We start from the raw sequence: 54196 nt of genomic DNA, 5'->3' as shown, positions 1-54196 counted from the left end.
ATTAACATTTCTTTTTCTATTTTCAACTACAGGAAGAACTTTCCATTTTGTTTGCAGATGCATAGTTTTACAGATCTATGGGTAAAAAAATTTTATAAATAAAATCATAAAGCTAAAAGAAACAAAAATTTTAGAAAATAATGTGGTGTATATGAAAAAGTATTAATAACCTTGAGGGGAAAAAAGCTCTTATAAGTAAAAGGGGTTTTAAAAAAAGACTAACATTTCAAAAGAAAAATAGGCAATTCCCAAAAGAAGAAACACAAAAAGCCAATAAATGAAAGATACTGATTCTCTGAGTAGTTTTTTTTGTACATTAAAGAAAAATATATTATTTTTCTCCCATCAGATTGACAAAGAATAAAAAGACTGACAACTCAGTATTATCAAGAGTATGAAGAAATGAGACCTGTCATATACTGCTGGTGGGAGGATAAATTTACACCGCCTTCCTGGAGGGGAATTTGGCATATAAATAAAAAATTTCAACGTATTGACACTTTGACCCAGTAAGTCCACTTGGAGGAATTTATTTTATAAAAATATTTTGAGAAGTTCAGATAAACATATGTACAAGGTTGTAAAAAAGTTAAATTAAAAGGAAAAGAAGCTAGATAGATACCAGTATTGATATGGCTATTACCCATTTACATAATGGAATATCGGGAAGCCATTGTAGTCTGTGTTGATATGGAAAAATGGTCACAATATACTGGGCAAAAGAAGGTGGTCACATGATGGAAATATTCTAAAACAGGATTGTGGTGATGCTTTCTCAACTCTAAATTTACTAGAAATCACTGAATTGTATCCTAAAAATGGGTGAATTTTATGGCATGTAATTTATATTTCCATACAGTTGTTTAAAAAAAAGCAGGCTACAACATAGTATATTGAGTATGAATCTCATTTTTGTTTGAAAAACGCACACCCACTATGACTGGAAGTAGATATTCCCCAATAATAATAATTGTGGTTATCCCAGGCAGCAGTGGTGGTTTTCCTCTTTATACTTTTCTGAATTTCTTGCAATGAGTTTGTATAATCAGGGGGGTAAAAAAAAGCTATTTCAAACGCACCAGATTACCTGTGGGTAAAGTTATCTAAGATTAACTTATTATCAAAATCGAACATCTAAATGGCCATCTTAATTTGTGCCCAGATTCTTTTTCATAATTTGTCTAAACTCATTTCTTCTGCTGTTGCCCAGAACAAGGTCTTATTTTTGGAAAAGTTTATACTCCAGATAGAGCTGGAAGCAAGTGTTTCTACCAAGGGCAGGGTACTAATGTCTCCTGGTTGGGGGCCATTCCCTAAGCACTCTGTGGTAGCTCAGATGACAACTCCCAAGAGCCCTTGCTGCTCACATTCAGTTCCTGCAGCAATCTGGGGAATTGATTATGCTAATGCCTATTCTCTAGGACTTTTCAAAAATCTTTATTTTTAAATGAACTCATTTTACTTTGTTCTTAGAGCATGATCTATGGTTCTCAGTGTGGCCTGTGGGCCATTCGTGGTCCATAAGAATCCTTTGGGTGGTCTTTTGAATTAACACTAAGATATGCATGTCTAGCTTTCTGGCTTTGGTCTGAAGTTAAAATTGAAATGTCATTGAATACAATCCAGATATGACCTCACTGGTCCCTCATCCAGTACAGGGCTATTCATCATCTCAGCAATTGTTTTGCAAGGGCAAGTGGGACTAGGTGGATTTGAAGATGCAGAAGGACTCTTGCTCTAAGGGCTCTAAGGACAGAAACATCATTCTGTGAACACACTACGACCCAGATGCTCCTTACAGGAAACTGATATGACCAACCAAAACATTCAAATTGGCCAGAAGAAGGAAGAGCTCTGAGAAGGAAGCACAGAGCACCCGTCAAATCTGAAAAACTGTCAAAGGGTAATGAATTCTCCCCAAAGCTTTCAGGATCCACATTAATTTGGCAACTCAAACTGTGAGCATCATCTAACGACCCCAGAGATGAAGACTGCCAAATGTTTACTGCCAAACTAAAAGAAGAAAATTAAAAGTCTTCTGCTTAACTACAGTGGTGTGTTCGGCTACATTTTTAGAAGAGTGCGGTGGAATGAGAGCTCTGCTAACATGGACTGAGGCACAGAGGTTTGCTGCTGCTTCCTCCCATGAAGCCCAGGTCTGCGGCCATAAGCCAATTCACACAATTTATGTTTCAGCCTAAATCAGAAACATCACCGCAAAGGAAAGAGAAATTCAGACACAAATCATATCAATATGGTTTTATTGGATAGTTCAACCATCAGGAAAACAGCCTACTTTTTCCCTACAATCTAATGAAAAGCTTGTAACTCCCATTCCCTAAGTGATAACTCATTAAGAAACGAATCTCAGAAATCCTGGAGCACCTGTCTTCGAGATAGGTCACCAGACACAGACAGTGGAATGGTCCCAGGAGCAGATGTTTCAGTCCCTGAATTCCTTGCCTTTTGTGCAGGCAGAGGAGGAAAGCTTTCAGTGGAATCTCAGGTGACGAGGAAGGAAGGGGAGCCAACAGCCAAGGGAAAGTTACATTTTTGTTAGTGAATTGGAGGCGTAGCCAGGGAGAGAGTGGCTGTACCCACCCAGAGTGGACAAGCACAGAGCAGAATGGTTTCTCAACCTTCCAGCTCAGTGACACAGGGCAAGTTGCTTAATTTCCATTTGACCCTCAGTCTCCTCACCTGAAAATGGGGGTGCCTACCTCGTAGGGATGTTCTGATAGTCAAATGAGTCAAAACGTAAAATGAAGAATCTAGGAATACTGCCTAACACATAGTAAGCTCTCCATAAATGTTTGCTAACATTATTACCTGGAAATCTTCAAGATTTGAAACAAAAGAGAAAATAAAACCCACTCTCAGATGGGGATGGTGCAGTTGAATTCTGAAGGCTACTTTGAGCTTGAGGGGACCATGGAAACAGGCAGACTGCAGACAGCCAGGCTAATAATAACGGCCCTAACAGCTTTCTGGGTACCTCCTGCAGAGGGTAATCTAAAAATCTCAGAGTGATGAATGTCTCACATACAAAAGTAGGATGTAGAAGAGGACAAGGGATAACAAATTTTCCGGGTCTCCAGAATGGCAGACCAGCGCTGAGTGGCCACCACAATGGGCTTTACATCCCAGACTTCAGTCTTGACAGGTTCAGTTCATTTATTCACACACCCTTATTAAGGGCCACTGTCATGTAGTTGGTGATTTTCACCCTCTGGGAGGTTATAGTCAAAAATAATTTAAAATAATTTTTAAAAAATGTAGTCCATCAGTCAATAGTATTTAATAAGTGACCTCTGTTTGCCACACATTTCACCAGGTGCCTCAGGATGTTATGCAGGTGAAGAGAATCTGCGTCTGCATTTGGAACAAAGAGGATAAGCATCAGAGAGTGAGACCATAAGGAGATTGGGGGGGGTGCGGGGAGGGGGGCAATATAGTTTTGTAAACACATAAAATCATGCACTGAATCCTGTCCTGTCAGAATTCAATGCTGACAAATTGCCACCATTACATATTTTATGCTATAACTGACCTGTGTGCCAATTTAAGGACGTGGCAATAGCAATTTCAATAATTCCCGCAACTTTAGGAAAGTATTACTACCCAAATGTCTTCTGAACACTTTGGAAGCACAATGTGTCCTATTTATTGTTCTTTATAGGAAAAATATATTTTAATCAAAAAATTAATTGAACAGTAGATAAGCATATCATCATGCTCACATAAACTGATATAATATCCACATTTCTGATGTTTCTTGAAAAAAGAAAAAGGAAAGTATTATGGGAGTTAAAACTTTGAAAGAATTGTGAGAAAATAAACGCACATTATAGACACTGGGAATACTTTGGAACTGGCGAAAGAAAGGTTCTTAATGATTATCTTCAGAGTAGAGCAGGAAGGGAGTCATGGATTTAAATCCAGGTGGACAGAAATTAATTATCCCCCCTAAAAAAGTCGGATAACATAAAAGACAGAATCTACAGCCAATTTATAACATGACAGAAACCAAAACCAACACAAGAAAAATTGCCTACATATTTCTTCCTAGCCTAGGACTCTGATTTCACTTATATTCCACAAGGGAATTAGAGAAAAGAAGGTTTTGTTTTGTTCTGTGTTCTTGGTAACTAGCCTAAAGTCTTATGAATTTTTGTATAATCTCAATAGCATCACAGGAAAAATCCCTCAGCAACTAATGAACACTATTTGTTCTCTTTTAATTCTGATTTACACCCCTAGTCCAATATGATTGTGCTAGTTCTGGTTTTCTGCTAAAGGTAAAAAATAAAATTACTTTTAGGTCATTTGATTCATTCTATGCCTTTCTTTTTACTTTTTTTATAAAGTTTTTTTTTTTTGATGTGGACCGTTTTTAAAGTCTTTATTGAATTTGTTACAATATTGCTTCTGTTTTATGGGGGTTTTTTGTTTGTTTGTTTTTTTGGCTACGAGGCATGTGGGATTCTTAGCTCCCCAACCAGGGATCGGACCCACACCCCCTGCATTGGAAGGCAAAGTCTTCACCACTGGACTGCCAGGGAGGTCCCCATTCTATGCCTTTCAATAGATTAAACCTGACATTGTAACAGCCCGAGATGTTCTTTTTGTACTCAAGTGAGTAATGTTGCCTTCCCCTTCCTCCCTCCACACTTCTTGTTTCCTTGCTTCTCTCCTTCCTTCTCTCTTTTCTTTCTTAAATACAGTAGATAAAGTACTGAACTTATTACTTAGACTTTGGCCATCACCGTTGCTCAGATGGAGCAGCAGCTGTACGTTGATAAAGCATTTTCCATCTAGGGGGGTCATAAGTTCCCAGGCAAGGGAAGCTCATCAACCCCCAACACTGACAAGACAGTCCCTCTGTAATGTGTTTAAGGTAGCAGTCAGTCCCTGCTGGCATGAGGAGAAACCCTTCTGACTAGAGAGCTAAGGTCCCCTGCCCTAATTGGAATGATTTCCTGATTCATTTATACAAAGAAAATATGCATTACTGGGAGATAAAGCAAAAAGAAGTACTCTTTCAGATCACCCCAGTCTCATGTGACTCCCCACAAATCATCTCAACAGAGAGGAAGAGAGAAGTTGGCAGATCTCAGCATATTAACAGCAAACAACAAATTAAGAATTATGTACTTTAATCTTCAACATTCATAATTGCACAAAGTATCACAGATCGCTTAGATAATACATGTCAGTTAATCTAACGAAGAAACTAGTAAAGTAGAACATTCAAAGCAATACCTTGAGCATGTAAAAACTGCAAGTGACATTTAACACACAAAGTGCAGAACCAGAACAGGTCTTTGAGGAGTAGTTATTTAAAATCCTTACCAACAGGCAAAGTGCTATGGAGAAACACACATAAATATAGTCAACCTGCCAGATCTCTCAACTAAATGCACTGCAATTCTAATAGGTTCAGCTATACTGACTTTGCACATATACATAGTAGTTTCTAACACTCTAGTGTTGTGTGGTGATGGGAATGCAGAAGAGGAACAAAGGGGGACTACCATTTACTTTCAAAATAGAATTGAGTGGGGAAATCTAAACTCCTGACTAGTCGACTTGAAAATGGCATAACCAGAACTTCGTCACAGAGAAAAAAATTTTTTTTTCTTAAAAATGCATATGTGTCCAAAATGGCTGAAAATCTTGTCCATGCTAGGGGAAAGTTGAGTGTGGAAAAATTTGCATTTTAAAAAATCTATGCTGTAAAGAAAATAAAAAGCCAGAGCATTCTGGCATTAGCAAAAGGCTGAACTTAGTTCTCAGGCAATAAATTTATGGGGAAACATGACAGGCTCCTCATTAAAGCTATGTGTACGTTGGCTGAATTTTATACAAGATTCTTGAATCTTGTGGAAAATTGGGCACGGCTTGACATCTGAACAATGTCCCTGGTTTGTTTGATTTCTAAAGCATCGGAAAATGTTGCACTTTGGAAATCAAGTAGAGAAGAATAAACACACTAAAACAGAACTGGGCTGAATGTGAAGGTTATTTTTCCATATGTCTCTAAGATATTTATTACCTTTATTTCTCCTACAAACACAGCCCCCCATGCTGGAAATACTGTGATACTTTCTTTTTTTTGGTGGTGAGAAAAATAGTCCTGTTAAGACAAATCTTACCCAGCAGCAATAACCACCTAAGGATAGGCAATTTTCAGCTGGGTTTTCACAAGCTGGTTGCCATGACAAAGAGCACAATTTATTCCTTAGTCCCTTATCACAGCTACAGATCACAGACCATAAAAATTAACAAGGCTCTTTTTCCTTTTCCTGATGATTTCAGAGTTCCTCATCCTTACCTGAGGTCTTTTGTTCACCCAATTAAATGGAATGAATGTCAGTCATCTAGCAATTCAATTAATGCTGATTCAAAATTCTGGCCCAAACAAGAATCTATAATCAAAACCTCCTAATCACAGCTCAGTCATGAGAATGAGAAGTAAGCAGGGAATTGCACTAATTACTCAATTAGACTAATACTGTATTTTTAAGCAAGGGTTTAAAGGGTTGTCAGCTCTGACAAAGGACTGTGGAGTTGTCCTCACCTTGTGTGCCGGCAGTGGCCCAACCAAAGCCAATGTTTTCAAGTGGCCATAATTTCTACCCATCTAAGATGGATGGGCCTGAGCTGGGTAATGGGAGTTTACAACTAATAAACCAACCGCAAATGAGGGACGGCTCCAGGGGGCTTCAGTGGCTCTCAACCCGGCCCTGAACAGTGGGCAGGACTTGCCCGTGAAGGCAGCTGAGCACACAGCATCACCTGTGCTGGTTCCAGGAAAACATCTAGTGAGGAGAGCGTTGAGCACATGTGAGAGCTACTGCTAAATCTTAACTGAGTGATGCTCACAGGTACCGGCTTCCAAACTGAAGACGGAGCCTGCATCGGGTGCTGGGCAAAGAGCTCCTCAGCCAGCGGGTCCACAGCTGGTGGGGGCTGAAAGCTGCGAATCGTCTGCACCCCCAGGGACAGCTTCTCAGGCTGCAAAGCCTACCAAGAGAGCCTTCATGAGACCAAGAAGAGTGAGTGAAAAAGAACTGGCTGGGAAGGACACACCAGATAATGCCTGAAGTATTTACAAAACAATGCAGGATATAGACCAAAACAAACTGGACCTTATTAAAAAAAAAAAATCAGACTTTTTTCCTACTCAGTTTCAGAGATTTAAATATTCTGTAAACAACAGGGAGGACACTAGAGCCTGTCATGCCTCTGGTTTTTGTAAAAATCCTTCCCGGGTTGGATGTGGGAGAGGAGCTGGAGACAGGAAGAGGAAAGGGGGCCTGACACACGTTGAGGTCTTTCCTCTGCAGCACCTTCTTAAAAGGACCAACTTGGGAACTGCTCAGGGGTTCCGAAAGGAGAGAAAACATTTATTTGACTAAGACAAAGTCTTTACTTCCAGGGTTTGCCTTGCAGGTGGCCACTGCCCAGTGAGCGGGGGTTCTGGTGGCCGGCAGGGCCCCCGGCAGGCAGGTTCTGACCGCTGCGGGCGCCTGGAACCTTGGAGTCTCTTCCAGAAGCATTACCTTGGCTCAGCCGGCCTGAAGGGAGCAAGAAAGCAGGGAGCAGAGCTGCAAAAATGATTCCAGGGACAACCTGCCAAGTTCACTTTTAAACTAATGAAGTCTTATGCTACAAACCACTTTTAAGCTAATGAAGTCCTATTCAGCATCTACTTTAGGCTAAAACCTACTCTTCATCCTTGAGATCAATTAGAAGGTGGGGAAGGGGGTAGGGATGAAGGGAAACCCAGATAGCTTTTCTTTCCTTCCTCTCCATTATCCCAATCAACCTCGTCTGTCCTTCATTCCTTCTCAGTAGAGAAGGGTACAGGAATGGTTAGAGGAAAAAGAGAAAGCAGTGTGCCAAAGGAAAGGCCAGAAGTAGTTTAAAGGTACCCAGAAGCAGCAGAAGGAAGCAAAGCTTTCTGAGAAGGAATGTGAAAGCCTCAGCTTAGCCTCTCAACTCTGCCTGAGATGCACACTTTATTTGACTGATACCCTCTCTTCTCTTTCTATGTCTGTGTGCAATGCCTAATTCTTACCATAATCTGGGATCACCTCCACTCACCTCCCCTCTCCTCACATAGCACCTGCACCTTCCCCTTCTCCTGCAAATATTTGAAGAATCTGAATATAAGGATCAAGCTTCTCATATGATGAGGTTGATGTTCAAAGCTGCAAACCTCAAGTTCTACAGAAAACATTATTTCTAAAGGTCAAAATATCTTACTAGTACTGTCTGCAGGACCCTGGTCCTCTTCCAGGTAATATTCTATCTTCTTTAGGTCTTCTGGGGTAAATCTCCATTTATTCTCAGCTGCTGGGGGCGGCACTTTCGGGCCAGATCGTTTCCGGGCAGAAGCAGGCGGAAGGGTCTGCTGGCAAGATGCTGGCAGGGAACCCGTAATCAGTCCTTCTGGGAATTTCTGAGCTAAGACTTTTAGACCTAGGTGTGGAAGATCATCAGAAAAAGCCGTGTTAGCACGGTGAGGCCAAGACAAGCTGGAAAGGAGCCCACATGTCTCCTCAACACAAGGACAGGAAATCTTTCTTAACTGCTTCACCATTAAGTAAATTACACCAGAAAATGTCAGTTGTTATATGGGATTCTGAGAATTCCACCAGAAATCGTTTAGCTCAGGTCTTCAGCATTAAGGCTTTCTTACAGGGCCATAAAGTAACATCATTATTTCAGGAATTAAAAACATGTGCTGATGGAGCTAACGGAAGTTTCAGTATCCTGACTCCTTTCTGCCAGCATGGTTGTCTCTCTTTCCAGAATACTAAGTTCTGAGCTCTGGGAGGGAAAAGGCGATAGGGGTGGAGTTGAAGGAGTGTGAGCCCAAGTATTCGCCTTTTATGTCCTAAGCAGAACACAGCCCCTCACCTCCGGAAAGCATGAAGAGGTTCTCAAATCCCCGCTCGCACATGGTGGTAGCTGCCTGGCTGGCCAGCCTCTCATCGTCGTCATACAGAATGATGATCTTGCCATGGGCATTTTTCTAAGAAGCAGATGAGTTAAGGTTCGACCACACTGAGCTAATGCTCCTAGACTATACAGAAACCCCTGAGGAAGAAGAGCTGTCAAGGTTTACCTCTCTGAGTTCAAGGAGCATCAGATGACCCCTCTTCAAGGGGTACAGGACTTTTTCCTGTCGTGGAAACCACACAAGCTGGTATCCTTTTCTTCTATGAACTAGTATCACCATGTCCAAGACGGCACTAGTTACACACTGTACACTCTTTGGCTCTTTCATCTGTACAATCCTGGAGAGTAAGTATTACAGCCTCCATTTTACAGATGAGGAAACAGAAAAACTTTTATGCCCAGTGTGTCCACTGCAGTCTTATTTATAACAGTAAAAAAATGGGAACCACCTAAAAGTCCATTCCTTCAAAGAGGAATGATTTAGTAAATTACAGTAAATCTAAAGATGAGATCTTATACTGCATCACAAATAGAGTTTATAAAGAGCTTGTGTTATTGTGGGGAAATATACTGTAATATGAAGTGGGGAAAAGCAACATACTAAATTATATATACAGTATAATTTTTACTTTGTTAAAAAGACAAAGAAGACAGTCTGGAATAAAATACACAAAAAATGTAGTAAGAGTTTGTTGTTCAATTGTGTGGTTATTAGAGATTTCAATTTTCTTTTTTATATTTTTCAGTATTTAAATTATTTTCTATTTGTATGATTTTTATGAGCAAAAAAATTAAAATTTCAAGAAGCAAAAAAAATTAAAATAGAAGGAAAAAAATTCACTCCTTACATTTTACTTGGGAAAACTTTCTGGGGAAAACAGTCTTAGGATTGACTCTCAGCGGATCATAACCTTTAACCTAATGTTTTTTGTCCTACTGCAGGATGGCTTGGAAGCATTCTCAGCAACTGCTAAGGATCGAAATTCTAAAATATGCGAAGTAAACTAATTAATATCAAAGGTCCTTCATAGGGTTTTCTTACTAGGAGCATGATTCATGGTAAGTTTGAGTCTTCAGTCTATATACCATCCAACTCCTTAAAATGCAACAAAGGATACATATTCAAGAATATCATTTGAATAAGGGTTCATTGTTCTAGACAGAGTTGCAATTGGGTAACTGTAAGCTGCAAAGAGAAGAAAAAGCTTAGGAAGTTTGTAGCTCTCGGTACAACTTGGCCCCAATTCTCAGCTGGTTTAAAGTCTAAGAGTTAAAAGAAACATATTTTCAAAATCAACTAGCTATAAACCTAAATACTTTTGTGAAAGAAAAGAAACAGGACACTGTGAACAAATAAGAAGTGTCACTTCACTGTTTCTGACATTTAGCACTGGGCCCCTGAGCCCCCTGAGAGAGTCACCAGCCTCTCTCAGAGCATGTGGTAGAGCCAACTTACAGGTTCCCAGAACACATCTGGCTAACATAGGGTTTCCCCAACTGCTGACCACAGGCTGTGGTTTGAGCCTGCCTGGGCTCAGTACCAGGCTGTGTTCTCAGGAGTGAGACACTGTAAGGCCTTCTCTCTCTTACCTCCAACAATGTGGCACTGCTGGTAAGAATCTCTGTCTCTCACATCTAGCAGCAGGAAGGGGCAGTCGGGATAAGGTTTGTCTTTGGTACTGGGCTCTACTTTCTTCACAAGCCCTTTGTCTAGATCCAGTTCCCCAACGCCACTGATGACGCTGCAAGTGAAAAAGTAGGTCAGTAGACACTAGTCAGGGATTGGTGGCCTAAAGGTCAAATGCGTTTCTTCAGAATGGCGAGAGGGTGCTCAATGTCTCTTCAAAAGACACTTCAAAGAAAAAGGAAAATGGATGTGGTGTCTCAGTTCCGCCTCTGAATGCAAGATCCTACGGATGGATTCCTGTTCTCTCACCCTGGACCCGAAGGAGGGGATCCACTGTCCATACTAACCTTCAGAGAATGCACGTTAGGTCATTAGCACGCAGAGGGGGTAGAAACTGTAGGCAAGCTGCCTCCAGAAGCAAAGGCAGCATTCAGAGAAAGAAAGAGGCAGATACTCCAATGGAATTTTGATGAGTGTGAGAAAGCAGAACAAAAGAGGAAAGAATACGGTTGATAGGGCAGGAAAACTGAGGGCATTTCTATGTATATCATATGTAACATAAAGTAACAATAGTGTTTTCATATATTTCATATACTTATACAGTGACTCATCCAGTATGGATTTTGAACCTTAATGTTTTCAGTAGTTATCTGTAGTCACTTCCATTTTATAGGTTACAGTGTTGAGGCTGAAGAGGCTTTTAGATTTGGCGGCATTCATATAATGAGACAGTGGAAAAGCTAGGATTAAAACGAGGGAGGTCTGTTTCTGATCTGTTTCTGAGGTCATAAAATCACTGAAATTGGTCGCCAGGTTAATATAGGCAAAACGTGGCAAAGACATGAATCAGAGAAAAAAGGATAGGTATTATGATCAAAGTGGCGAGTAGTGAAATATCTGTATTGGGATAAGAAGATGATCACTCTTCCAGGCAAATATGAAGACACACATGCCAAACCACAGATTAGTCTAGCAATAGTTCTTCTCCCATCACAGCAAGTCAAATTCTGCCTTTAAATCCAATGATCACTACAACTATATGCCCTATAGTGCATATTTTGTTGAACCAAAGGAGAAGAAACTCTATTTCATGTGAAATTACGTGCTCAGTGGAAGCCTTGTTGGTCTATCTTGTTTTGAATGCAATTTTAGAGTCCTTGCACAGAAGTAGTTATAAAAATAATAATAGTGCAATCGACAATAGCAATTCTTTCTCTAGTAGAACTAGCTTCTCTAGTAGAACTGTTTTACCAGTAGAAGGGATGGATATGTGCAGAAAATCAGCACCGTCTTATAATCAACAGTGAATATCTGTGAAGAAGTGCTGCATCATGAAACTGCCATATGCATTTGAGAGTTGACACCAAGGCTGCTTTCACTCTCCTTTGCGCCTATTTAATATCAGAGCACTATGTGTGGCACTCTATTTTTCTTCTGATTCTAGACAGGGTAATTATAAGCTGCAGCAGACAGAAAAGGAGGGGGGTGGGGTGGAAATCATACTCCCTGAGTCAAAAGATAGTGGTTGTAAAGCTAAGTCCTAATAGCAAACTTGCATATAGGAAGGCTGAGAAGAATGGGGTTGAGGAGTGAAAATTAATGCTCTCCTATCAATAAATTCTTACATTAACTAAGAATGCTGTGACAAGATTCAGGAGGCGGCATTGATATAGAGAGAAAATAGAATGGCTGAGATGAAAATGTGGGACTTCACTACGCCAACCTGTTTCTAAGGTCGTGAAATCGCTGGCATTGGTATCTAGATTAATGAAGGTAAAATGCAGTGAAAACATGAATCTGATGAGAGCACCTCTGAAGAGTTGAGCGGCTGGAGTCCCCGGCTCCCTCACTGTTTATGAACTGGACGGGGCTTGGCGACTGCTCCCCAGGGCTCCCTTTCCCGTTGGTCTTGGCAGTGATTTCAGCATCAGGGCCTGAGGTTGCAGAATCATTGTCTAAAATTTGCAAGTGAATAAATAAATAAATTTAACCTCAGAATCTGTATTTACTTGTTAGGCAGTTCCACTGAAATTAGGTCAAGAAAAGGAACTCATATTACCATTATTAAATTGTTCTAAGAGTTCTAACATATAGGCTCTCAAACTGTAGTCTGTGGACCCCAGGAGCCCCCAAGACCCTTTCAGGGGATCTGAAAGGCGAAAACTATTTTCATAATACTAAGATGTTATTTGTCTTTTTTACCATGTTGATATTTGCACTGATGGTGCAAAAGAAGTGGTGGATAAAACTCCTGGCCCCTTAGCAAGAATCAGGGCAGAGGTACAGAGCTTTATTAGTAGTCATTGTATTTTTCATCAACACGCACACACTCACAGTTAATAAATATGGCAGTCACATTTTTAAAAGTCCCTGATGAAGCAGTAATAATAATTTTATTAAATCTCACCCTTAAGTACACACTTTTTAAATATTCTGTGTGATGAAATGGGGGAATCCACATACAGCAAGTTTGCTACATACCAACGTCCCATTGTTGTCTCAAGGAAAAGTATGTGTGTGATTTGTGCTGCTTTTGCCTTGAACACCACTTTTACTTGGAAGAAAAACTGACAGGAAAACTATGGTTATTTAGACTTGTGCATTTGGCAGCTATTTTCTCAGAAATGATCTAAGTGAATTTCTCATTTCAAGGAAAACAACCGATGGTATTTGTTGCAGTGATTAAATTTTGAACAAAAATCAGAATTTTGGAAACTATTTGCCATCAAGAGCTTGACTTCTTTAACATCTTAATGATTTTTCTGATAAGACACGTGTTGTGGTTAATAAATGTGACTTTTTTGATATTGTGTAATGAAATTTGTCAACATTTGGAAGATCTTCATAACTCAGTGAACCAGTATTTTCCAAATGACCAATGAATGATGTTATAAAATCATGTATGAGTAAAAGATACATTCAGAGTGCAAAAGAGACCAATGGGTTTAATGCAACAGGGTATGAAAAGTTCATTGATATGGTTTCAGATTCCACACTACAACTAAACTTTAAGAAGGTACCAGCTATCAAGTTCTGATGTAGTGTCAAAGAAAAATATCCACAATTATCTGAAAGGGCTATTAAAATATTCTTCCATTTTTCAATTACAGATCTGTGTGAGGCCAGATTTTCTTCATGTACTTTAGCCCAATGAGCAAACTGCAACAGACTGAATGCAGAAGGTATGAGAATCATCTGTCTTCTACTAAATCAGACATTAACAAGACTTATGAAAAAGTGTAAAACAATGTCATTCTCCATATATATTTTTGTTTTGGTAACATAGATATTTTGCATAAAAATATGTTATTTATATTTGTAATGGGTTTAGTATTGTTTCTTAAGGTAAATAGCAAGTATTTTTTAAATTCTTGGTTTAAAATTTTAATACCCTAAATATTAATAGATATAATTCACAAAAACCAAAACTCTTTGAGGTCCTCAGAAATTAAGTGTGGAGGGAGACTGACACCAAAAGGTTTGAGAATTTGCTGTTCTAACCAATATAATAAGAGAAGACATAGAAATAGGAGGCCTAGTTGTTAAAGAGCATATTAAGTTTTAATTTGCGTACAGTATAATACACCTAGAGACTTTAAGAGAATCCTATGAGAATAAGGGAAATAAATATGTTAGATTATAAAAATAATCTAGGTTTTAAGGTTAATTATAAAAATAACCTATTTATAAAATAAATAAGTTAGATTAAAGAAAATATGGACAATCAAAATAATTTTCCTATATACCAATTAGAAAATAACATGAAGAACCTCTCATTTACAGTAACAACTGCAGATACAAAATATACTCTCCTAGAAAATAAACCTATTAAGAAATGTAAAGGCCATATAAAAACTTATAAGTCCTTTATAGGTCTTGTAAAAATTTTACTTGGGGACATTAAAGAAGATCTGAATGAAGAGAGAGTGACATACCTTGCATATTCCTGACTTGGTGACTAAAAGTGAAATGATGTTAATCTCTTCCAAATTTCCAAATTTTTAGCCTTAATACAAATCCCAATGGGCTTAAAAAAAAGCTTAAAAGAATTTTAAAGATGAGAAGAGAAGAAAAAAGATATATGTATGTATATATATAGAGAGAGAGAGAGAGAGAGAGAGAAAAGTAATTTGGAGAACCTGCCTTTTCAAATAGTAACATATACTGAAAAGGTAAATGATCAAAACAATGCACCAGAACAATGGAAAATAACAAAGAACTCAGAAACAAATCCTAGAATATATACAAAAATCTAATGTATGTTAAAGGTAACATCAAAAATCAGTGGGTAAAGGGAGAACTATTAAATAAATGGTGCTGGGATAATCTGTCAACTATCCAAAAAAATCAAATTTAGATAACCCCTTCATATCATATACCAAAATATATAACAGATGGATTGATGTAGGAAAAAACCCAAAGCAACCAAGCAGATGAAAATAGATGAAATATAGGTGAATATCTTATTTTGGATTTTATGAATAGATGAATAGATGAAATGGATGAAAATATAGGTGAATATCTTATTTTGGATTTTATGAATCTAAAGCACTAAACGAAAACACAATATGAAAGGCTAATAGATTTAATCATGTAAAAACTCAAATCTCATATATGTCAAAAAACAACACAAAGAAAATTAAAAGGTCAGTAACAAATTAGGAAAAGTATTTGTGACATATGTAAGTGAGAAAAGGTTAATACACTTTATTAGGAGTTTTAAAACTAGTTCATTAATAGAAAAAAAATCATGTGCACAAGGTAAAAATGCAAACAAGATAAAACTGCTAATATGGAAAGGAAGCCTTCTTTTCACTCCAGACCTGCAGGCCCTCAGGCCTCCACCCCCAAGGGAACTACCTTCAAATACTTGTCTCCTTCCAGAAATGAAACAACTACATATTTTATATATATTTTATTTCCTCTCCTTTTTACATATCTAGGAGGATGCTATTCATACTGCTCTACACTTTGATTTGTTGTTTATTTTGTTATTTATTTATTTATTTTTTACTTAATAATACAGCTTGGGTATTGTTCCAAATCATCAAGTAAAGATTTTTCTCATTCCAAATCATCAAGTAAAGATTTTTCAAGGCTATATTGGTTTCCAATGAATAAAGATATCATAATTATATAAAGATTTTACAAATCAATAAGTAAAAGCTGAACATTCCATTAGAAAAAAAATGGGAAAGGACATATAATGTTCTCAAAAGAAGAAATATGTATGACCAACAAACACAGACATATGCAAAGCTCAATCACACTATCAGAGAAATTCAAAATAAAACTATTAGATACCATTTTTCATCCATCAAATTGGCAAACATTTACAAAAATGAGAATTATTCATCATTGGCTAGGATGGGGAGAAATGGGTCTTCTCATTTGCTCGGTGGGAATGCAAACAAGTAGAACCTTTCTGGAGATAATGTGGAATCAGCACCGAGCATCTTAAAATGGTTCCACCCTTTGACAATCTGCAGCAATTTATCTTCAGGAAATAAATCAGAACCATACAAACATTTATGGGTTTACACTGCAGCATTATCTTATAAAAATGAAAAATTAGAAAAACGTTAATGGCCAACAATGGAGAATAATTAAATATGTGGCATATACAAAGGATAGACATTATATGACAACACAACCTTTACAATTAAGCTTTTGAAGTCTATTTAATGACATAGGAAAGTGTGCATGATAAAATGTTAATTGAAAACAGCATAATACAAAACTATGTACAAAGAGTAGGGATGTGGGTGGGGAAAACAGACCAAAATGTTAATAGGGTTTATTAGTTATTTTAATTTTCTTCTTTATATGTTTTTTACAGTTTTCTAATTTTCTAGAAATATACTTTTAAGTCAGGAAAAAACAATAAACATTATAAAAGGAGTTTTTTTATTCCTTCAAAGTTGGCCAATACGCATACAGATACAATCTGTTCTACAGGCATTCCTGAGTTATTATTCTGTATAGAGTACTAGAAAACCACTAATATTACTCACACCTTATGGTGTCCTAGTTTACAAAAGCCTGCAAATTTATCTCAGAAGAGAAAATTGCATGTGCCCATATGTTCTGGTGTTGCAATCTCAACAATGAATTAAAGGACAAAATCCAGGTACTTATATAACCAGGTTAAAATTGGGAGTACTCGTATGAGGAGACTCAATTATCTCTATTACAAAGAGCCCTTATTTCTCTGCTGTGTTAGAGGCATCTGTCATAGATAAATTCCTGTCTTTTACAGATTCTTTTTATCCTCCCTAACAAAAACAAGCCCAGGGAAATGACAGTCGAGTTGTACAAACCCAGTATTCAGACTTCCTGAGAAACTTGTCTTGAAATCAGAAGTCAAATTCCTGGCCTACATCAACCTTAACAAAACACATTCCCCTTCAATAAACAGCCACACATTGACAGCTGAGGACTTCAGGATAAAATAAAGACCTTCACTCTGTGAATTCTTTTCATGACAGGACACCTAAGAGGTTTTCTTTTCAACTTGGTATTTAAGAAAGTAAATCTGGCGCCTATCTATCTTTCTAGTCTTATCTCCTACCCCCGCACCTACCCCTCCCTCAGACCACAGCCAGACTGGATTATGAGATTCCCCAAACACGCTTGGACTTCTTCTCTGTGCCTTTGTTCAGGCTGCTCCTCAGCCTGAGACAGCCTCACCCTTAACTTGCACCTGTTGAGATTCTACCCCTAAAGGGGGCAGAGGCCCAGTTCAAAAGCCTGGAAGAAGCCTACCTCAGTTTCCTAGCTGGAAAATACAGAGCTCTCACAGCACCCTGCATCTCTCGAAAGGCACATTCCAAGACCCCATAAGGATGCAATAAAGGCAGTGAGAAGACACTGGCTGCTACCAGAGACATGCAGATTTGTATCCTATGTCCATTCCTTCTTGGCTGTTCACTTTGAGCAAGAAGTTTAACCTCTGAGGCTTGGGCTTCTCATCTGTACAGTGTACCTTCCTTCTAGAGTTTTTGAGAAGATTAAATAAGAAAACTCATGTGAAGTACCTAGCAATATATATTCATCAAACGATGGTTTCCTTCTAGTCCTCCGTGAATTTCTGTCATGTTAGTAATTCTGTGTTTCTGTTATCATTTTCCTCACCCAATACACATACATATGTGCAGTGCACACTCGGGGCTACAAACTCCACGTAAGCAGAGCTGTGTTTTATTCATCTTTGTAGTCTCATAGCACCTAATTCTGTGACCTGTACTTATATAGAAGGCACTAAAAGTATTTGTTGAAAAAAAGTAATTAGTATATTAAACACGTTTAAAACATTTAAGACTACAAATGTTACAGCCAGAAAACCAGATGGCTTTTTTAAATAAATAAGAATTAGCAAAGCACCAGATAGCATTTCTCAGAGAGTAACAATCTAATTACAAATAGATACATCAAAGTCCCTGTGAACACAATAGCACAAATGGTCAATTTGTTATTTTCCCCATATCCTCAATTCTCATTACCTTCTAGCCTTTTAATCTCCTCAGCTGTCACTTCCAGTGTTTGATCAGATAGGGAAGCAACTTGGATGACCTGATAGAAAAAAGAATGAAATGTGTAGAAGTGTGTATGTTTGTTTGTCTTTAAACAGAGGCAATTCTGTTTTTAACAAAAGATGAGGAAATATCAAACATCAAAGATCTCCTGTTTTGGGGCTTTCCTGGTGGTGCAGTGGTTGAGAATCTGCCTGCTAATGCAGGAGACACAGGTTCAAGCCCTGGTCTGGGAAAATCCCACATGCCGCGGAGCAACTAGGCCCGTGCGCCACAACTACTGAGCCTGCACATCTGGAGCCTGTGCTCCACAACAAGAGAGGCCACGACAGTGAAAGGCCTGCGCACCGCAATGAAGAGTGGCCCCCACTTGCCACAACTAGAGAAAGCCCTTGCACAGAGATGAAGACCCAACACAGCCATAAATAAATAAATTTAAAAATAAAAAATAAAAAAATAAAGGCAGAAAAAAAATTTAAAAAAAAAGATCTCCTGTTTTAAGAAAGTGTCAGTGTCCCCAACTGGAGACTAAATCTCAGGTCTTCTTACTTTGGGGGTGGTAATTACACTGCAGATGATCATTCCAGAAGAAAAGATTTCTTTAAAATATTACACAATAAACTTAAAAGACCAAAAGGATAATTTTGGACTCGAAACATAAGTAAGAGTTTAAAACTGCATTCATACATAGTCTAGTCCCAACATAACATGCTATTTCTTGAAAATGCAATACTTAAAATAACAGCATTGTATCGGAAATTCTTCATGCAATGAAGAAATAAATGTAATTATGAATATATTGATTACAATGTTGTATACCCAACATACAGTTTTTAAAGTACTTTTGCCTGGGGGGAAGTGATAAATTAGGAGATTGGGAGTAACATATACATGCCACTATATATAAAATAGATAACTAACAAGGACCTACTGTATAGCACAGAGAACTCTAACCAATACTCTGTAATAACCTATAATGGGAAAAGAATCTGAAAAAGAATGGAGATATATATATATATATATATATATATATATATATATACATACATATAAATAAAACTGATTCACTGTGCTGTACACCTGAAACTAACACAACATTGTAAATCAACTATACTCCAATAAAAAATTTTTTTTAAATGTTTGGTAGAATTCAAATTAAAAAAATAATAAATCGCTTTTCACGACTTAGCTCATAAGACCCAACATCCACCTTAAGTTACATCACTGGAACCCCTGTTTGGGGGTCAGAGAGACACTTTGTCCATAATTTTCAAATGAAAGAAGAAAGCGACTTTCCTAAAGTAACAAAATGGACCATGGCAGAAAGACTTGGAAAAAGAACCCAGTCATAGATGGGAGATCACCTGCTTTCCACAGAGAAAAATGTCCAAGCAATAAAGAATCCAGAGTTGTAGATTCTCAATATTAAGATAAATGGGCAAGGAAAAATAAAACCTAAACTACAAATTTGATGATTAAAAAGGAGAATGTACATTTTACTTTACAAAATTCTTATCAAAGAAAAAAGAAAATTAAATACCAATTAGTCCTCTCATAGGTGAAATATAAAGAATCAGAAGAAAACCCTCTGCAAACATTACCTAGAGTTGAATTTAGAAATACTCACATAAAGCAGCACAAATTAGAAAGTCTTTACTCCATTGGAAGATCATTAAACTTACCAGCTGGGCAAAAGTTGTAACTTTTAGTCTCTTAAAAAGCTCATCTTTTTTGTATCTATAATCTGAAAAGCAGAACAGGACAAATATTTTTTCCAGGCTTCTTTTGCTTTCTTAGAGATATTAATTCTTTCTAGTCATCAAGTTATATGGTATATTTTTCAAGTTATTTACATGTTTTATATCATTTGATCCTCATGATATCCTCAGAATTAAGCATGGCAGGTATTATATCACCTTTTCATTTATTCCTTTGCTTTGGCCAGTAAGAAGCCTCAAGCTGAATTTATAAGCCACCTTTTTGGATCTAATGATTTTACCCCTCCCCTTTATTTGTGTACCATTTTCCTTACTATGCTGTCTCTACTTTGACCATATTGTATTGCATGCATTTTTGTAAGCCCTTTAAATCCTTTTCAGAATAAGCAGGGAATAAACATCTGCATTTTACAAATGAGGACAGAGACCCAGAGAAGCTGAGTTGCCCTAGGTCAAGAGCTGGTAAGACATTTACTATTCTATCTCTGCCCTGAAAAGAGTACAATTCTATTCCTGAGGTTACAAACTATGCTAGAGACACAGGCCAACCCTTTTTTTTTTTCCTGGAGTACAATGCTGGGCACAAACCTGTAACTGGTTCTGATAATCTCTTATATCAATTTTCCCTCAACTCCACTTCAATAAAAATCAACCTATTCAGTTTTGAATATGAAAAAGTTCTGGAGATCTATTGTACAACAAAGTAAATATACTTAACACTACTGAACTGTACACTGAAAAAGGTTACGATGGTAAATTTTCTTATGTGGGTATTTTTTAACCACAATTTAAAAAAAGAAAAATCAACTGAAAACATCAATATTTACTCAGTGCTATCTTTACAATTCTGAGACATAACTCAATGGGGGTACTTTTGCATTTGTTTGTGTTAATAATTCTTCATATCATATTAAACAGTTTTAAAAAATTTAGCCAATCTCACTTTATTATTTGTCCCATAGAGGCATATTAAAAGTTGGCTTCCCTAAACTTTTCTGAAGATGACTTGCCAATTCTGAAGAGTTTTCAGCGTTGAACTCCTGCCTACCCTTTCCCTTCACTCCTCTTCTAGGTTTATATATTGGTGTCCTTGACTCCTTAAATACTGCCTCATTATTTCAGAATTACTAAAGGTTAGCTGGATAATTACTATGGCCTTCACTGTCTCATAAACCAAGACTCCTAGCAACAAAGGAAAGGATTAAAGGTACTTAAGATTATTTACCTGGTGATACTAATCATTTCCATGAATTTTCCAAAAAACCAGCACAGACCAAATAGTTATTTTGGAGGATAATGTTAGCTTGGTTTACCAACTAGCTTGCGACTCAGAGTCGGGAAATGATATTACCTTAAAAACAGGCCTTCTGTAAATATATCAAGACTCTTTCATATGGGAATTAAAGCTTCTCTGTTCTAAAATGTCCTAAAGATAGCAATTTGGCTAAAAATTGACCTTTCTTCCAGAAAATTCTTAAAACAGCTTCTTCTAGATACAAGATGCAAAAGAGCTTCTAAAACCCACCAGGCAGACCCGAATAAGCTGAGCAGAAGCTTTAAAAAGTGCAAGTGAACGATTATAGTATTTCTCTCAATTGCCACCAACTTGCCCACCAAAAGTCATTTACGTAAAGCAAAATGGCAATAAATCAGCCAATGAAAACAGTCAACAGCTTTCAAAGTAGTTTGCACTGTGGCATTTATCCACTGATATTCTTTTGGTATAGTAACATAGTTTGAAATACTTCTCCAATTCTTCACATTCTAAGTATAAAAGGTACACATTAAAATCCCCTTTAAATAGAAATCACCTTAAACGAGAAAACAGGCGCTGCTATTTTCTAACGATCATAGTTTCTAGCATCCTCTCATAAGCACTAGAAATCCCAATGCACATTTGAGCCTGAACTCTACATACCTGGTTCTGGTTTAGAAGGACAGCCATCATTAGGACTTTCTGACATTATTACTCAGAGATAAAAGATCAAGCTAGACGTTTTACAGTAAGTTTTAAATTTTATAAAAAGGATAACTTGGAAAGCTCTGACAGTCTGTCCTTGCAAGGGCGAACAGAGCTTTAAGAATGGAGCTTCTGCTACTATAGCTTCTCCCAAACTCTGTGATGGAGACAAAAAATCCTAGTTTCAGATATGTTATCAAGTTTTGCTTCTCTGGTAAGTCTGGAATCTAAGTGTGTCTCTCTCGAGTTACTGGAAGGACAGAGACCTAACTATCTAGGATGTTTCACACTGGGCCCAACTAGTGTCATCTAACCACTAGAAGCCAAGAATGGGCTTTGTGAATGTTCAATAGACACAGTGTGTCTATTTTCCCCAGGCAGAATTGAAAGAATATTCAGATTACAAAGGAATTCTGCGTTTTCAGGGTTCTGTTAAAACACATTATTAGCAAAGGGAAGTTGGGCTCACAGTGGAAGACAAATCAAAGGAAGTAACAGCACAAGGTTTGTGATTTCACAGAAAGACATGGCATCTAAGGTAATCCGAGAAAAGTGACAGGTTTAGGGTGTCACGAAACAAGGCAATATTCTCCTCCCTTCTGACCCAAAAGAACACCTACAACAGAAGATGGGAAAAGAGAAGGAAATATCTTCCAAAATATAGATCCCAAACCAGAATCTGAAGTAATTCTAGTCAGGGAATCAGCACAAAGCGTGTAAAAGGTGAGAGGAACCTGCTGTCTTACTAAAAGGAAGCCCACAACTTCTAAAGAAGGAAGGTGAAGTAAGCATTTTCAAGGACTCTAATCCACAGGTATTTCTTTTGGGAGATAAGCTCCATTTAAAGTTTAGACATTAAAGAAACCACATTGTGCTTTTAAGAACTGTTTTAAAAAGGGTTTCAGCAATCTGGGTGGAATGGGACAATTTTTATGGGACAAATTTTGGTGTGGACAGGTGAGCCTACACTCAGCTACAAATGCTTAGGAGGTGAAAGAGGCTACAAACCAAGACAGAAGCAGGCCAGTTGAATTTTGCTTGCCGTGGATGAATTAAGGACGACAACAATGAAGTTTAGGTGAGTAAACAAGATTTTTTTCCATAGTTTAAAATTTTAATATACACTTAAAATATATATACTTAAAGTGGAATATTTTACAGATATATAACATTTTAAATATATAGCATAAAATGTTTAAAATATAAAATATATAAGAAAAGGATACTGCGACATCACACACTAAAAAACAAATGTCTATAGCATCAGTCCTTGTAGTTGAACATGGCAAATAACAGAGTCAGCAAGAAGCTGCTCCTGAGTCCAGATCTATTGTCTGGGGTTTCTCAATACTGCAGCAATTCAAAAGGAACAGGAACATTATCATTTAAATTAAAAGGTCTGCTGTGTAACAACAAAAGTTCTGGTGAATTTTGGATTTGTAATATTCTCTTCCCAGAAGATGTATATTACCAGAGCCAAGTCCTGAACTGCTATCAATCAGAGTACCTCTTCACTGCCATTAGCTCAATACTGCCCTAGCACTGGGTTCTCCTACTGAAGCTATGGACAAATCCATCTTAGAAAATAGATGTTCCTACTTCTCTAATTCTAGCCTTGATGTGTACATTTTACATCTGTTTTGGACACAGATTGAAAAATTATGATTTTGTGTGAGGGCAGTGCACTCAATGACTAGAAGCATATCTTTGCCGAAGATTAGTTTTTTTAAAAGGATGTGCATGAAATATGATTTTTAATTAAAAGAAAGCCAACTGCAATGAATTTATAATGTATAACACCACTTTAAGAATAAGCTCTTTCTTTCTTACACCGCTAAGTCTTTCATGAATACTGTCGAATTTATACTCAAAAGAATGTTATGATATAAGTTATTATTACTCCTATCTCAGGTATAGAGAAAATAATAAAATAGGAAAGATTAAGTACCTTGAATCAAGGTCATAAAGACTGCAGTACAATGAAACTAGAAATTTGGGTTCTCAGTTCTTCACTAGAGGTTATTTCACATTCCAACATTAATATCTCCTATGGGATCTAAGTCAGGTAGAACTCAGACTCAAAGACTACAATCTTAGCAGCTGACCAGAATGGCACACAGTGTTTCCCACATCCTTCTAGGCACCTGCCGCACTCACCTGACTCCCATAGCTCTGTGTGTGTGTCAGCTGTAGAGTGTGGTTAGGCTTGTTAATAACCAACTTGTAGAGCAACTACAGGGTTCCATTATCCCAAACCATCAGTAGTGTTACTCACTTTTTTTGATCTCTTCTAGCTTCTCAATGTATTTAGTCATACTGCTACCTAAAAAGAGAAGGAGGATTTTAGCTATGCTTTTCCTGGAAGAAAATGAGTAACACTGTGAAAACAGAATGGAGTACAAGTATTCCCTAAGCCTTCCCATTCTGCTTTTACAGAATTACAGTAGACAAATGGATCAGACATAGTAAATAGTCTTTTGGATTATACAGCATTATTAAAAGGTAAGGAATCCAGGGAAATGTTCTGGTCAAATGCATTAAGCTGAGGTGCACACCCAATAAACATTAAGTCCCCCCAGGCAGTACGAATGATCACTTCATGTAATTTTTTTTCTTTCTGAGTTAAGCCTTTCCTCTTCCATTTATCCCCCCATAAGCTTTTTGTGGGGAAGATATGCAGAGGAAGAGAAAGAAGCAATGACCTCTGAATGTCTAAAATGTGCCATTGTGCCTACCCAAGCAACCCTTTCCTCTTCACTTAATCTTTGTGGTTTCCTTCTCTTTCCTGAACTTGGTCTTCCACTATTCATGCTGATGTTGCAGCCTGAACTAGACCACACAGTCTGTACACCAGTATTCACTGTGGATTTGATTTGCTGAGAAATAACAGCAGATTCCCACCACTGTGGAGAGTCCTCAACCCTCATGTTTTATGGCCTGGTTCTACAACACTAGGCTCTAGCCAAGGTGGTTTGGAGAGTTTTCATGCATTAAAACTGGGCCAGGATCCTTCTGGTTTCCGAATGAACTGAAGTCTGGTTCTCAAGCCAGGGGCTATTATTTTTTACTAGGCATGCTTCAATTTGATTCAATTCAGCACAGCAAGCTCTATCTGGCACCTGAAAGGTATAGCAAAAGAGGAAAACATTCAAAATAATTTCTCATGTCTAAAATTGTGCTCCTAACTTTTAAGCCTTGAGAGGAGCTAGTCAGTTTCAGTCACAACTTCAGGTAAAAGAAATGCTTCCAATTAATGGCATGAACTGATGTTTTCAAGCACTATTCTGAACTTTTCTTCATGTTTAGGTCAGAAGCAGAGAAGGAAAATCCTTGCTCTGAAACCCAAAGTACATTTTCAAAAAACAACTTATATCATTTGTTATTATTAAGTCCTTGTCATGAATTCATTATAGAATAAAATTCTGAGTTAAAATTTTTTTTTCGTCTGAAGACACACAGTCCCCAGATCAGAACCAAAAAGCAGGACTCAGTGTAGTCCTGGACCCAGACTGTATCCTTCCAAAAGCTCAGAGAGACATGATAGTAGTCAGGGCTACTCAGAAGCTGAGGCTCCTCAAGACAGACACTGAGAACATCTCAGAAGAGGTCCAAATAGCATCAAAGACCAAGATTAGAACAAAATATGATCTTTTCTAGGTTCTTCAGGCTATAATGGACCTGAGATGTGACCAGATCTCCACAATGGAAACCATGAATCCTTCCCAGACTCACATCCTCTTCCCTGCAACTCTGCACTTGGGCGGGAACTCGACTGGTCAGTACTGGGGTAAAAGACAGGGCAAATGGTGTGCTGTTCAGCGTCCTGCAGTCTTATTCTTAAACTATTTTACATAGGAGCTTCTGGTTATATGTTCCTGAGTCCCTTACAGTGCCAGGCTGTTGATGTGGCAGTTGGTTTCTTTTGGCTGGAGAAGCTTTAGGCCTCCTTCCAGAATCGTCAAAAAACTGAGGTACAAAAAGGATCACTGACTTGTCCAGTGACACAGCAAGTTAGTAACTAAGTCAAGATTAGTACTCCCAACCTCCTGGTTTCTAATATGGCTCACAAAAACATATCATTCTCTGGCTGTACTGTTTTAAAAACATGATTTCACTGTGAGGTAAATATGTAGGAAGTGTTACTTCCTTTATAGTATTGGGTGGGAACCATTTTATGCTCTAAATTCCCTGAGGCATACTATGCACAGAAAACAATAGCCAACCTTATTATATAGTCTTTATTATTAAAACATTGCATTTCCAATCTATAGCAGTTTCCACTAACAACGTGTCTAAAATCCATTTCTCAGTCAGTTATCAACATTTTCAGAGTATTTACACAACACTTCATCTTCATACCAGCAGAGCCTCACAACGACCCTGTGAGGTAGGTTGTCATTCCTACTGATTATTTTTCCCACTAAAGGAGAAGGCAGAGAAACAAAATCTTTTGCAGAGGTGTACAAATACTTGGTTAAATTAAGAATAAATCTAAGAGGGCTATTGATAAGAAGCTCTTTTCATTACAGCCATTCATTCTATCCAAGTAGAGGGGGGAGAAAAAGAATATGGAGGATTTCTGCATTGCTTCAATTGGAGAAATGACTAATTGACACAAAAAAATCTCTAAAAATGAGTTTAGAAAGTATGAAAAGTAGTATTTTATCCCACTTCACATACTGCTTATATCTTAACTACGCAGTTCATCTTACTGGATCTAATTTCATCTGAAAATAGTTTTTTGACTACCTTTTAAAAAGAATACAAATGAATCAATTCTATAATTGACTTATTTATAAACACATTTTTGTTTTACACAAAAGTAAGGCACCTAAAAGACTATCAACAGACTAATTTTTTAAAATTAAAATTACACATTACTGCCAGATAAATTTTCCTAGACAATACTTTGATTTAAAAAAGTCAGCAGCTCCCCATCACTTACTGACTGAAGTTTAAACTCCTTGCTCTACTCGTGAAGGCACCAACATCTCACCTACCTCTTCAATCTTGCCTTAATTACTAAACTTGACAAACTCTCTGTTAGTCTTTGGTTCTCTAACATGTCACCTTGCCCATGTAATCATAATAGCTCACCCAGCTGGAAGTGACCTTTCCCTCCTCTGAACTTCTACCGCACGCGGCTTACCACTCACAAGGCATTTATCATCGTACTGCCTTATTTGTGTGCAAGTCTTATCTATCTTATTATACTGACAGCCCAAAACAACTATTTACACACACACACACACACACACAGAATATCTTTATCCTTTCCATTGTCTAGCGTAGGAGGCACTCAAAAATATTTGCTAAATGAAAAATACTATGAAGATCTACTAGCTGAAGAATCCTTATAATGAATTATATTATAATGTAAATAATCACACCCCAATTTGGTTTGCGTTTTTGGATACCTGATTTTCTCTAAGCTATGCCCAACCTGATTTATATATAGTACATATATGTTACATACTACTTAAATGACCTATATTGTTTCAGGACTCAGGTAACCTAGAAATGTATAAGATGGTATTTAGCTTCTACTTAGTTTATAATTTAAGTTGCAACAAAAGATATATAAAAAAGTTTTACAACTGGAATCAAGAGAAAGAGACAACTCAACTATATCAATAGTGCTAAGCAAAGATAGAGCACAATCGACGAACTGAGTGACTCATTCATTAGATTTTTTCCTTTGTTTTCCTATAATTTAATAACATTATTTGAACTGAGCCAGTAAGAAAAGCAAGTGATTTTGAGCAGCAGTAATCTAAAGTGGGTAAGATTTATAAGGCACGAACTCAGTTGCTAAGAGACAATTCCATTGCTTTATTTTTCTTCAATATTTCCCTCCTCTACGGAGAAGTTCTTTTGGCTCAGAAGAAGCAGAAAGCTTGAAAAGAAGCACAGTGGTCCTTTGTTAATCTCAATAAGTTATACGAGCGCATAGTGCTTTCTGGTTTGTAAAAGGCTTTCACATACATTTCTTCCTTTGACATAAGAAACAGAATTAAATACCAAATAAAAATGAAGAGTACCTAGTCTATAATGAGTTTGAGTGCTTAAGATCAAGGCTATTAGCAGATATTCAGGAAAAGTAAAGACTAAGAAGAAAAAGGGAAATGACTAGTTTGTATGGAGACAAGAAAACTAAGGTGAATTTCTAAAAAATAAAAAAAGTCTAGAAAAGACTGAATGGAGATAGTCTACAGAATTTTAGAAAGCTAAAGAAATTTGAAATTAGATTGAATATAGATTGAAATGAGAGAATAATGCCAGCAATGAAAGAGTGTAGGAGACTAACAAAGGGAGAGCCCTGTGGTTTGGAAAGTGTCCCTTAATCAGCCTGCAGTGCTACAGAGCAGCAACCCAGAGAGGGTGCTTGAGAATACACAAGAACCCTGCAGTGGAGACTGAACAAAACGCCGTCAGGGATTTCATCGGAAGCATAATCCATTCATGGCACAGTCTGGCAATGCTGGGGAGCTGGTAAGATACACTCAGGCACCTATGGAACAAAAGAAATATTTGAAGTTCAAAATAATTCTGATATTTCTAGCCATGGCTGTACACCGGTGTTTGAGTTTGTAAGAGAAGTAGCATCAGAAGGATAGAAATAAAAAATTATCTTTACCCAGGAAGAAGATATCAGTCTTTGAAGAGCTCAGTAGAAGGTGATTTGGGTGAAGACAGGAGAGGCCACGAAATTCTTGATTTCTTGTGATTAACTCTGAATTGCTCACTGTTTGGTAAGAAAAGATTAAAGACCCATCTATTTAGCCTAGAAATGAGAAATGCTCACTCATTACCGTGCCTATTTCCACTTCTCTGACTGCAGAGCTTAAAATCATACCACAGACAGGAGTTTCTTACTTTTACTTGACCTTTAAAGTCACTCTGGTGTTTTCATAACCAGGACTCCTCACACTTTTCACCTCATGGCAGACATATATAAGTGATAATATTTGGACAAAATGCTGAGGTTTGGGCTGTCTCAGGCCCTGATGGCTATCCAGAGGGTTAAAGGGATCTGTATCCTGGCTTATAACCCACAGGCCACTGTACTGAATACACAGGGAGGTAAGTCACAAAAATAAATAGAAAAAAATTACAATCTTTCCCTTAAATTGACTTTAAAATAATTTCTAAAGCTGAAACAAACAAAAAATCAAACACTAGAATTAGATTTCTCACACACTGACTTTAAAATATGTTGAGTTTTAAGCAATGAAGCATACTCTGGCCCTTCCAAAGGCATTATAAAACTAGTTTGGTAGACTTCTGCTTCCAGGAACATGAGGTAGATGTACTTTTCTCTACTCCTCCAGCTAAGTACAACAAAATCCCTGGACAACCCGCAAAATGGGAGAAAATATTTGTAAATTATACTCCTGATAAGTGTCTACTATCCAGAGTATATAAAAGAACTCTTATAACTCAATAATAAAAAGACAAGTAACCCAACTAAAAAACCAATGATATGAATAGCCATTTCTCCACAGGAGATATATAAATGCCAATAAGCACATTAAAAGGTGCTCAACATCATTCATTACTCATTAGGAAAATGCAAATGAAAACCACAATGAGATACCACTTCACACCCACGAAGATGACTATAATCAAAATGATGGACAATAAAAAGCATTGTTGAGGATGTGGAGAAAAAAAGAGCCCTCCTACACTGCTGGTGGGAATGTAAAGTGCAGCTACTTTGGAACACAGTTTGGCAGTTCCTCAAAAAATTAAACACAGAGTTAACGTCTGACCAACAGTTCAACTCCTAGGTACATCAACCAAGAGAACTGCAAACGTATGTTCACACAAAAACTTGTACACTAATGTTTTAACAGCATTATGGTCAAAAAGCGTAAACAAACCAAACATCTATCAAATGATAAGCAGATAAACAAAATGTGAAATAGCTATATAAAAGAACATTGTTTGGCAATAAAATGAAATAAAGTATTGATACATGCTACAACAATGATGAACCTCAAAAACATTATGCTAAGTGAAAGAAGCCAGACACAAAAGGTCACATATTGTATGATTCCATTTATATGAAATGTTCAGAAGAGGCAAACTCATAGATACAAAAAATAGATTAGTGATTACCAGGAACTGGTAAAAGTAAGGAATGGGAAATGATTACTTTGGGTATGGGATTTCTTTATGGGATGACAAAAAATTCTTCAATTACATAGTGGTCATGGTTTCACAACCTTGTGAATGTACTAAAAATGTCTGAATTGTACATTTTTAAAGGTTGAATTTTATGATATGTAAATTATATCTCAATTTAAGAAAACACACCAATTAGAAAAAAAGATTGAATGGAAAAAAAAATCCTAGATGGGATAAATTAAGAGTCTGGTATTATCAGATACACACCACTATATATAAAATAGATAAACAACAAGGTCCTACTGTATTGCACAGGGAACTATATTCAATATCTTGTAATAACCTATAATGGAAAAGAATCTGAAAAATAATATATAGTATATATATAAAAAACAGAGTCACTTTGCTGTGTACCAGAAACTAACACAACATTATAAATCAACTATACTTCAATTTAAAAAAATCCTGTACATTATACATAAAACAAACATAAGGAGACTCTAATAGGTAGAGAGAGGAAGGCAGATTGGTTAGGGACCTCAGGACCCGAGGAATGACATAATGGTTGAGTTACCTGGGTGTTGTCTGTTTGTTTGTTTTTTGCCTCATATACACTAGACTTGGAGCTGAAGAAGCCAGAAACCCAGAAATACCAATGAACAGACCAAAAATGTCCCTAACAAAAGCCTGCTGTCTCCAGCCAAAGGACAGCAAGACAGAAAACTATTAGATAATAACTGCCTTTTTCCAGCCACATTCCACAGAAAAGCTATGTCTTACCCTTAACTGCCAGCAAAGGCCAGATGGGGAGCCTTGATTTCCATCCTTGCTGGACTGTGATGAGATGCCATCAAAGTACCAGAAAGAGGAGAAAGAGACTGGGGCTGAAAATGTACTCAAAATATAATTGCTGAAAACTTTTCAAATTTGGCAAGTGACATGAACTTCAGATGTATATAGAAGCTGAGTAAACTCCAAACAGGACAGACCCAAAGAAATCCACACCAAGATATATCATAGTTAAACTTCTGAAAACTAAAGAAAAAAAAATCTTGAAAGCAGCAAGAGATAAATGACACCTTACCCATATGGGAAAAACAGTTTGAATAACAGGAGATTTCTCATCAGAAATCAGGTGGCCAGAAGAAAGTGGCACAATATTTTTCAAGTGCTGAAAGAAAAGAACTGCCAACCTGGAATCCTATACCTAGAGAAGATACTCTTCAGGAATGAAAGGAAATCAAGACATTCTCAGATGAATGAAAACTAAGAGAATTTGTCACCAGCAGACCTATCCTAAAGAATGGCTAAAGGAAGCTCTCTAATTAGAAAGGAAAAGATAAAAGGAGTTTCAGACTATCAGGACAAAACAAAGAATACACTAAGCAAAACTATGTTTCTTTTTAAGTGCCCATGGAACATATACCAAGATACACCATATCCTGGGCAATAAAATGAACATCAATACATTTTAAAAAGTTAAAATATACAGAGTACATTCTCCAACCACAGTGGAATCAAACTGGAAGTCAATAACAGAAAGATGACAGGAAAATCTCCAAACATTTGTAACTAAACAACACACGGGACTTCCCTGGTGGCGCAATGGTTAAGAATCCACCTGCCAATGCAGGGGACACAGGTTCGAGTCTTGGTCCGGGAAGATCCCACATGCCACAGAGCAACTAAGCCCATGCGCCACAACTACTGAGCCTGCGCTCTAGAGCCCGTGAGTCACAACTACTGAGCCCATGCGCCACAACTACTGAAGCCCATGTGCCTAGAGCCCGTGCTCCACAACAAGAGAAGCCACCGCGATGAGAAGCCTGCACACCGCAACAAAGAGTAGCCCCCGCTCACCGCAACTAGAGAAAAGCCAGTGTGCAGCACGAAGACCCAACGCAGCCAAAAATAAATAAATAAATAAATTTATAAAACAACAACAACAACACATGTCTAAGTAATCCATGGATCAAAGAGGAAGTCTTAAGGGAGATAAAACGATACACTGAACTAAATGAAAATGAAAATTCAACATATCAAAATTTGTGAGACACAGCTAAATCAGTGCTGAGAGAAATTTACAGCACTAACTACATGTATTAAAAAAGAGAAAAACTCTTAAATCAATAATCTAAACTCCTACCTCAAGAATCTAGAAACAAGAGCAAAATAAGCAGAAGGAAGGAAATAATAAAGATAAGAGCAAAATCAATAAAATTTAAAACAGAAAAACAAAGAGAAAATTGATGAAACCAAAAGCTGGTTCTTTGAAAGGATCAATAAAATGGACAAACCTGTAGTGAAGAAAAAAAAGAGAAAAGGTTCATTCCAACATCAGGAATGAAACATGGGCTATCACTTCAGATATTACAGACTTTAGAAGGATAATAAGGGAACACTACAAACAACTCTACCCACATAAATTTGAAAACTTGGATGAAATGTACTACTTCCTCTAAAAACACAAACCCACAACTCATCCAATATGAAACAAACAATTTGAATATCCCCATAACTATCAAAAAATTAAATTCAAAATTTAAAAACTCTCAAAAAAGAAACCTCCAGGCCCTTACCTTACTGGACAATTCTATCAAATGTTTAAGAAAGAATTAACACCAATAATATACAATCTCTTCCAGAAAACAGGAGGGAACATTTCCCAACTCATTTTATGAGACCAATATTACAATGATACTACAACCAGGCAAAGACAATCCAAAAAACAAACCAAAAACTACAAACCAATGTCCCTCATGAATATAAACACAAAAATCTGTAATAAATAATAAATTGAATTCAGCAACATATAATAAGAATTATACACCATGAGTAAGTGAGTTTTACTCTATGGATACAAAACTAGTACAATATTTAAAAATCAATCAAAGTAATCTATATTATCAAGCTAAAGAAAAAACCCATATGATTATATCAACTGATGTGGTAAAAGCATTCAATAAAATTCAATAGTCATTCAGGATAGAAACTCTCAGAAAAATAGGAACAGGAGGAAACTTCCTCAACCTGATACAACTAACATTATCCTTAATCATGAAAAACTGAATGCTTTCCCACTAAGTTTGGGGTAAAGACAAGGATGTTCGCTCTAAGCACTCTTATTTAACATAGTTCTGGAGGTTCTAGCCAGTACAGTAAAGCAATAAAAGGAAAAAAACACATACAAACTGGAAAGGAAGAAATAAAACTGCCTTTTTTTAGATGACATGATTGTCTACATAGAAAAGCCCAAGGAATCTACCAAAAGAATTTCTCCTTTACCTAATAAGTGAGTTAGCAAGGTCTCAGGATACAAGATAAATATAAAAAATAAGCTATATTTCTATACGCTAGCAGTGAACACATGGACACCAAAATTAAAAATACAATACCATTTACAATTGCTCAAAAAAACTAAATACTTATGTGTAAATCTAACAAAACATGTATAGGATTTATATGCTGAAAACTATACAATGCTGATGAAAGAAACAACTAGAGAAAGCCTGTGCGCAGCAACAAAGACCCAATGCAGCCAAAAATAAATGATAAATAAAATAAATACAAAAAAAAAAAAGTACAGGGCTTCCCTGGTGGCGCAGTGGTTAAGAATCCGCCTGCCAATGCAGGGGACATGGGTTCGTTCCCTGGTCCGGGAAGATCCCACATGCCGCGGAGCGGCTAGGCCCGTGAGCCACAACTACTGAGCCTGCGCGTCTGGAGCCTGTGCTCCGCAACGGGAGAGGCCGTAACAGTGAGAGGCCCGTGCACGGCGATGAAGAGTGGCCCCCGCTCGCCACAACTGGAGAAAGCCCTCGCACAGAAACGAAGACCCAACACAGCCAAAAAATAAATAAATAAATAAATAAATAAATAAATAAATAAATAAATAAATAAAGAACACACAGTGAGGAATCATGACTACACCCAGTAATCACTCATGAAATTTTTTTAAAAAAATAAAAATAAAAATAAAAAAGTACAGCAATATTTCTTTGTAAATGTAAACAAGATTATTCTAAAATTTACATGGAAAGGCAAAGGAATTAGAGTAGCTAAAATAATTTTGTAAAGAAAAATAAAGTGGGACTAATCAGTCTAACCAATTTTAAGTATCCAATTTATTATATAGCTACAGTAATCCAGACTGTGGTATTGGCAGAGGGACAGACACATAAATCAATGGAACAGAATACAGAACCCAGAAATAGATGCACGTAAATATGCCCAACTTGCTTCTGACAAAGGTGAACACACCAATTCAATGGAGGAAAGGTAACCTTTTTAACAAATGGTGCTAGAGCAATTGGACATCCACAATCAAAAAATTAATCTCAATCTAAGTTGCACATCTTATACAGAAATGTATCATGGACTTAATTGTAAAACTTAAAATATTAAACTTTTAGAAAAAAGCATATAGAAAATCTTTGATACCTAGACTAGGCAAAGAGTTCTTAGACTTGACAACAAAAGCATGATCCATAAAAGGAAACACTGATATACTGGACTTCACCCAAATTGAAAAGTTTTGCTCTTTGAAAAACCCTGTTAGGAGGATGAAAAGACAGGCTACAGACTGGCAGAAACTATTTGCAAACCATGTATCCAACAAAGGACTAGTAGCTAGGATATATAAAGAACACTCAAAATTCAACACTTAAAAAGCAAACAATCCAATTAGAACACAGGCAAAAAACATGAACAGACATTTCACTGAAGAAGGTCTACAGATACACAAATGGCAAATAAGCACAGGAAGAGATATTCAACATCATAAGTCATTAGGGAAATGCAAATCACAAGGGCAATAATATGCTACTACACACCTATAGGAATGGCTAAAATTAAAAATGGCAACACCACCAAATGCTGGTGAGGATGTGGAGAAACTGGATCACTCATATGCTGCTGATGGGAATGTAAAATGGTCCAGCCACTCTGGAAAACAGTTTGGCAGTTTCTTAAAAAACTACAAATGCGACTGCCATACAATCTAGAAATTGCACTTCTGGGCACTAATCCCAGAGAAATGAAGACTTATTTTCACACAAAAATCTGTACACAAATGTTTATAGCACCTTTACTTGTGATAATCAAAAAGGGGAAACAATTCAAATGTCCTTCAACAGGAAAATGGTTAAACTGTGGTGCATGTATGGAATGCACCATGGAATACTACTCAGGAATAAAAAGGAATGAACTACTAATACAAGCAACAACCTGGAAGAATCTCCAGAGAATTTGCTGCGGGAAAAATCCAGTCCAAAAACTTATATATTGTATGATTCCATTTATATAGCATTTGTGAAATGACAAAACTATAGAAATGGAGAACAGATTAGTGGTAGCCACGGGTTAAGGCACAGGTGAGGGTGGAAAGTGGATATGAGGGATCCTTGTGGTCATGGAAATGTTCTGTAGCCAGACTGTATTTATCAATGTCAATATCATGGTTGGAATAGCACAGCACAGTTTTGCAAGATGTTACTATAGGAAACTGGGTAAAGGGTACAAGGAATCTCTGTTTTATTTCTTACAATTCCATGTGAATCTACAATTACCTCAAAATAAAAAGTGTAATTAGCAAAAATACTAGCAAAATAGCAAAAAAATAGCAAAAAAATTAGCAAAATACAAAAAAATATAAAAGGAGATAGGCAATTACTTTGTATTATAAAAAGCAGATAGAAATATCTCAATTTCCAAAAAATTGAAATTAATTTCAGGTACCATTATTGAGTCAAACTTTGGTTATGAACTGAGGAATTGAAGGGAAAGAAGTCAGTTTTCATTCACAAAACTCAATTCAACTTTCAGGAGAAAAAAAAAAATGAAGCTATAGACAAACCTATATATCTGAAAAAGACTTCAGCTCTTACAAATTTTAATTTTAAGAAGGTTCCAAAAGAAATGCATTAAGCAGTCTTTAAAACGTTGTCCGTACTGCTCAGAGAAAATATGGTATTTTTAATCAAAGTACTTCCCTCTCAGAATAACTTATTCCAGAAAGGTGGGTCACAGTTGCAAATAAAGGGAGAGAGGCAGGAGCTGAAGGCATTTGTGATAGAAGAAATGAGGCTGGAGGAAGCACTGGGACAGCATGGCCGAAGTGACAGTACCCAGGACTTCACACCAGGTCTCCAACATCGACTTCCTCATCCTGCATACAAATCCTAGTTCTATCTCCTTTATTGAACTTCAGGTAAATCACATAATCTCTGGACTAAAATTTCCTCCTCCTCAAAGAAAGAGATAACATTTTTTACCTCCCATCAAACAGGATATTTGCAAGGATAAATATCTGTACAGCACAAAAATGTTTGAAAGAAAGGTCCTAAGAAATAGTATCTGCAAATGTGGTTCATTTAAAACATTTAATTTAAGTCTATTTTATTTGGGGAAACATGCATAACAGAAGACAGTAATTTTGAAGGAGACTGGAGAAAGAGAAAGGCAAAATGAATGAGATTTAAACAAAGTCAACATCCCAGTTTATTTTCTCAGTTGTCTTGAGGTTACTGGTAGAAAATTCAGTATTGCTAAAGGCATGTGGTACCCCTATCCACTAGCAAAACCATCTTAATAGGATGGATTTTCCACAGCAGACTTTAAGATGTTGAAAAAAACTAACCAACCAACCAAAATCTCACAAGACTGAAAATCCACCAGGGATCTGGGGAGTGGTTTTCATCATGACACTGAAAAATGTCAACAGCATGGAAATAAGCGGTAATGCACTCTTAAATTTCATTTTACCTGAATTGCAGCACTAATTTAATTTTGCCTGGTAGTTTAGTTACTCATTCAAGTCTGTCTGACTCCACTTGAATCTAAGCTCTTTGATTACAAAAATCACAATTCACACTCATCTTTACATGTCCTGTAGCCCATAACTTTGCATGTAGTTGCACTCTGCAAATATGGAATTGAACAAACATGCACAAGTATAATCTATTACTCCCAGTTTTAAGGAAGATACTTAAGGTGTTCCAAAATAGAGGTTGATGTCCTGATATTTATTAGCCTCAGTCCTGGAACTTATTAAACACTGTTTTTATCAGTTTCTCAATTTATAGTAAGCTCAATTATGTGAATGGAGATTTTTAATGATAATCTGAAAAATAGCTTTCAAAAATAAGTCCTGAGCTCAGAAAAACATCAGCCAAGACAGTAAGAAACTTTTAGCTATGATTTATACCAGGCATGACACGCTGTTTTTTGTCAATAAGCGGCTATTAGATTTTTTTTTAAGTTTTTATTTTCTAGTCTTTACTTACCAGTGTCTAGTCTTGACTTGACATGCTGATACCTTGGGTTTTGTGGTATCCTTTTGGTCAGATACTAAAAAATAAGAAAATTCACAAATAATTGGGTTAATGTAAGGGTAAGGGTGGCAAAGTTGAGAAAGAGATACGATACCTTAAAAATTAGAACAAATGCTAAAATTTCATTGAATTTAAAGATGGAAGGAGCTCTAGAGGTCCAACCGTTCCTTCAAATAGGACACTTCACACTACAGTATCTCCACAGGTGAAGATGGTTACCATGTTTCTGTCAAAACATTTCCATATTTTGTCAAAATAATCTCATGGCGCTATGTAATTAGGAAAAAAAGCTCTTAAAAATTATTTCCAACACTGAGTCAAAATTGATCTAGTTTCCATCCAGTCCACTGATACAACCCACAATAAGCCATTCCATCCTGCCTCAAGCAATCCATTAAAATAACTAAAGGCAGCTCTCTTGTTCTTTTTAATTTTACTCTTTATATGATGGTTTGTAGGCCATCTTCTCGGATACCCTCTAGATTTTATCCACACGTGCCCTAAAAAGTGGCATGCAGACCTGAGCACAGTGCCCAGATGTTGCCAGGCCAGGACCCGCTGCTTGCCTTGAGTCTGATGCTCCACAGAAGTCACCACGATGGCATCTGCTCTCGGGGCAGCTGGGGCGTATCATGGGCTCAAGGAAAGTTTATGGTCAGCAGAATGCTATGTCAGGTCTCCCCTGTCCTACGCTCTGGGAGTAAACTCTGAATCCAAGTACGAGGCATTTACCCATATTAAATTTAAGTGGCATTTTCAAAAGGCATTAAGTGAGGGAAGGCTAATGAATAAAAACATTACAAAATACAGTTTTCTTGCTCAGGCTTTTTTCTGGACTACAAGTATGAAAAGCATATGTTCAGTAACAGGTAGCTGTGGAGTAGGAAATTCAAACTGGGTAATACCCTTCCAGCTTCATCTTCTGCCACTCTCCCACATGTTCCCAAGTTGAAGCTGCCCAAATGTTCCCCAAATATGCCACACTCACTCAGGTTTCCAGTCTTAGCAAATGTCTGCCTAGAATGCCTTTCCTCAACTTGTCCATGGGTAACACTTCACTTCCTCTATAAAGCTGTCCAAGGTGGAATTAGGTACTTTCTCTCTGGTTCCTAGAGTACTGACACCTTGTACTATTGTTCACACCTCAACCTTCTTCCCTAGTCTAGGATTTCCTTGAAGGCAGGGACGATAACTTACTCAAATTTGTTTTCACCCAGTACCTAGCACATGGTGGGCACATGTATTGATATTCAACCAATAAATGAATATCTAGAATGAGCATTATATTACAGCAACTACTTAGTTCCTTAGAACAGAACATCAAACTTTAAAACCTGTATCACTTGCCCTTGAAAACATAGTTAACTACAGCACGTACTGTTGGAGGATGGAAAAATAAATTTACATATTAAAACACCTTTTAAAATGACCCACAAAGCATAAAAAAAAATAGGGTACACTTCAATGTCTTACAGAATATCTATTGGTCAGAGTTCTGGATTTCAGAGACCAGGAAGAATTTTTTAAAACTGGGGTACCTACAGAGAATTAACAACATTTAATTTTGACAAGGACATCAAAAACAAAGCAAAACCTCACAACTACCATCTGCTATTTTAATACTTAAAAAGTAGGAAAGAAAAAAAAATCCCAGAATAAAATGTCAGTCCTTTAGTGCTACTAAAAAACTCCTTGATATTGTCTGTGTTTTTCATTTCACCCCAGGCAAGTAAAACCTTTGTCATGGACGCTTAGCATTTGTCCTCAGAAGTAGAACCCCTGAGCTACTTTATCCTCAGAGAAAGGCTGGAAAGCTCCTTTCTCCTTCTGATCAGTAACCCGCCATCGGTAAGAGAAAGTGGCCAATGCTAATTCCAACTCCCTCTTAGACGAAGAAAGAGAAGATTCTTAAGTGAGAAAAGGAAAATACTCAAAGACTGAAAAGGGGGACTGTAGGATGAGTTCTTCAGAGGGAGGCAATATTGTGGCAAAACAAAACAAAAACAAAAAACCAAACAAAAAACCCAGGGGGAAACATGTGCCTGGTAAATTTAGGAAAGCTAAAACTAGAATTTAGTTATCTTAAGCTAAGGGATTTTCTTTTTTCTCTGTCTTTCGTTTTCCTTCCTTCCTTTGTATTTTTATAATTCCCTCTGTATTTTCATAATTTCTATATGCTGTTTCCTGTTTTTACTTTTGTTTTGTTTTCCCCACTAGTTTCCTAGCAAAGCTCCTTTGAAAGATTCCAGGCTAGTCTCTGCTGAACCAAGGGGATTTGTCCATACCTCAGCCAACATAGCTAAGAAGTGAGGGTGTCTCTGGGGACCAGGTGTGGTGGCAGCAGAATGATGGGGGGAGAGAGTGTGGACAGCTGCAGTCGCTGAGCCCTTCCCACCCCTGGTTTTCCCTTACATAGACTAATGAGAAATCCATATGCTACAGTACAAAAATGTAGTGTTTCTTTCCCATTTTCCCATTTTGGTCCAAATTCTTGTTCCTGACTTTCTGGTACCAAACATAACGTAAAACTATTTGTGTTCCACTCTACGCAGTGCACCACAGAGTTTATGGAACTGCCAGACTTTTTTCCTTAAAATCCTTGCTTTGGGGGTGACTGTTTCTTGACCTACTGACCAACTAGCTTTTTTTCAATTACATAAACAGGATGGAATGGTGGAAAGTGAAAGAGCTGAGAAAAGCAGCTGTTTCAAGGAGGACTATTCATTCATTCAACAAAGCCTTATTGAGCACCAACAATTCATTCAGTCGACATTTACTGGATGCCTACTAGGAGTAAGCCACCGTGCTAAGGACACAGAGGTAACAAAACACAGTCCTTCCCATCCAGCTCTCGCTGATGCTGGGAAGAGAGACAAGTGAACAGACGTCACACTGCATGATGAACAAGCAGAGGGAAGCAGGGGGTGCAACAGGAGCATGTAAGATTGGCACCTAATCCAGACTAAAAGAGTCAGGAACTATTTCCTGAGGGGTGACTTCTGAGCTGAAATCCGAGGGCTGAGAAAGTTAGTCAAGTTAAAGGAGTGGTGGGTGGGAGCTCCAGGGTTCCTGGTAACTAATAGACCTGGAGGATAGTGGGCAATATGGGGTCAAATGAGGCTGAAGAGGCAGGCAGGGGCAGAACACAAAGGGCCTTGTATCCATGCTAAGAAACCTAGATTTTATCCTGTAGATCACTGTAGATCCTGTAGATCAAACAGGGGCAGTTTTGCTCTCCCAACTCATGGGGACACCTGTCAGTGTCTGGAGACACTTTAGGTTGTCAGAACTGTGTGGTGGGTGTGCTACCAACATCGAGTAAGTAGAGGCCAGGGATGCTGCTAAACATTCTACAATGTCAGGAAGACCCTCAACTCCCAAAAAAGAATTAGCTGGCCCCAAATGTCAATAGTGCTGAAGTTGAGGAACCCTGGTGTAGGTGGTGGGAGTCACTGAAGAAGGTTAGGGGGAAGGGATGGGATTCTATTTCCATTTTAGAAAGATCACTCTGGCAGCACTCTGGAGAACTAACAGGATCATAGTCAAGAATGGAGGCACAAAGATCAGGTAAGAGGTTGTGCTCAGAGGATCTGTGGTCCTAAGAAAGTAGCAGTAGAGATGAGGAGAGGGAGACAGTTTTAAGAAGTCTTTAAGATATAAAATCTTTAAAACTGACTAGTGTAACAGGGGAAGGGCAGTGATACCATTCCCCAGAAAAGGGACTTACGGAGGAAGCATGTATTGAAAAACATGATGTGTTCTGTTTGGGGCATTTTGAATATAAGGTATCTGTGGGTTATCCAAAATGGAAGTGGTAAGCTGGCTATCTGGGGTGTCTGGAGATCAGGAGAGATTTCTGGACTAGAAAAAACAAGATTTGGGGGAAGCCATGGGAATGGACAAAATCACCATTGGAGAGTGTATAGGCTGAGAAAAAAAAAAAACCCAACATTTACGGTCAGGTGGAGAAAAGCACTGTAGGTGAAACTTGCAAGAGGCCAGAAGAAAGTGGGTCATGAGAATTAAAGAAGAAGAGTTTCAGGAAGAAGAAAATGGTCAACAGTGATCAATGCTGTCAAGTCAGAGAACGAGAGGTCAAATATGAACAAGCGAACACGAATGCAGGTCAGGGAAGAGAAAACAGAAAAGTGAATTTGGATTGAACACACCAGGACACTGCTGATGACCCTGCTGGATGCAGTTACAGCAAACTGACAGGAGCAGAAGCAAAAGCAGCAGGTTGAGTGTTATGAGAAGGGAGGAGAGTAGCCAGATGGTCTTTTTTTTCCCCTTCAGAGTTGCTAAGGAATAGTTTTTGTTGTTTGAAGAAAGGAGAGATTTGAGGATGTTTATAAGCTAATGGGCTGGATAAGAGGTTGAAAATGAGGCAGGCAGGTATGAAAACAAGGGAGCGGGAAAGGATGAGGCCCAGAGCCCAGGTGGAAGGTGCAGCTTTGGACGTATATTTAAGATAATGAAATAAGATAGGTGGTCATGATGAAGTTCAGCAGGAGAAGGGAGAAAGTTGAGAAAGTTCATGTTTGTGGTACTCGTACAGGCTCCTTGAAAGCAACCAAAAATGACAGAAGCCCTTTGGGGGTTTACATCTCTAGGGAGGGTCAAAAGATAATGCCCTCCCTGTCTAGCCACCCCATCCCTGCTCTTTAACCTCTAGTTGGCTTTTAAGACCCAGCACAAACACATCTTCCAGGAAGATTCCTCCTCTGGGGGGGCCCAGTCAGACAGAAATCTCTTCTCTGCCTGGACTGTCACAGCACTTTGTACCATTAACACTCCTCACTGCCTGCACTTGGGACAGAGGCTCTACCTCTGTACCTGCTACAAGGCCTTGCACCAGTGTGAGAACAATAAGTACACCAAATGGATGGAAATGGTTCTGAGAGCTGAGCAACACGCAGTGTGCGTGCTAGTGCCCCGTGGGCAGCACAGACATCGAGGGCTCGAGGAACCTTAAACAAAAAGATAGCCCTCACACTGTGGGTGATAAGGGAGACTGCATGGAAGAAACGGCACTGGAGCTGTGTTTTAAGGGTTGAACTTCTGCGGATAAAAAGATGGGGAAAAGGGATGGAAAAAGTATTCTAAGTGGAGGAAATTATAATAGCAAGGCCACTTTAAAAGCATGTTTAAAGAATGGCAAATTGTTCTATTTGCTGGAGAAGATCCAACAACAACAATAAAGGTAACTGCTGCTAACATTTATTGAGCATTTAACTATGTTGTCGGCACTCAGCTAAGCATTTCTCTCCATTATCTCATTTAATCCTCACAACCACCAATAAGGTATATACTAGTATTATCCTCATTCTATCTATTAGGAAGCAGGCATAGAGAGGTGGAGTGACTTCCTGAGGTTAGCTGGTAAGAGTGGTAGAACCTGGCATTAAACTGGGCAGTCTGGTATAGAGCTTGAACTCTTAAACACTTTACTGTGCAGCCTCATTCAGGCAGGGGTTCTGATGGGCTTTAGGAGGTCCATGAGTCCCATGAAACTGTATGTAAAACTTTGAGTATATGTACATTTTTCTAGGGAAAGGGTCCTTGACTTTCACCAAATTTTCAAAGGGGTCTATAACCGCAAAACGTTTAAGAATGGTGGGTATATGGAATCCTGTGCTGTAAGGTTGGACATGGATACGTAGGCACCAGGTGGAGATCCCTGAATTTAGGCTGAGGGTCTGGACTAGGCCCTGAAGACAATGGAAGATATCAGAAACACTGAGATATGAGCCACACAATCAAAGGAGTATTTTGGTAGATTACTAATATATGCAAAGTGAGACCGGGCTTTGTGAATACATGGATGTTGTAGAAAAGGGAGAAGAATGAGAAGTCAACAATGGGATTTTTCTGAAGGAAAATCACTAAAAAAATGAGGGAGATTGTCTGAATCACAAGCCATTAAAAAATGAATGAGCTTTTCTGACTTCCCACTTCTTTTAAAATGGAACTCACAAGGTTGTTCACATTGAAATTGCAACGTATGTAGTAAGATTTACATTTAAGGACTAAAAAAAATTCCATTATGTATTTTGTTCAAAATTTCTCTACTTCTCTCATTTGTATAAAGAGGACGTCAATAAAATGAAGGGACTAGGTGTCAACTTTAAGAGATTTTTGTTTATGGGAGTTTTAATCTGGACCAATCCTACCGATCTCAAACACCAACCTTGACCCATGTTTGCGTGTGCAGCAGCCCCTACTCTGCCAGCGGCTACCACCTGGGGCTGACTGTAGTTTTCAAGATGGCCACAACAGAACTTCCCAACCACTCACACTGTGATGTTGACACTCCTCCCAATGAGGAGTGGGGGCCTATGTTCCCTCCCCTTGAATCTGCATGGGCCTGTGACCGATGGAAGTGATGCCATACGACTTCTGAGTCTAGATCATAAAAGACAATACGGCTTCCACCTGGTTCTTTCGGGACACTTGTTCTTGGAACCCAGCTCAAGCTACAAGGAAGGCCAAGTCACACAGAAAAGGCCATTTGTAGGTGATACGGCTGACAGCACCAGCTGAGTTCCCAGCCAACAGACTATATCAGCAGCCTAATGTGAATGAAGAAACTTTCAAGATAACTCTAGACCCAGTTTCTGTCCGCAAAACCACATGAGAGAGCCCAAGTAATTGCCTAGCTGAGCCTAGGCAACCTCCAGAACTGTAAGCGATAATAAATAAATGACTATTGTTGTTTTAAGCCACTAAATATGGGGGAGACTCATGAGAAACCAATATATAATTGGAACGCCAACCCACCCCTTTTACTTCCTAGCTAAGCTCGTTTTTGTTTTTTTTCTGGCCGCGCCGCACGACACATGGGATCTTAGTTCCCCCACCAGGGTTCGAACCCATGCCCCCTGCAGTGGGAGCGTGGAGTCTTAACCACTGGACTGCCAGGGAGGTCCCTCTAGCTAAGCTCCTTGGGAGAAAGCAAAAACCCGAAAACTACACTGAGTAACTGCAACTTACTCCTCCATTCATTGCAATGTGGCTACTGTCCCCATCATTCTACTGGGGCTCCTGTAGGAGCTAGCCAATGTCAGAGATCCCCTAACTGCTCAATATAATGGCTGCTTTTCAGTCTCTAACTTACCTGACCTTTCTGTACACTGTTATATAGTCCCACCTTCAGCTTTCACTTGGCTTCAGTAACAGCTCTCTCTCCTAATGCTCCAATCACACATGGATGATTCTTCTGTCAGCCACTTAAACACTGTGTTCCCCAGGATTCCATCTTCTCCATCTATAGGTTCTCTGTCGGCCATTTAGGTTTAATTCCATTTACATGCTTCTGATTTCCAAATAGTGAACTCTAGCCTTGACTTCTCCCAGCTCAGATATATTCATTTACTCATTTAACAAATATTTAAGGAACAATTATTGTGTGCCAGGCAGTGGCACAGTACAGACAAGGTCCTATCTTATCTTCCTGTAAGTATGCCAGAAATAAACAAGCAAATAAAATAATTACAGGTCATGGCCTACTGGGTGAAGACAGCATATTGAACAAATGCATCTAATTTCACTTCCTTCCAAAACCTCAGTAAAACCTCATTAAAAGGACACTATCTTACAGACACAAAATCCAAAAACCAGAGAGTAAGAGTGGGAGAAGTGATAACAAGTGATTTCTGAAGTCTAGAAAGCACATCAACAAGTGAAAATGACTTGATGGACTCAAGAAAGTCGAAGGGAAAGCCAAGAAAAATTCTTAAAAGGCTCAGGAATTGGCAGCCCCAGGCACCTCCAGAAGTGGGAGTAAAAGGAGTGACTGAAATAAGCAAGACTGGTTGAAGGCTGAATGAGAAGCTACTGGATCTCCAAAACCTTCTCCCTCTGTGCCACTAGGTGATTGCCCTTCCCCCACCATAGCAGATCTATAGATTTATTCCCTGGAAAGGGTTTCTGGACTGGGGGGTGTCTCCAGACACAGGGAAAGGATATCATTACTGAAAATAGGGGTATTAGGTGAATGATGCATACTAATGTTGAAATTTAGCCCCAACCTTAATTCGTCCAGGAATTCAGCTAGGCCTTTACTCTCAGGAGAGGGGAGGAGTTCTCTGGAGAAAATGACCAGCCTGAGAGGAAAGAGCTGAAGATACAGATTTGGGAAAGGGAGTCCCCAAATCATGGCCCACTGAGATCTTCTGGTAATTAAGCTCACATCAGCAAACTCCTCCCAAATATACAGAGATCTCAATCACCTTTTTAAGTCTCCTACTCAAAAACACAGATTAACAATTTAAAATTAAAAGAAGTTTGAGAACATTTCTATATATGGACTGAATTACGTCCCCTCCAAATTTGTATGCTGACACTCTAACTCTCAATGAGACTGTATTGACATAGGACTGCACCTCTTTGGGAGGTAATTAAGGTTAAATGATGTCATAAGGGTGTGGCCCAAATCCCATAGGATTAGTGTCCCTATAAAAATAGACACCAAAGAGCTCATTCTCTTCCCTCAAGTGCACACTGAAAGAAGAGGTCATCCAAACACATAGCATGAAAGTGGCCATCCACAAGCCAGGAGACAGTTTTCACCAGAAACCAAATCAGCCAGCACCTTGATCTTGGACTTCCCAGCTTCCAAAACTATGAGAAATGAATTTCTGTAGTTTAAGTCACCCATTCTGTGGTATTTTGTAATGGCAGTCCAAGCTGACTAATAAAAACATCACCAACAAAACAAAAAGAAAAATAGCAATATGGAGGAAACTGAGACTATGTAGAAAGAAAACATATTTTAAAAAATTATCATTAGAGAACACATCCACACAAAAACTTATACAGGCATATCTCAGAGATATCGTGGGTTCTGTTCCAGACCACCCCAATAAAGTGATTTTTGTAATAAACTGAGTCACACAAATCTTTTGGTTTCCCAGTGCATATAAAAGTTATGTTTATACTAAACCATAGTCTATTGTGTGCAATAGCATTATGTCTAAAAAATATATATATATGTATCTTAATTAAAAAATACTTTATTACTAAAATATGCTAACCATCATCTGAGCTTTCAGCAAGTCGTAGTAGTAACATCAAAGATCACTGATCATCATAACAAATATAATAATAATTGAACAGTTTGAAATATTGTGGTAATTACCAAAATGTGACACAGAGACACAAAGTGAGCAAATGCTGTTGGGAAAATGGCGCCAACAGACTTGCTTGATACAGAGTTGCACAAACCTTCAATTTGTGAAAAATGCAGTATCTGCGAAATGCAATAAAACTAGGTATGCCTGTATGAATATTCATAGTAGCATCTTTCATAATAGCCCCAAAGTGGAAATAACCCAAATGTCCATCAGTAAAAGAATGCATGAATAAAATGTGGTATATCCATGCAAAGGAATATTATTCAGTAATAAAAAGGAGTGAAATACTGAAGCATAATACAACATGCATGAACCTTTAAAACATTATGAAAGATGCCAGTCACATAAGACCAGATTTTGCATAATTCGATTTACATGAAATGTAGAGAACAGGCAAATCCACAGAAACAAAAAGTAGATTAATGGTTGCCAAGACTGAGGGGTGGGGGAATGGGAGAGACATGAGAGGACTGGGGAGTGATGGCTAGAGGTTACGAGATTTCTTTTGGGGCTGATGAAAATGTTCTAAAATTGATTTTGGTGATGACTGCACAACTCTGTGAATATACTAAAACCACTGAATTGTACACTTTAAACAGGTGGATTTATGCTATGTGAATTATTTCTGTCATGCCATTATCAAAAATAAATATATATATAAAACAAGTAAAAAGATATAAAAAATTTTTGCTCTACAATTATACTAAGTACTTAGGTAAGAGTTAAAAGAAAATAATTAAGTTGAGGTATATTTTTCTGACACAGAAAGATGTCTGAGACATATTAAGTGAAAAAAGTAAGTTAAAGAACCATATGAACAATGTTTAACATTTGTGTAAAACAAAACCCCAAAATAGAACACTCTCTCTCTCTCTCTCTCTACACACACATATGTAAATGCATAGAGAAAGTTTTGGAAAAGATAACTATGCAAAAAATGATAAATAATGATATAGACATTATTTATAAAAATTTATAAATAGTAGAGAATAAAAATAAAGATAGAAACTCCAGGAAAAACAACAAGCAATAAGAAAGAAAATGTAACCCTACTGATCACTGCTCTGGCAGTAATCAGTATTTACAGTCATAGGAAAAACTCAACTGTGAAAAAAAAAATCCAATTAGAAATTAGGCAAAAGACATAATGAGATATTTTACCAAAGAGGATATACGGAGGGTAAATAAGCACATGAGAAGATGTAAGATGTTCAACCTCAGTATCAATTAGGAAAATGCAAATTAAGACCATGATGAGATGTCGCTACACACCTATTAAAACAACTAAAATAAAAATTATTTACAGTACTAAATGTTGCCAAGAATGTGCAAACACTGGATCTCTCATACCCTGGTGCTGGGAATGTAAAATGGTATAGCCACTCTGGAAAATGGTTTGACAGTTTCTTAAAAAACTAAATATAAGCTTACCATACAACACAGCAACTGCACTCCTGGGCATCTATCCCAGAGAAATGAAAATTAATGTCCATACAAAGAACTGTACCCCAAAGTTCAAATCTCTATTTGTAATGCCCCAAACAGAAAACACCCAAAATATCCTACAATAGTTGAATGGTTAAACAAACTGTTATACATCCATACCACGGAATACTAATCAGCAATAAAAAGGAATGAACTGTTATACATCCATACCACGGAATACTAATCAGCAATAAAAAGGAATGAACTATTGCTACGGGCAACAACTTGGATGCATCTTAAGGACATTATTGTAGCGAAAAAAGCCAGTCTCAAAAGGTCACATACTGTATGATTCCATTTATGTAACATTTTCAAAATGACAAAATTACAGAAATAAGAGGACACATTAATGGTTGCCATGGGTTAGGATGGTGAGGGGGAGGAAAGTGGATGTGACTAGTAAGGGGTTGCCTGAGGGAGATACTTGTGGTGAAGGAATAGTTCTCTATCTTGATTGTAAATTGACACACTTGCAAATCTTGATTATATCAAATCTACACATGTGATAAAATAGCCTCAAACTACACACACATTGTACAAATGTCAGATTCCTGGTTTTTATATTGTACTATATTTACATAAAATATAGTCACTGGGTGAAGGGTACATGGGACCACTTTGTACTCTTTTTGCAACTTCCTGTGAATTTATATTTATTTCAAAATAAAGGTTTTTTAAAAGGACGTCAGAGTCCAAAACACAGTTCTTAAGAATTAAAAACGTGATGGCAGAAATTAAAAACTCAATAGAGGGATTGGAAGATAAAGTTAAATCTCTAAAAGAGAACAAAAAGACAAAGATCTGGAAAACAGGAGATAAAATTTAAGAAAATTAGGGAACCAGTCATATAGAAGCAACATCAGAATAATGAATTCAAGAAAGAGAGGAATATTTAAGAAAATTAGGGAACCAGTCATATAGAAGCAACATCAGAATAATGAATTCAAGAAAGAGAGGATGGAGAAAATGGAGGAAGAAAGTCAACAACAAACAATTTTTAAAAATTTTGCAGAATAGAAAGACATGAGTTTCTGGCACCCACAAAGATAAGTGAAAATAGACACATAACAGGGAATTTTTTGTGAAACATCATAACACTGGTGACACAGAGAAAATTCTACAAGCTTCCAGAAAGGAACAATCAAGTCACATACAATGGAACACAATGGCTTTGAACTTCTCCACAACAAAGACTGAATAGTAGAAGACCACAATGCAATGTTTTCAATATGCTGATGATTTCCAACCAAGAATTCTATACTTAACCAAACTCTCAGGCAAATAAATATGAAGGTAGAAAAATAACATTTTTAGACATGCCTAATGTCGTAGACATAAATTTAAAATATTTATTTCTTATGCACTCTTTCTCAAGAAACTACTGGTAATTGTGCCCCTTGAAAACAAGAGAGTGAGCTGAACATCTTTATCCAGAGCACAAATGGACAACCACACAGGGCAACCCAGCTCTTCTACCTCTACACTCCTAAGACTATTCCTCCTTTTTCTCCCATATTTCTGATCTCATTAATGGCATCAGCACCAATGAGTAGCCCAAGCTGGAAACCTAAGTCATCCATCACACTCTCATTTCTCAAAGCTCATTATTAAGTCATGATGATTTTATCCCCTAAGTATTTCTCTCTGTCCCTAGTTCCATGGCCTTACTTTAGGTCCATATCATAATAACCACCTAACCAATCTCCCTATCCCCGGTTCTGGACTCCTCAAATCCATTCTCCACAATGTGGCTACAACCACTGCCTAAAATGCACATCTGACCATGCAACTCGGCTACTTAAAACTCCAAAGCTTCTCAAATTCTGACCAGCAGGCAAAATAAATACACAGTGGTCAAACCACTACTCTCCACACATACCTCCCCGACATCCACGGTAGACATTATAATCCATCATGGCACTCCCCTACAGAGCCTCACAACTTTCTCAGCAAAGCTCACAGGCATCCATCCTGAGATGAGACAAGCTGCAACTCCTGTTCACTATAAAGGCCAAGAATGCTGGCAAGGCACAGAAGGCCCTTCCAGACTTAACTCCTGCCTCTCTACAAGGAACTGTCCACTTTCATGGTTCACACCTCCTAAACATGGTTCAAGATGTTCTCTCTACCTGGGATGCTTCTTCACCTGGTTAGTAACTTGGGATTTCAGACCATCTCCAGGACCCTTCTCTCACTCCCTCGGTTGAGTCCTAGCTTTCTTCTGTGCTCTCCTAACATCCTGTTTCCCAACCACATTGAACTCAAATTTTGTTTATAAGTCTTCCTCACTAGACTGAACTTATTAAAGGACTAAAAGGCCTTGTCTTATCTCTTTGTATTTCTAGCACTCCCTGCACCTTAGGAATCCAGTAAACATTTGTTGAGATGAAATGACCACATATGCAGCAGGGCACTGGAGGTGAAACAGACAAAAAAGTAAAAGGTCTTATTCGAGGAGAGGGTAAAACTAATGTCATATTTTGCATCCTTTCCAAATGGCTTGGTCTGCTTATTCCTCCTCTTTCTGTACCCCAATAATCAGAAATGATGGCTCCTTTGATTTTGTTCCTTTAACGTTTTGGGCTTCATCCAGATGTTACTTATATTTTGTAACTGCCACTCCTAGACTGTAAGCCCTTTGAGGGAAGGGACTTGTGTCTTAATGCACTTCGCTCCTTTGAGCGACAAATACAGTAAGCCTGTGCGGGATGGTGGCCAGGCTGCCCAGGCTCCGAGTCCCCCAGGCCCGCCCCGCCTCCCTCCCCCCTCCAGACCCCTCCTCACGCCGCCGCTTCCCGCCTTCCGGAGGGCGGAAGTCGCAGGCTACTGTTCTCTGCCCACGTGGAGCCTTTTCCGGTGCGCCCGCCCCCTCCGATTCTCCGATCCGGACCTGGCTCTCACCTCAGGATTTCCAATGTGCCTCCGGACAGACATATTTGCTCCAACCGACCACGCTCGGGGTTCTAGCCTCAACGGTAGCTTCTAACCGGTGAGAAGTAGGCCGGTAGGAAGTAGCCTCTTCCTACTCCCACAACCCAGCTCAGCCGCCTCCCTACAACCTCTTCTCCGATTGGCATGCCTTCCCCTGCCAGCCAATGGCTGCCCTGTTTACTCTCTTATTGCGGGGTCAAGGGAGAGTGAGACGCCACTCAATGGTTGCCAAGGGCAACGCGGGACGCCGGCTGCCGAGGTCCTTTGGGCTCTCCGCTGGGCGCGCGGACGCCAGCTTCAGCGCGGGAAGAGGGGCGCGGGGGGAGGGGCAGGCTGCTGACTGCGCGTGGGCGGCTGCGGAGAGCTCGAGGGGGGAGGGGCTCGAAAGCGTGGAAAAAAACAAGTGTTTCTAGTTAATGTGGAAGCACAAATACCGCGCAGGGCCATCCCCCTTTAAGGCCGTATTAGCCAAACATCTGGATACTTCTTCCACAACAGGGGATAGATATGGGACATGGTTGTTCAGCAGGGATGAGAATCTGTAGTTTATTATTTTCAGGTTAAGTTAATATGCAAATTATGCAAAATATCATGTGGAAATACAGTAATTATTGTTGCTTTAAAAGCTTTTAGCTAGCAACAGAACGGCAGCCTTAATTGCAAAGCACACACATCGTTCTGTGATTCATCATTCATTTAACAAATATTTAATAAGCACCTTATGAGAAAAGCTGCAGTAGGTTTTGTGGAGGATGGGAGGATGACTAAGACCCAGTCCCGTTGTCATGGAAACCATTGTGACTCCTGCCATCACCCACCACCTGTTCTTATTCCAGATCTGAAAATTAAGTCCTAGCACCTTTACAAAACAATCACACACACAGTTTGACTTGGCTCCAAAATGTCCCGCCAAATCCATCAAAATTATTATTTCCTTTTACATGGGGGGAACAATACAGTAACCCTTTGCCCTTTGCTCTAAGTTGTTTTTCCAGGAATGGAGAAAGGTTACCCTGAGCTGTTCATAGTGGCTGGCTCTCTGCTTGCGAATAATAGCATACATCTGAGCTGCTTCAGGGTCTGTGCAGATGACCCATTCAACAACATGGCCTGACATGCCCTTGTCCTCTCAGACTCCTCAGAAACCCACCCTTCAGGTCAAATCTTGAATCGTGTTGTCACTCAGAGCCGCTTGACCTCAAGGATCACAGCTGTCTCTTGGCAAGTTCACGCCTCCTGAGTTTTGTTTTAACTTCCCTGTGTTCTCCAATCCTTCAACTCTCTGCAATTCCCAGTTCCTCTCCCCTCCACTAGAATAAGGAAGAGTTTAGACTGCAGAAAATTAGAAGGGGGGCGGGGCGGGGGGGGCGGATATTTAGAAGGTTTTGCATAGCAACCAGGGCTTCTAGACACATTACAACTTAGAATGTATGCTTACCTGGTGCAGAGTCGGGGTGGGGTGATGATACAGATTATGGGTAGAATAAACAGGAGAAAGGAAAGCAGAGAGGGAGATAATAGGGACGAAACTAACGGGTGGTGAGAAACAGGTAAAGAGATTTAAAGACATTTGGAGGTAAAATGAACAGTTGTTATATATATGAGAAGAGGTAAGGAGTGCAAGGAATAAGAAGACGCCAAGGATGGTTATAATTTTTCTAACTCGGGGACTGAATAGATGAGTGATAATGCGTTAATTAAGTTAAAGTACAATGGAGGTCAAGAAATCAAAAGAACAGAAAATACAAGACCCAACAGCCCATCGAGCTGGAAGCTCACCTTCCATTTAGCAATGTTTGGACTCACTTCTCTCTATGGTTGGCTCCCTTTTGTTCCAGAGCCTATGGGAATATCAGGTTTCTTTGCCTCAGTAGTCATTGTGATTGTCAAATTTGGGCTGCTTATAAAGCAATCAGAGATATTATAGAAATGTGGCTTCTTGGGTCCAGTTGTCAGAGATGCTGACTCTTTGTGTCTGGGTTGGGAATTTAAGAAACTGTAATTTAAATGCATCTTCCCCGGCTGCCACCCTTGATTCTGATGCATAGGATCCAAGGGCCACACCTTGAGAGACTAGAAGAGCCTCCCATTTCCTTCATATTTTGCCTCAGTGGAATCCTTGGAAAGCTTAAAGCTATAAGTCAAAAGGTTTTCAACATCATGAGTTTCTCTTCAGGATTCCTTTTGGGTCCTGCTATAGCAAAACTGCATCAAAATTAAAGCAAGGTTCTTATCGCCAATATGAAAAGTACGTAAATGGCACAAAATGGTAATTCATAGAAGAAAAGCATGTGATAAACTTATGAAGAAATGTCTGACTAATAAGGAAAGAAACACAAAATGAAACAACTAGATCCCATTTTTCAACTAATGAATAGAAAAAGGTTTTTTGTTTTCTCTCTTTTTTTAATGATAATGCTAAGTGTTGGCTAATGATTCATGAAACAAGCATGCTTATACATTGTTAGTGTGAAAAGAAGTGAAAAGTAATGCAACAGTGGGCCCTCAAATTTTAACATGCTGGGCTTCCCTGGTGGCGCAGTGGTTGAGAATCTGCCTGCTAATGCAGGGGACACGGGTTCGAGCCCTGGTCTGGGAAGATCCCACATGCCACGGAGCACCTGGGCCCGTGAGCCACAACTACTGAGCCTGCGCGTCTGGAGCCTGTGCCCCGCAACGGGAGGGGCCGCGATAGTGAAAGGCCCGCGCACCGCGATGAAGAGCGGTCCCCGCACCGCGATGAAGAGTGGCCCCCACTTGCCGCAACTAGAGAAAGCCCTCGCACGAACCGAAGACCCAACACAGCCAAAAATAAATAAATAAATAAATAAAGTAGCTATAAAAAAAAAAAAAAAAAAAAAATTTTAACATGCTGAGGATTCTTCCTGAGGAAATAATCAGGGAGGTGCACAAAGATTACACACACAGGTAGTTATTGGAATCTTATTTAAAATGATGAAAAATTGAAACAATCTAATTGATCATTAGTTTAAAAATGATTAAAATAAATGATGGCATATCCATAATGAGTAATTTTATGGAACCATTAAAAAATATGTTTCAAGGAATAATTAAGGTAACGGAGAACTAACTGTTCCTGATGGAGTAAAGGGAAGAGCTGGAAAGAACTTTTTATTTAATAGAATCCTGATTTGTGTGGAGAAAAACATAGGTATCCACACACACACAAAACATTGACAAAAAAATATTTAAAATGTAAACCGTCTCTGGATTATGGAATGGAGATATTTGTTTTATTCTTTACACTTTGTACATTTTGCAAATTTGCTTCAGGGACTATGAATTAATTTTATATCTTAATAAAAAAAAATTATCTCCCTAAGAAACAAAAAACCTGATTCTGACTTCAGCCTGAAA

The 54196-nt window shown here is 38.3% G+C and overlaps 1 protein-coding gene across 3 annotated transcripts; it reads right to left on the bottom strand.

The window, feature by feature from the left end:
• Nucleotides 1-2269: 2269 nt before the first annotated feature.
• On the bottom strand, nt 2270-50984 carry CEP41 (centrosomal protein 41). Of its 3 annotated transcripts, XR_450551.2 has the most exons (12): nt 50789-50982; nt 37221-37284; nt 24083-24130; nt 19812-19873; nt 18100-18169; nt 12408-12552; nt 10561-10712; nt 10089-10156; nt 8929-9043; nt 8272-8487; nt 5263-7580; nt 3316-3372 (listed from the first exon to the last, which is right to left on the bottom strand). XR_450551.2 is itself a non-coding variant. In XM_007177154.2 (11 exons), exons 1-11 carry the CDS (start codon nt 50819-50821, stop codon nt 3284-3286), a joined length of 1062 nt encoding a protein of 353 aa, XP_007177216.1. In that variant the 5' UTR covers nt 50822-50984; the 3' UTR covers nt 2270-3283. The 3 variants fall into 3 exon arrangements, 2 of the variants coding, with proteins under 2 accessions (XP_007177216.1, XP_007177215.1); XM_007177154.2 differs by lacking the exon at nt 5263-7580 and having other exon boundaries at nt 2270-3372; nt 50789-50984; XM_007177153.2 differs by lacking the exon at nt 3316-3372 and having other exon boundaries at nt 3410-7580.
• Between the last annotated feature and the right edge of the window lie 3212 nt (nt 50985-54196).

This window comes from Balaenoptera acutorostrata, chromosome 7 (genome assembly GCF_949987535.1).
Source record: "Balaenoptera acutorostrata chromosome 7, mBalAcu1.1, whole genome shotgun sequence".
NCBI classification, from domain to species: domain Eukaryota; kingdom Metazoa; phylum Chordata; class Mammalia; order Artiodactyla; family Balaenopteridae; genus Balaenoptera; species Balaenoptera acutorostrata.
The sequence above is the reverse complement of the archived record's forward strand: the minus strand, read 5'-3'. Positions and strand labels throughout refer to the sequence as shown.

Bases quoted from the DNA above. Each gene is read 5' to 3' on its own strand.
- CEP41 (XM_007177153.2), bottom strand. From the start codon at position 50,821: ATGTCTGTCCGGAGGCACATTGGAAATCCTGAG. The intron at 12,553-18,099 runs GTAATGAGAATT...TGCAAATTTTAG, and splicing joins GGAGATTAAAAGGCTAGAAG to ACAATGATTCTGCAACCTCA. The intron at 10,713-12,407 runs GTGCTCTCATCA...TTTCACTTGCAG, and splicing joins AGCCGCTCAACTCTTCAGAG to CGTCATCAGTGGCGTTGGGG.